Genomic DNA, 72,089 nt, shown 5'->3' on the forward strand with positions numbered 1-72,089 from the left:
CTTATCACTGGTCACCCCAGAGGAGCGAGCTATAGAAGTAGATTTCTCACCTCTGGGCTGAATCTTGTAGGCTTTAACGCTGGACTGTGGAGCCAACGGGGAGAGAGCAGAGAGGCAGGAGGCCTCTCTCCACCAGGCAGCTATATCTTGGCTGCACACTAACTAGACTTCAGGAAAAGAAGACCCTAACTAGGCCTAGAGCTAAGCTATATATACTCTGTAACACTGCCCCATCTAGTGGAGAAACTAGTGTAGTGTGCACTAACCTGGCCTGTATAAAGGATCTTACATATAAAATCACACAGTGACATGGGAGAATATGACATAAGATGAAGTACAGCATACAGGCATAATATATGACAATAAAACTAGTTTGCGGTTCCCACGATCACGAGTGGAACACTGCAACCTTACTATATAAGAACCTCTCCAACAGCCATTTTCTGTAGTTTTATGGAGTTCTGAGAGAGACAGCAGTGTCCATTGCTGTGCTCTGTGCTTTCCACTCATTACATTAGATAGATAGTTAGATAGTGTTTATACAGTTGCAAGAAAAAGTATGTGACCCCTTTGGAATGATATGGATTTCTGCACAAATTGGTCATAAAATGTGATCTGATCTTCATCTAAGTCACAACAATAGATGATCACAGTCTGCTTAAACTAATAACACACAAATAATTAAATGTTAACATGTTTTTATTGAACACACCATGTAAACATTCATAGTGCAGGTGGAAAAAGTATGTGAACTCTTGGATTTAATAACTGGTTGAACCTCCTTTGACAGCAATAACTTCAACCAAACGTTTCCTGTAGTTGCAGATCAGACGTGCACAACTGTCAGGAGTAATTCTTGACCATTCCTCTTTACAGAACTGTTTCAGTTCAGCAATATTCTTGGGATGTCTGGTGTGAATCGCTTTCTTGAGGTCATGCCACAGCATCTCAATCGGGTTGAGGTCAGGACTCTGACTGGGCCACTCCAGAAGGCGTATTTTCTTCTGTTTAAGCCATTCTGTTGTTCATTTACTTCTATGCTTTGGGTTGTTGTACTGTTGCAACACCCATCGTCTGTGGAGCTTCAGCTGGTGGCCTTAAGTTCTCCTGCAAAATGTCTTGATAAACTTGGGAATTCATTTTTCCTTCGATGATAGCAATCCGTCCAGGCCCTGACGCAGCAAAGCAGCCACAAACCATGATGCCCCCACCACCATACTTCACAGTTGGGATGAGGTTTTGATGTTGGTATGCTGTGCCTCTTTTTCTTCACATATAGTGTTGTGTGTTTCTTCCAAACAACTCAACTTTGGTTTCATCTGTCCACAGAATATTTTGCCAGTACTGCTGTGGAACATCCAGGTTCTCTTGTGCAAACTGTAAACGTGCAGCGATGCTTTTTTGGGCAGCAGTGGCTTCCTCTGTGGTATCCTCCCATGAAATCCATTCTTGTTTAGTGTTTTACGTATCGTAGATTCGCTAACAGGGATGTTAGCATATGCCAGAGATTTTTGTAAGTCTTTAGCTGACACTCTAGAATTCTTCTTCACCTCATTGAGCAGTCTGCGCTGTGCTTTTGCAGTCATCTTTACAGGATGGCCACACCTAGGAAGAGTAGCAGCAGTGCTGAACTTTCTCCATTTATAGACAATTTGTTTTACCATGGACTGATGAACAGCAAGGCTTTTGAAGATACTTTTATAACCCTTTCCAGCTTTATGCAAGTCAAAAATTCTTAATCGTAGGTCTTCTGAGAGCTCTTTTGTGCGAGGCATCATTCATATCAGAACTGAATACCAAACCCGATAATTTTCCCTTAGAGGTTCTTGCTGGTGAAACTGAGGAGCCGGAGGAAAGTGGAGATATGCTGGATTTAGAGGTATCCCGAGATAATTTTGGCCCAAATTAGAGATCCAACGCTATTAAAGGCCAGGAAAAATGTTAGGGTCATAAATGGTGTGCCTCAATTTCCAGGGGCTGATAAAATGCTCCGCCACAGAATTGTTGTACCAGGTTGATAAAATACATGGGCAAGTTGTTGAGCAGCTTGTGGTGCCACAGCCATATTGTAGAATGGTATTAGACCTCGCTCATAAGCATGTGCTTGGGGGGAAACCTAGCCTGTGAAAAAAACAGAGAGCATATTTTCCAGATATTTTTATGGCCTGGTGTGTATACTAAGGTTCAAAGGAACTGTGAGTCCTGCCCTGAGTGCCAGCTGACCGCGCCTATGCCAAATTTCAGGAGTCCACTGGTTCCTCTACCTATTACAGAGGTTCCTTTTGACAGGATCGCCATGGATTGGGTTGGCCCTTTAGTAAAGTCCGCTAGGGGGCATCAGTATATCCTGGTGGTGTTGGATTACGCCACCTACTATCCTGAGGCATTCCCGCTAAGAAACACCTCGTCCAAGACCATAGCACAAGAATTGTTTAACATGTTTACCTGTACTGGTATACCAAAAGAGATACTTACCGACCAGGGTACCCCCCTTTATTTCCAGAGTCATGAAGGAGTTGTGTAAACTGTTAAAAATTAAACCCATACGTACATCTGTGTATCACCCGCAAACTGACGGTCTTGTAGAAAGATTTAATAAGACACTAAAGAGTATGTTACGGAAGGTGGTCAGTAAGGATGGGAAGGATTGGGACCGTCTTTTACCATATCATATGTTTTCCATCCGTTAAGTTCCTCAATCATCCACAGGTTTTTCTCCCTTTGAACTTGTGTATGGCAGACATCCACGTGGTCGCCTTGATATAGCAAAGGAAACTTGGGAACAAGAGCCCACCCCATACAGGAGTGAAATAGAACATCTCCCTGGTGCAAGACAGAATCACCTCTGTTATTCCAATGGTTAAGGAGCATTTAGAACAGGCTCAAGAGGCCAAAAGCAGGAAATATAACAGGTCAGCTAGAATAAGAACATTTGACCCAGGGGACCGAGTGTTGGTTTTAGTGCCCACGGTAGACAGTAAATTTCTCGCTAGATGGCAGGGGCCTTATGAGATAATTGAGCGAGTGGGTGAGGTAAACTATAGGGTGTACAAGCCTGGTAAGAGAAAGTCAGAACAATTGTACCATGTGAACCTCATTAAGCCCTGGAAAGACAGAGAGACTCTGTCAGCCGTGTTTGTCTCGTGCAGTGGAACTCCTGAAGTGTGTGTGTCCGACTCCTTGTTAAAGTTGCATAGACAGGAGGCCAAGGAGTTCGTGCAGAGGAAAACTGACATCTTTTCAGAGTTGCAGGGCGGACAAACATCATTAGACGTGACATTGTCACCGATCCCCATACAGTACAGACCAAAAGTTTGGACACACCTTCTTATTCAAAGAGTTTTCTTTATTTTCATGACTATGAAAATTGTAGATTCACACTGAAGGCATCAAAACTATGAATTAACACATGTGGAATTATATACATAACAAACAAGTGTGAAACAACTGAAAATATGTCATATTCTAGGTTCTTCAAAGTAGCCACCTTTTGCTTTGATTACTGCTTTGCTCACTCTTGGCATTCTCTTGAGCTTCAAGAGGTAGTCCCCTGAAATGGTTTTCACTTCACAGGTGTGCCCTGTCAGGTTTAATAAGTGGGATTTCTTGCCTTATAAATGGGGTTGGGACCATCAGTTGCGTTGAGGAGAAGTCAGGTGGATACACAGCTGATAGTCCTACTGACTAGACTGTTAGAATTTGTATTATGGCAAGAAAAAAGCAGCTAAGTAAAGAAAAACGAGTGGCCATCATTACTTTAAGAAATGAAGGTCAGTCAGTCAGCCGAAAAATTGGGAAAACTTTGACAGTAAGGGCTATTTGACCATGAAGGACATGAAGGAGAGTGATGGGGTGCTGCGCCAGATGACCTGGCCTCCACAGTCACCGGACCTGAACCCAATCGAGATGGTTTGGGGTGAGCTGGACCGCAGAGTGTAGGGAAAAGGGCCAACAAGTGCTAAGCATCTCTGGGAACTCCTTCAAGGCTGTTAGAAAACCATTTTAGGGGACTACCTCTTGAAGCTCATCAAGAGAATGCCAAGATTGTGCAACGCAGTAATCAAAGCAAAAGGTGGCTACTTTGAACAACCTAGAATATGACATATTTTCAGTTGTTTCACACTTGTTTGTTATGTATATAATTCAACATTTGTTAATTCATAGTTTTGATGCCTTCATAGTCATGAAAATAAAGAAAACTCTTTGAATGAGAAGGTGTGTCCAAACTTTTGGTCTGTACTGTATATGGATCCATTTAAAACCTTACAGGGTCCCTGAAGCCTGCCGACAGGCCATATCTGAAGAGGTCATGAAAATGTTAGCCCTGGGTGTGATTGAAGAATCAAAAAGTGAGTGGTCCAGTCCCATAGTGTTGATTCCTAAACCCGATGTCACATTACGCTTTTGTAATGACTTCCGTAAGTTGAATGAGGTTTTAAAGTTTGACACATATCCTATGCCATGAGTTGATAAACTAATTGAGAGACTCGGTCAGGCTAGATATTTCTGCACTCTTGACCTAACCAAAGGCTACTGGCCAGTTCCTCTCACTGATAGTGCTAAAGAGAAAACTGTGTTTGTTACCCCAGATGGGCTGTACCATTATGTCTGCTTACCCTTTGGGTTACATTGGGGCTCCAGCGACCTTTCAAAGATTAATGGACATAGTCATTAAACCCCATCGTCGTTAAGCTTCAGCCTTTTTGGACGACATAATTATCTTTAGTGATAATTGGGAGAGCTACTTACCGACAGTACAAACGGTAGTAGATTCTCTCAGAGCGGCAGGGTTAACAGCCAACCCTAAAAAGTGTACTTTGGGCCTGGAGGAAGCATGTTACCTGGGGTACATACAGGTGAAACTCGAAAAATTTGAATATTGTGTAAAAGTCCATTTATTTCAGTAATGAAAATTAAAAGGAATTGCATTAATGCAGCTTAAAATTAGAATTTTGTAAAAAGGTTCACTATTCTAGGCTCAAAGTGTCATACTATAGTCATCTAATTAATTCATACACCCGAGCAAAGGGGACCTCAAAATTGAGACTTTGGGGTTTCATAAACTGTAAGCCATAATCATCCAAATTATAACAAATAAAGGCTTGAAATATCTCGCTTTGCATGTAATGAGTCTATCTCATATATTAGTTTCACCTTTTAAGTTGCATCACTGAAATTAATGAACTTTGCACAATATTCTAATTTTGGCAGGGGCCATGTCCTTCAACCAAAAAGCAGGTGAAAGCTTTTTTAAGAATTATGGGATACTACCGCAGGTTTATTCCTCACTTTGCCAGTACAGCAGCCCTGTTAACAGACCTTACTAAGGGAAGTAAGTGTGCCATTGTGAAGTGGAGTGCCGAGGCTGAAAGGGCGTTCCAAGAATTAAAAGTGGCTCTATGTAAACAGCAGGTCCTAGTCACACCTGACTTCAGAAAGCAGTTTGTTGTCCAGACTGATGCGTCTGATGTAGGGCTAGGTGCAGTGTTGTCACAGGAGTTTAGCGATGAGGAACATCCTGTGACATGTCTGAGCAGGAAGTTTACTCCCGCTGAGAATAATTATAGCATTGTTAGTAATCAAGTGGGCCTTGGAATCTCTTAAGTATTACCATTGGGGCACCACATTGCTACTTACGTGGATGTGCCAGCAAAAAGAGAAATGTATGAGTGACTAGGTGGTTTCTCACTTTACAAAATTTTAACTTTTCTGTTGAGCACAGAACAGGAAAGTTACGAGGAAATGCAGACGCTCTGTCCAGAGCACATTGTCTGATAGCTAAAAGTGTCCGACCCCACAGTTTTGAACAGAGGGGGAGGGTATGTGAGACAGGGACAGGTAGAGCGATTGATGACAGGTACTTTTCCCCCAGAATCCTGTCATATGCAGCTTAAGCTCCAGGGAATGCCCAGTATGTAGTGAAAAGCCAAGCTTTCCTGAAGTGGCTTTGTAAAAAAGCCGGTATAGCACCTGGAGTTTTGGATTGAGGAAGAGTTGGGCGGGTTCACCAATCCGCAGTCCACTTCTGGGAAGAGTTCTAGCCTGCTGTCTCTGATTAACTGCACCTGCACCAGTTGCATTAAGAGAACCCAGGCAGAGAGTCTGAGCCTAAGATCTGGGTCTGAAATGCTGGTGTCTGTTAGGAGCTCGCTGTGATGAACTGCATGTTTAGGACAGTGAGTAAAATACTGTTTAGTTAGTGCTCAGACGAGCAGGTTTTTATTTAGTGTTTTGCCTAAAATGTAAAGGCCTTTTGTTTCTGTCACTGTCTCAGACTGTTTGCAAGCCAGCCAATCCTGCCTCTACTAGAGCTGATTGCATATAAAGCAATTTTTAATGTTCTGCTGTGCAAACCATTATCTCCACTCTCAGGAAACTTCTAGCAGCTTGGAAAATGTAGCCAAAGTGACCCATGCCTCTATTGCTCATGCATTACGCAAATATTACATTGCCGATTTTCACAATCAAGAAAATAATCGCGGATTCTCGAATTATGTGAATATATGATGAATATTCTACAAAATATTTGTGAAATATCGCGAATTCGAATATTGCCCCTGCCACTCATCATTAGTCAAGGAGAACGTTATGCATCAGTTGTCACTGTTGTTCACTCTCCTCTAATATATATATATATATATATATATACATATATATACAGTTGCAAGAAAAAGTATGTGAACCATTTGGAATGATATGGATTTCTGCACAAATTTGTCATAAAATGTGATCTGATCTAAGTCACAACAATAGACAATCACAGTCTGCGTAAACTATTATCACACAAATAATTAAATGTTTCCATGTTTTTATTGAACACACCATGTAAACGTTCACAGTACAGGTGTAAAAAGTATGTGAACCTCTAGACTAATGACATCTCCAAGAGCTAATTGGAGTGAGGTGTCAGCCAACTGGAGTCCAATCAATGAGATGAGATTGGAGGTGTTGGTTACAGCTGCCCTATAAAAAAAAACACACATCAGTTCTGGGTTTGCTTTTCACCAGAAGCATTGCCTAATGTGAATGATGCCTCGCACAAAAAAGCTCTCAGAAGACCTATGATTAAGAATTGTTGACTTGCATAAAGCTGGAAAGGGTTATAAAAGTATCTCCAAAAGCCTTGCTGTTCATCAGTCCACAGTAATAAAAATTGTCTATAAATGGAGAAAGTTCAGCACTGCTGCTACTCTCCCTAGGAGTGGCTGTCCTGTAAAGATGACTGCAAGAGCACAGCGCAGACTGCTCAATGAGGTGAAGAAGAATCCTAGAGTGTCAGCTAAAGACTTACAAAAGTCTCTGGCATATGCTAACATCCCTGTTAGCGAATCTATGATACGTAAAACACTAAACAAGAATGGATTTCATGGGAGGATACCACAGAGGAAGCCACTGCTGTTTAAAAAAAACATTGCTGCACGTTTACAGTTTGCACAAGAGCAAGAGCACCTGGATGTTCCACAGCAGTACTGGCAAAATATTCTGTGGACAGATGAAACCAAAGTTGAGTTGTTTGGAAGAAACACACAACACTATGTGCAGAGAAAAAGAGGCACAGCACACCAACATCAAAACCTCATCCCAACTGTAAGGTATGGTGGTGGGGGCATCATGGTTTGGGGCTGCTTTGCTGCGTCAGGGCCTGGACGGATTGCTATCATCGAAGGAAAAATTAATTCCCAAGTTTATCAAGACATTTTGCAGGAGAAGTTAAGGCCATCTGTCCACCAGCTGAAGCTCAACAAAAGATGGATGTTGCAACAGGACAATGACCTAAAGCATAGAAGTAAATTAACAACAGAATGGCTTAAATACGCCTTCTGGAGTGGCCCAGTCAGAGTCCTGACCTCAACCCGATTGAGATGCTGTGACATGACCTCACGAAAACGACTCACACCAGACATCCCAAGAATATTGCTGAACTGAAACAGTTCTGTAATGAGGAATGGTCAAGAATTACTCCTGACCGTTGAGCACGTCTGATCTGCAACTACAGGAAATGTTTGGTTGAAGTTATTGCTGCGAAAGGAGGTTCAACCAGTTATTAAATCCAAGGGTTCACCTACTTTTTCCACCTGTACTGTGAATATTTACATGGTGTGTTCAATAAAAACATGGTAACATGTAATTCTTTGTGTGTTATTAGTTCAAGCAGACTGTGATTGTCTATTGTTGCGACTTAGATGAAGATCAGATCACATTTTATGACCAATTTGTGCAGAAATCCATATCATTCCAAAGGGTTCACTTTTTCTTTTTCTTCCAACTGTAGTAACATTACTACTATATACAGCATTAGACAATACTTCTATCTCATATAGGACTAGAGAGCTCTGGTTATATGTGTATAGTAACATTACTACTACAGACAGCATTAGACAATCCATGTATTCTTTGTTTTCTTCTTTTTTATTTGTCCCAATATTTTGGAGGCTTCCTACCCCAATAAAAAATATAAAAAAACATTGTTGGCTACCTCCTCCTCCTCCATTGCTGCCTCCACCTACAACACTACATTCACCGCCTCCTCAACCTCCGAATCCATATCCACCTCCTTCTCTGAGTTGCAGGCTAATAATTTGTAATTTTTTGTTATTTTATTTCATTTTAAATTATTTCCCTATCCACATTTGTTTGCAGAGCAGTTGCCATGCTCTTAAGCACATTTTACTGCCTTTTACATCCCTCTAGCCTTTTCAATGACTATTTTAGAGCCATTTTAATTTAAAAAAGTGCCAATTTTAGTGCCCTAAATTGAAAAAAAATATATTTTCAATTGTCGGATGACATTTTACCATTTTTGGCGTATACAAACCCCTGCTGTGCCTGGGTGACAGGGGCCTAAATCTCTCAAAATCCTCTGTTCTATTGCTGGGTGACATGAACCCCCTTTTGCCGTGAATGAACCCCTGCTCTGCATTGCTGACAGGGAACTAAATTTAGTGAAAACATCTGTTACTGATCGGAAGATGCGTGACTACAAGCGCACGCTGCTGATGGCATTCCCACCTGACAGCGGGGGCACAGTGGAAGCACAAGGCGAAGGCAGAGGAGGAGGAAGAGGTCGCCAACGCAGCTGGGGCACCACCAGCACCTGAGAAGGCAGGGTTAGCATGGTCCAAATGTGGAAACGCTTTGTCAGCCTTGGAGGTGCTGACCTGCCCTGCAGCCAGTGTATAGTGTGAACGTGTGTTTAGCACTGCAGAGAGCATTATCACAGGCCGCAGCTAATGTGGACAAGCTTACGTTTATTAAAATGAACCAGGCATGGATCCCACAGGACTTGTCCGTACTTTGTGCAGAATAGACATTTATACCAGCCTCAACCATCCATTCTTGTACTCAAGTGCACTTATTCTTTGTTTTATTTTGTTATATTTCCAATATTTTGGGGAATACCTCAATTTAAAAATAAAAAATAACACAAATCAGTGTTGGCTACCTATTCCACCTACACCGCCATGTCAACCTACACCACTATATCCACCCATCCACCGCCTCCTCAACCTCCTACTCCTAGATCCAGATTGTTATTTTAATTTTTTCTGCATTTTATGTTATTTTAAGTAATTTCCCTATCCACATTTGTTTGCAGAACAGTTGTCATGCTCTTAAGCACATTTTGATGCCTTTTGCAGCCCTCTAGCCCTTTCCAGGACTATTTTAGTGCCATTTTAGTGCCCAAAAGTTCAGGTCCCCATTGACTTCAATGGGGTTCGAGTTCGGGTTCGGGGTCAAGTTCTGGTCCAGAACCCAAACTTTTTTTTCACGTTCGGCCGAACCTGCCGAACCCGAACATCCAGGTGTCCGCTCAACTCTACTCCCTGGCTGATCAGTGCTCACTGTTGTCTCTACAACCTGGGAGTATGCTGGTTCAGATTCACTAAGTTTGTTTCATGCATGAACTCTGTGTGTCTCCATCTAGTGAATGCCTCTGAAAACCTTGTCTCTGCTCTACAGTTGCACCGTGTGTGGCCTCGGATCGGACCTGGGATACTTCACACCATCTCATCCTTAGGTATTTGGTTTCACGGACTCTTCTGTATGAACTTTAGCCTGGTCTGGCTTTTCTCTGACGTTTCCCCACAGAGGTTATTATTTGGACTACGTTATTTCTGTATGATTTCTGGCTTGGACTTTACTGCTGTGTTTTCAATAAATCCACGTTTGTTCAGATCTTTGCCTGGCTGCTTGGGGTTCTGCAGCATTATACAGAGGATGTTACTCTATAACTGGAGATGAAAGTTCAAAGACATCATAAAAATGCAGAAGGATAATATATCATTGGTATGTATTGTAAGTATTGTTTGCTTTCCTTTGATCTGCTAAAAACTCAGATCAATGATATCTAATGCTATGTTATCTAATCAGTTCTATCTCATATTTATCTATCTATCTAGCTATCATGCTACTGCTGCATGTAAATAAATTCCATTCTGATGTACAGTACAGACCAAAAGTTTGGACACACCTTCTCATTCAAAGAGTTTTCTTTATTTTCATGACTATGAAAATTGTAGATTCACACTGAAGGCATCAAAACTATAAATTAACTCATGTGGAATTATATACATAACAAACAAGTGTGAAACAACTGAAAATATGTCATATTCTAGGTTCTTCAAAGTAGCCACCTTTTGCTTTGATTACTGCTTTGCACACTCTTGGCATTCTCTTGATGAGCTTCAAGAGGTAGTCACCTGAAATGGTTTTTACTTTACAGGTGTGTCCTGTCAGGTTTAATAAGTGGGATTTCATGCCTTATAAATGGGGTTGGGACCATCAGTTGCATTGTGGAGAAGTCAGGTGGATACACAGCTGATAGTCCTACTGAATAGACTGTTAGAATTTGTATTATGGCAAGAAAAAAGCAGCTAAGTAAAGAAAAACGAGTGGCCATCATTACTTTAAGAAGTGAAGGTCAGTCAGTCAGCCGAAAAATTGGGAAAACTTTGAAAGTAAGGGCTATTTGACCATGAAGGAGAGTGATGGGGTGCTGTGCCAGATGACCTGGCCTCCTCAGTCACCGGACCTGAACCCAATCGAGATAGTTTAGGGTGAGCTGGACTGCAGAGTGAAGGCAAAAGGGCCAACAAGTGCTAAGCATCTCTGGGAACTCCTTCAAGACTGTTGGAAGACCATTTCAGGTGACTACCTCTTGAAGCTCATCAAGAGAATGCCAAGAGTGTGCAAAGCAGTAATCAAAGCAAAAGGTGGCTACTTTGAAGAACCTAGAATATGACATATTTTCAGTTGTTTCACACTTGTTTGTTATGTATATAATTCCACATGTGTTAATTCATAGTTTTGATGCCTTCATAGTCATGAAAATAAAGAAAACTCTTTGAATGAGAAGGTGTGTCCAAACTTTTGGTCTGTACTGTATGTAAAAACCCAAGACAAATCTGCCACGTAGAAAATACTGAAAATAGATAGGAGATGTAAAAATTTGAGTTTTCTCAGTGATTGATACCTTTTAATGAATATCTGATGACAAAATTGCAAGCTTTCGAGGCTACCTGGGCTTCTTTGTCAGGCGTCTCTATCTTTCACAAACAGGAAGCATCATAACCTGCAATGAAAAAAGGAAATGAAAATATTATATATGTGAATACACTGTCACGGTGTGGTTCACTGTGACAGTTTTGGCCGTGTGAGCTTGCAGCAGGCTAAAACCGAGGCTAGGGGTCTCTTCTACAGATGTTATAAGAGTTTTTAGAGTTTCAGAATCAGGAGGGTAACAAGTGATGTAACTTTGCCTGTTATAACTGTGGGAAGCCTGGTCACATGGCTAGGAGCTGTTTGTCCCCTTCCAAGGAGCAGCGTAGTGCTGCCCCCTCTGCCCCTCCTCCGCAGTCCTCCTCAAACCAAGATTAGGAAGCCAGCAATCCAGTCGACTGTGCCCTTAACCATTTTAGCAGATTCAGGTCCGGCCCCAAAGATATCCCTTACTCTGGGTGATAAAGAAGTAGTCCAGTTTTTGATTGATACTGATTGTCATGCCTACAGCAAGTTTATTGTTAATTTATGCATAACTTTCATACATAGTTAATATCTTTTCTGTATAATTCTCTGTATATTGTGTAACAGCACCATCTAGTGGCTGTTTTACATACAATTGCAGCTATTCATACTACAAGTTTGGTCTACTTCAGATTCCTTATCTTAGTGACATCATCATCCCTGCACATAGCAGCCATTTTCTTCATTCACAGTCATCACTGCCTGAGGATAGCACATGGTTTAGAAGCCTCTTAAGCTCACAGTAGCATCGCTGGTATGTCCCATAGCCACATTACAGCCTGTTTGTATCTGTTTTCTTATCTATTTGCATATCTTTCTCCTTTCCTTTATAGTTGCTTATAGTTAGCAGCTAGGGACCATGCTTGTTATGCAGATAGGAAATATGCTCTGGTTAGATATGCATCTGTGTTTGTACATGCATTACTATATGTCAGACCCCATTAGTAAGCGCATTGTTTTTTCTGTTCCCCAGTTTTACCGCACACTGATTTATACCCTTGCAATAAAGATAAAGTTGGCTGTTCGCAGTGTCATTATGTCGTCAAGAGAATCTGAACTGTACAAGACGAGGTCTTGCATCTCAGCTAGCTCAAGAAATTCAAGAGATCAATGAGCAGCTACACGGTCGCCATTGCCCGCACAAAACCTGAAGCCACCAAAATCCGCACGACATTTGCCGAGCAAGAAAGACAGTTAAAGGTGGAGAAAGCGCGCATGGAAGCAAACATGAAAGCAGCTCTGGCTGAACAACAAGCAGCTCTGGAAAACCTAGCTGTAGAAAAGGAAGCTGAAGCTGCTATAGCAGAGGCAGAAGCGTTAGAAGAAGCAGCAAACTCCGCAAGTGATAGACCCAGCAGCATAATTGGGCCTGAACCTGATCATAATGATAACTTGCAACGCACTTCAGATTACGTCATGCAGCATGCGGAGTCAGATGACAGCCTAAATTCAAGTCAAAAAGCAATGTCGACCCCTGCTTGAAGAACCCCGCTTTGAACAAGACAACAGTTTCATAGGACATCAACTCCCAATGCAACCTGCATTCCGACCTACAAATGATCTCAGTATAGTCAAATCCTTTAAGAAAGAACAAGTATATGGTGACTACTACAGCAACAATCCACCAAAGAACCAGGTATGTCAGAGTTCCTAAAATTCCTTGCCCGACGTGAGTTAATAACCAAGGGGCTCTCCAATTTTGATGACAGACCTGAAAGCTATAGGTCATGACGATCATCATTCAGAAATATAATAAGAGTCCTAGATCTATCTGCATGTGAGGAAATTGATCTTCTTGTCAAGTGGCTAGGAAATTAATCGGCAGAGCTTGCAAAACTGATTAGAGCCATTAATATTAACTACCCAAGCACTGGGTTAAACATGATGTGGGAGAGACTTGAGGACTGTTACAGCTCACCAGAATGGATAGAGAACGCACTCTTCAAAAGAATTGAGTATTTCCCCAAAATCTAGAACAAAGGGTTCCAGAAACTAAGAGAGCTGAGTGATCTGCTGACAGAGCTCCAAGTTGCCAAAGCTGAAGGAGATTTACAAGGTCTGGCTTTCTTAGATACTGCACATGGTGTAAACCCCATAGTACAAAAACGACCTTATAACCTGTAAAAGAAGTGGATTGTTCAAGGTTCCAGGTACAAGCAACAGCACAACTTCCCATTTCCTCCATTCTCTTTCTTTGTGACTTTGTGCACCAGCAAGCAAAGACTAGGAATGATCCCAGCTTTGACCTCTCAATGTTTGACGCCACTTACCCCAAACCAGGTAGGCCTGTCTTACTCCGTAACATGAAAGGTACACCTGTTGCAGTACACAAGACCAGTGTATCTTTCAAAGAATGCAACAGTGAAGAGCACAATATAGTCTTACATCCTGGCCCAGCTCCATGGATTTTCACACCCTCAGAACAGGCTGTAGAGCACGGCGGGGAGGAGAGAGACACAGTACCTCCTGAAGTGACACCCCAGTGCACCGAAGTCTGCTGAAAAGGTCTTAGTAACAAATCTTGCTCCAAGATCTGTCTTGTCACAGTTTATCCTATTGGACATAAAGAGAAAGCGGTAAGGTTGTATGTCATCATTGATGATCAGAGTAATAGATCTCTTTCTAACTCGACTTTCTTTGATATCTTCAATATTAAAGGACACAGCTTTCCATATTCACTTAAAACTTGCACAGGTGTGAAAGAAGAAAAAGGCAGAAGAGCTACTGGTTTCCAAATCGAATCCATAAATGGTGAAGCATCCATACTAGGGTTGAGCGAGCCCGAACTGTAAAGTTCGGGTTCGTACCGAACTGTAAAATTCGGGTTCATACCGAACTTTAGGATTTTTGGACCCCGGACCCGAACCCAAACATTTCTGTAAAAGTTTGGGTTCGGTGTTCTGCAATTTCTTAGCGCTTTTTGAAAGGCAGAGCAGCCAATCAACAAGCGTTTAACTGTGTGCCCTTAGAAGCCATCACAGCCATGCCTACTAATGGCATGGCTGTGATTGGCCAGTGCAGCATGTGACCCAGCCTCTATTTAAGATGGAGTCACATAGAGCTGCACGTCACTCTGATGTACTTAGTGTAGGGATAGAATGCTGCTGCTGTGAGGGAGAGAAAAGGACAGAATCTTTAATGAAAACTCCAATTGAACTCAGCGATCTACATAGATTTTGTTGTGTGGGTGCAGTGCACAATCTTTTTACCCTGCCCTGAGCCCAGTGACAGAGAAAAATAACTTTTATCCGTCTGTTAATTAGGTGGGCGGTGGCGGCTATTTTATGCAAGCTCAGTGCACTGGCACTGCATATGTGCTTTTGTGAAATTCAAATCCAAGGTTGAAATACTGCAATAATAATCTGGTTATTAAAAAACACCCATTTTGGCAATACCCTCTATCTGGGGCCTCTGCTGCATTAGTCAGTGTGCATTTTAAGCTAGAAATACAGCTATAATTTCCTATGTTTTGAAAAACACCCTTTTTGGGCAAAATACACAATTTTACAGCCCTTGCTTCATCTGCACGTGTGAAATTCAAGCGTTATATATAGCTGTCATATTCTGTTAGTAAATAAACACCCTTTTTGGACAAAATACTTAATATTGCAGCCTTTGCTGCATCTGTGATTGTTAAAAACAAGCTTAAAATACTTCAATAATTTTATGCCTTTGAAAAAACATTTTGGCAATAACCTTCATCTTGGGCCTCTGCCGCATTAGTCAGTGTGCAATTTAAGCTAGAAATACAGCTCTAATTTTCTGGGTTTTAAAAAACACCCTTTTCGGGACAAAATATGCAATTTTACAGCCCTTGCTGCATCTGCACATGTGAAATTCAAGCGTTATATACAGCTTATTTGGGCAAAATACTTAACATTGCAGCCTTTGCTGCATATATCAGTGTGAGATACACACTTTAGATACTGTGGTTCTATTCTGCTATTAAAAAAAACACCCATTTAGGGCAAGATCCTAAATTTGAGAAATATGAGGAGAGCATCAAATAAGGGACATGGCCCCAGTCGTGGTGCTTCTGGTAGAGCTCCTGTTGCAGGGAGAGGATGTGGTCGATCTGTGCCTGCTACACGCACAAGTGAAACACCTTCCTCAGGTGCGAGTAGGCGACAGAACCTGCAGAGGTATTTGGTCGGGCCTAATGCGGCTCTACGAATGGTGAGGCCAAAACAAGTGCAGACGATAGTAGATTGGGTTGCTGACAGTGCCTCCAGTTCCTTCACATTGTCTTCCACCCAGTCTCCTGCTGAAAGATCAGAGTTGGCACCTGCAGCCGATGTCCATCAGTCTTTTACCTCACCCCCTTGCAAATCAGCCAAGCAGTCTGAGCCCCAAGTCATGCAGCTCTTCTGCTTTTTGATGAATCTGTTAGCAGGGTTTCCCAGGGCCATCCACATAGCCCTGCCCCAGAAGTGGAAGAGATTTAGTGCACCAATGCCCAACCACTTATGTTTCAAGATGAGTACATGGGAGGACCATCGCAGCAAGTCTCAGATAATGACGAAACACCGGTGCCAAATGCTGGGGCTTTTGAAAGTGTGCAGACCGACAAGGAGGGCAGGGGTGAAGACTGGGTGGAAGATGATGTGGAGTATGATGAGGTCCTTGGCTCCACATGGAAGCAAGGTCATGCGAGGAAGAGGCGGTGGTTGCACAGAGCCACCAGCACAGCAGAAGAGGGAGCAGGGTGCAAAAGCAGAGCGTCCGCCCTCTAGACAGTACGCCTGCTACTGCCCACCGCAGCAAGTGACTGAGCACACCAAAGCCAGCTCCAAGGAGTTCCCTGGCGTGGCAGTTCTTCAGACAATGTGCTGACAACAAGACACAAGTGGTTTGCACGCTGTGCAATCAGAGCCTGAAGCGAGGCATAAACGTTCTCAACCTGAGCACAACCTGCATGACCAGGCATCTAAGTGCAAAGCACGAGCTGCAGTAAAGTAGACACCTCAAAAACCAAGAAAGGTCTCTGGCTCCTCCTGCTTCCTCTTCTGCTGCAGTCTCAGCCTCTTCATCCACCTCTAGAGTGACAGTGCCACCTGCCACCCTGCAAACAGAGGATCTGCCAGCAACAGCACCATCTAGGTTGCCAAGCATCTCCACAATGTCCCACGGAAGCGTTCAGCTCTCCATCTCCCAAACACTGGAGCCCTAGTCCTCCCAAACACTGGATCCCTGGCCCTAAAAGCCTTATGGCGGTGGCTGTCCCACAGTATGTCGTGCCCAGCCGCCACTATTTTTCCAGGTGTGCCATCCCTTCCTTGCACAACCAAGTGGGGGACAAAAACAGGTGTGCACTGCACAACATCATCTGTGGCAAGGTGCACCTCACTACGGATACGTGGACCAGTAAGCAATGTCCGAGACGTTAGATCTCCATAACAACACACTGGGTAAATGCAGTGGCAGCTGGGCCTGAGGCGGATATCAGTTTGCCGCATGTCCTTCCACCACCGAGGATTGCAGGGCGCTTCAGTTTGTCTCCTGTTGCTTCCTCCTCATACTCCGCTTCCTCATCCTCTACCGGATCCTCATACGGTCAGCGTAACACCTTCACCATCAACTAGCACAGCTAGTGGTAAATGACAGCATGCAGTTTTAAAACTAATCTGTTTGGGGGACAAACCCCACACCACGCAGGAGCTGTGGATGGGCCTTGAACAACAGACCGATGAGTGGTTGGTGCCAGTGAGCCTCAAGCCCGGCCTGGTGGTGTGCGATAATGGGCAAAATCTCATAACAACTCTGGGACTAGCCGGTTTGACGCACATCCCTTGCCTGGCACATGTCCTGAATTTGGTGGTGCAGAGATTCCTTAAAAATTACCTCGATATGTCAGAGCTACTGCATAAAGTGTGGGCCGTCTGTGCACGCTTTAGGCGTTCTCACCCTGCTGCTCGCCTGTCAGCGCTGCAGTGTAACTTCGGACTTCCTGCTCACCGCCTCATATGCGACGTGCCCACAAGGTGGAACTCCACCTTGCACATGCCGGCCAGACTGTGCGAGCAGCAGCAGGCGATAGTGGAGTTTCAGCTGCAGCACGCACGGGTGAGTCGCTCTGTGGAAAAGCACCACTTCACCACCAATGAGTGGGGCTCCATGCGAGACCTGTGTTCCTTGTTGCGCTGTTTCGAGTACTACACCAACATGGCCAGTGCCGATAACGCCATTCTCAACGTTACCATAACCCTTCTATGCCTCCTTAAAAAAACGCTGCTGGCAATAATGGAAGAGGATGTGGCACAGGAGGAGGAGGAGAAAGAGGGATCATTTCATAGGGTTTCCAGCCAGTCATTTACAAGTGGCTTCGAGGGTGGGTTCCTGCACCGACAAACGCCAGGTACAGAATTGTCCAGCCAGGGCACAGTTCTGGAGGATGACGAGGTGGAGGATGAGGAGATGAAGGAGGAGGAACCATGTTCGCAGGGTGGCACCCAGACCAGCTCATGGCCATCACTGGTGCGTGGCTGGGGGGGACACAGACAATACACCTCCCACAGAGGACAGCTTTAAGTTGCCTCTGGGCAGCCTGGCACACATGAACGATTACATATTGCAGTGTCTATGCAACGACAGTGCTGATTACTGGGTGGCCACGCTGCTGGATCCCCGTTACAAGGACAACGTACCGTCCTTAATTCCCTCACTGGAGCGTGTTCGTAAGATGTGCAAGTACAAGCGCACGCTGGTAGACGTGCTGCTGCTGGCATTCCCACCTGACAGCGGGGGCACAGTGGAAGCACAAGGCGAAGGCAGAGGAGGAGGAAGAGGTCGCCAATGCAGCTGGTGCACCACCAGCACCTCAGAAGGCAGGGTTAGCATGGCCGAAATGTGGAAAAGCTCTGTCAGCACGCCACAACATCCAGCCCCACCAGCTGATATGTAACGTCTTAGCAGGAGGCAGCATTTCACCAACATGGTGGAGCAGTATGTGTGCACACGCCTACATGTACTGAATGACGGGTCTGCGCCTTTCAACTTCTGGGTCTCCAAATTGGGCGCATCTGGTGGCACTATAGGGGCATTATTTGGGGGCACTATGGGGAAGTGGGGGCTTTAAAGGGGCCTTTATTCTTATTGGCACATTATTGGGGGCACTATGGCATTTGGTGGCACTAAGGGGGCATTTTTTACTGACACATTATGGGAGGCACTATAGGGGAGAGCGGCACTATGGGGCATTATTTGGGGGCACTATGGGGGAGAGGAGCACTATTGGGGCATATGGTGCCACTTAGAAGGGGCATTTTTACTGGCATATTATGGGAGACACTATGGGGAAGGGGGAGAGGAGCACTATGAGGGCATTTACTGGGGCACTATATAGGGGTATTTTATACTGGCATACATTATGGGGACATTAGCTCAACAGCGGGCACTAAGCGGGGGTATTTCATGTACTGTCATATTGTAGGGAGAAATATTAGTACTAGGGGGTATTATGCGGAGCTTTGCTACTACTGGGGGGCTATGAGAAATATGATTACTAGTATGGGCACTATAGCGGCATTATTACTACTAAGTGTGCTCTGGCAGAGAATTATTTCTATTTTGGGGAGCCCTGTTACTTTGCGGGGCACCCTGCCACATTATCAGCTTAGGACAATAATTTTGGGGGGGACATTATCTTTATACTATTAGTGTCTGGGCGCAGTTATTTTTTTAGAGCATTGTGTGCCAATAATTGTTGAAGGGGGCACTATCTGTGTAGTAGCAGTATTTCCAGGGGGACTGTTTCTGCAGTATAGTATTGGGGGTGGCAGGAAAGGGTGTTCAGAAGATGTGAAGATGATGGAAATGTGGGAAACTAATATCTGTTTGTCAATCTCTGCAGAGACGGGGGATGGCTGAAAAATCATCATGGCGGTCTGGTCTGAATAGAGAAGATAAAGAAAGAGAACATCTACAACAAAGGTGACATCACTGGATGTAAGAGGTATGGGACGCTATGTAGGAGAGGAGATGCTCTGGCTCCCCCTCCTGCCATTTTCAGAAGGAGGATTCAGAGCTGGGTGAGGACAGCCAAGGGGGGCAGCAGACCATGGGCGGGTGGCAGATAGTAGGGGGGAACCACAGGCCTTGAGCAGGATCTGGGGAGGGAGGAGAGCGGAGGAGCTTCCTGGCTGTAGCCTGCTGTTTATTGTATAATATGAAGCAGGCAGTGCAGCCAGGACAGACCCTCCCCTCTCCGTATGATGTGTAGAGACAGGCCTCAACTATAGAATGTCAGCTGTACAGTGTTTATTGGGAGTGGCCTATTATAGGTAGGAGGGGCTTTTAATAATGGGCGGGCCCAAAAATGGCTGCATTGTTCTGTTCCTACAGAGCTTTTAGAATCGCCAAGTAAAAGAATCAGCGCAACACACTACACCCCTTCCCCGCATTTTTAAATATAAAGGGGGCTTTGAAAAATTTAATTAGCACAGCGCACTACACATGCCACATTTTTTTGCCTTTCGGACCCCCCCTAGACAAAATTCCTGGATGCTCCCCTGTGTGCACAGGAGATGCCCTCGCAATCTGACAGATTTGGAGTGTTTTTGCTAAGAAGAGTGGGCAATTCTTCCCTCTACTTAAAAGATTTCAGTTTGTTTTTCAATTGAGTGGTACAGTTTATAGGTCACATTAAAGTTGTAAAAAGTTCTGAAATTATTTATCTTTGTCCCATTTTTTTACATCACAGAAACCTGACATTTTAATAGGGGTGTGTAAACTTTTTATATCCACTGTATGTCCTATTGATTATCTTATACTAAAACGTAATGTTCATTATACATATACATCACAGATTTTTTGCTTCATCAATAGACATTAAACCATAGGGATAATTAGTTCCAGATGCGTTTAGAGAATATCCTTATCTCAGTCATAAATCTATAAGGAGACAAGAATGGCTCTTCTCAGAATAGTACATCGAGAAGAAATTATATGAACTGTGTCCTTTTCATGAATTCATTTTGGCCAACTTTAAAATACATACGAAATGGTGAATATATCACAATATATATCTAATATATCAAATGCACTATAATTATGATATTTCCTGAAAGATTATCAACATTAGGGTTATTCACTTTAGAAAAAAGACGACTGAGGGGAGATCTAATTACTATGTATAAATATATCAGGGGTCAGTACAGAGATCTCTTCCATCATCTATTTATCCCCAGGACTGTGACTGTGACAAGGGGACATCCTCTATGTCTGGTAAGAGCAGTGAGACTATGGAACTCTCTGCCTGAGGAGGTGGCGATGGTGAGAACAATAAAAGAATTCAAGAGGTGCTTGGATGAATTTCTAGAGTGTAATGATATTACAGGCTATAGCTACTAGAGAGGGGTTGTTGATCCAGGGAGTTATTCTGATTGCTTTATTGGAGTTGGGAAGAATTTTTTCCCCCCCTAAGGTGGGGAAAATTGGCTTGTACCTCACAGTTTTTTTTTTTGCCTTCCTCTGGATCAACTTGCAGGATAGCAGGCTGAACTGGATCGACAAATATCTTTTTTCGGCCTTATATACTATGTTACTATGTAGGTATAAATGCTATAGACCTTTTCTGTTCTCTCGGCTCGAGAAGTATTGTATGCCGTCGGCTCGGCTCCACTTTTCAGCAAGGATGAGATTCTAGATGGCAGTCAGCAGCTACTGCCCATCCAAGATCTAGAGGAGAGAACCGATGCTTCCTCCGGTAGACAGGCAAGTAGTGATGATGAGGGTTGCGTGGGAGCTGGTGTTGCAAGTGGTCAGGCATGTGGCCCTGAGACTGGTGAGGGTGACATCAGTGATGTGCAGACAGTAGTGGACGACGATGTGAACGATCGCATGTGGGAGCCAGGTGAAAAGGGGACTTCATCATCATCAGTAGAAGAGGTGCATACAAGGCAGCAGGGTAGTAGGGTGGCTGTGAGTTAGCAGGGTGGCAGCAGCAGGATGCCGGCAGCCAAACGTGCCCAGGGTTGACCATCTGCTATGCAAGAGCCTACCTGTCCGGAAAGAAGTAGCGATGCAATGGTTCACGGAGGCAGCGGTAGCAGGCAGTCAGCACGGAGTGGTGGGGGGAAAATCCCATTCTCGGCGGTGTGGCAATTTTTCATCAAGCCGCCGGAGGACGTCAGCATAGTCATTTTCAGAATCTGTGGGCAGAAGGTGAAGTGTGGCCAGGTTGCCAATGTTGGCACCATGACCCTGCATCTACATATGCAGTGTCACCATAAAGTGGCCTGCGAAAAACATGGCGCTAATGTAGTGGTACAGCCTGATGCAGCAACCGCTTCATCACCCAGTGGCCTGCACCTCTTTTCTTGCAGTCAAGGCTCCACCACCTCAGTAGAAGGGAGCTGTGTTTCCTTCCCATCATCTACTGGGCCTGATGCTCCTGCTCCTCTTACTCCACGTCACTCATTTCGTCGGCAATCGATCACAGAGGCGATTGCAAAAAGACAACAGTATGCGTGCACTCATACTGTATGTGTTCCTGGCCAAGTTGCTGGTACTACGGTTCCTCCCTTTCCATGTGCTGGACTCTGCACCTTTCAGAGAACTAATGGTTTGTGCCGAGCCAAGGTGGAGACTCCCAAGCCGTCATTATGTCTCCAAAAATGCAGTACCAGCCCTGCACACATACATATGTTGAACAGAAAGTTGGCTAGTCCTTGAGCCAGTCGGTGTCTGTTAAAGTTCACAGCAGTGCCAACGTGTGGAGCTGTAACTACAGTCAACTATGTCCTTTACAGCCCACTGGGTAAATGCGGTTCCTGCCCAGTCACACCAGCAACTTTGTCCAGGGACCGCACTCCTGCCTCCTCGTTCTCAAGCTGTGGGTCCTGCGCCAATGTCCTCCAGGGCCTCCTCATCCTCCACTTTGTCCTCAGCCTCCACTGCAGGCACAATTCCAAAAGCTCCTCCAGTATACCACATGTGCATAGCATTGTAACGCTATTCTGCACCTAGTTACACAGGGGAGGAAATGCTCTGCATCCTCCATCAATTAATGGAATACTGACTTTTTCCTCGCCAACTCAAAATCAGACTGGGCTACTATATGACAAGGCCACTATTGTCCCTGTTTGACCTTGTTAATATCATCATTTATTTGACCCTTCTTCTGATCTGTCAGAAGGGTGGAAAATGAGAAACACAATGGGTCCTGTCTTTGGAGCAGCCATAAGGCCTGTATCACACAGTCCCTATTTTGCAAGGATTGGCTCATGATTTGGAAGCCAGAAGGAGTGGGTACAAAACACAGAAGACATGCAAATTTTCCAATCATTTGTCATCTCTGTTTTAGGTCCACTCTTGTGACTAGGGATGAGAAAACCCTGACCGCCACGTTCAGGACCGTACCGGACATTTGGGTGTCCTTGTACGGATCCCGGATTTTGGCGCCAAAGTCTGTGTTCGGGTTCATTGTTTGTACTTTAAATAAAGCTTGTTGAAAGGCTGCAGCGCAGCCAATCAACAAGCGGTTAGGCTGTTGGCACTTGGAAGCAATTACAGTCATGCCTAGTATTGGCATGGCTGTAATAGGCCGGCGCACCATGTGACCATGCATGCAAAAATTCTGGATCACATGGGGCGCCGCCATTCTGCTCTGAGTAGTGTAGGGACAGGACGCTGCTGCAGGCAGGGAGAGTGTTAGGCTTTTATTAGTTTTAGTGGTGACTAGAGTTGAGCGGACACCTGGATGTTCAGGTTCGGCCGAATCCTTCTGACAGACCCGAACTTGATCCCGAACCCAAACACCATTGAAGTCAATGGGGACACAAACTTTTGTACACTAAAATGGCTCTAAAATAGTCCTGGAAAGAGCTAGAGGGCTGCAAAAGGCATCAAAATGTGCTTAAGAGCATGACAACTGTTCTGCAAACACATGTGGATAGGGAAATGACTTAAAATAACATAAAATACAGAAAAATTAAAAATAACAATCTGGATCTAGGAGTAGGAGGTTGACGTGGCGGTGTAAGTGGAAGCGGTGGTGAAGGAGGAATAGGTAGCCAACACTGATTTGTGTTATTTTTTATTTTTAAATTGGGGTATCCCCCAAAATATTGGGACATATAACAAAATATGACAAAGAATAAGTGCACTTGAGTACAAGAATGGATGGTTGAGGCTGGTATAAATGTCTATTCTGCACAAGGTACGGACAAGTCCTGTGGGATCCATGCCTGGTTCATTTTAATAAACGTAATCTTGTCCACATTGGCTGTGGCCTATGATAATGCTCTCTGCTGTGCTAAACACACTTTCACACTATACACTGGCTGCAGGGCAGGTCAGCACCTCCAAGGCTGACAAAGCTTTTCCACATTTGGGCCCTGCTAACCCTGTCTTCTCAGGTGCTGGTAGTGCCCCAGCTGCGTTGGCGACCTCTTCCTCCTCCTCTGCCTTCGCCTTGTGCTTCCACTGTGCCCCCGCTGTCAGGTGGGAATGCCATCAGCAGCGTGCGCTTGTAGTCGTGCATCTTCCGGCAAAAGGGGGTTCTTGTCACCCAGCAATAGAACAGAGGATTTTGAGAGATTTGGGCCCCTGTCACCCAGGCACAGCAGGGGTTCATTCATGGCAAAAGGGGGTTCATGTCACCCAGCAATAGAACAGAGGATTTTGAGAGATTTAGGCCCCTGTCACCCAGGCACAGCAGGGGTTCATTCATGGCAAAAGGGGTTCATGTCACCCAGCAATAGAACAGAGGATTTTGATACATTTAGGCCCCTGTCACCCAGGCACAGCAGGGGTTTGTATACGCCAAAAATGGTAAAATATAACCCGACAATTGAAAATAAGATTTTTTTCAATTTAGGGCACTAAAATTGGCACTTTATTTTATTAAAATGGCTCTAAAATAGTCCTTGAAAAGGCTAGAGGGATGTAAAAGGCAGTAAAATGTGCTTAAGAGCATGGCAAATGCTCTGCAAAAAAATGTGGATAGGGAAATAACTTAAAATGAAATAAAATAACTATAAATTACAAAATCTGCAACTCAGAGAAAGGAGGTGGATATGGAGTCGGAGGTTGAGGAGGCGGTGAATGTGGTGTTGTAGGTGGAGGCAGCAATGGAGGAGGAGGAGGTAGCCAACAATGTTTTATTTTATTTTTTATTGGGGTAGGTAGCCCCCAAAATATTGGGACAAATAAATAAAAAGAAAACAAAGAATCATTGCACTTGACTTGAGTACAAGAATGTATGTTTGATGGTGGTATACATGTCTATTCTGCACAAGGTACAGACAAGTCTTGTGGGATCCAAGCCTGGTTCATTTTAATGAACGTGAGCTTGTCCACGTTGGCTGTGGACAGGCGGGACAGGCGGCTGCATCTGTCTGTAATGAGGCCTCCTTCTGTGCTAAATACACATTCCCTTACGTCCTAACTGCCCCCCGTGGACTGGTAGGACCGGCGGAATTTTTAATGAGCCCAAAGATTAAACCAATAAAAGAACTCCAGCTCCCTTAAAGGGAGGGGTTCATCCCCCAGCCCACCGTGTTTTTTTCTGTCCTTTGGACAGGTGGACTGGCGAAGTCTTCTCCCTGGTTTATTTTTTATATACAGGGGTTTTGGGACGTTATCGTGCTGACCATGAGTCTCCTTTAGTCCCTCTTTTACTTATCTGACATGCGCTTATATTTGCGCTCTTGTAGCATGGTTTTTCCATGCTCGCAGGTCCTCCCTCCGTCATCTCCCCTGCGATAGCCGGCAGCGCTCCCTGTTTGCCTGGGCGCCGCCATGACCGGAAGTGACGCGCGGCGTCACTTCCGGTTTCCTCTGCGTCAGCCGGCCGGTTTTTCTTTCCGGCCGTTTTGTTCTTGCGCAGGGGGGAATAGGTGGTTATGTGGGGACATTTCCTTATAGGCTTAGGCCTTTTCTTTCCCCTTTTTTCCAAGGGGAAGTTTGTTGTATAGCTGTGCTTAGGGGGAGGTTTTAGCCTGGACTTTGCCACTCCCCTGGGCGGAGCTACTCTATTTAAGCTCCCTGATTCCCTCAGTCGGTCTCTGGTTGCGCTGCTTTAACAAGCTAGCTCCAGAGTCTCCTGTTATTTGTGAGACATTGCCTTTAGACCGGTCTTTTTTTGCTTCAGCTATCTTTGTTCTCTCCTCTGGTTCGTGCTTAAATTCTGGAGGGTTTTTTCTTATTTCCATTTATGATGCTTTAAATTCCTCTCCTTTTGTTCCCTTTTAGCTATGGCCTCTCCCAGAGAGTCCGATCAGCCTCGGAAATCAGCCACCAAGAGGAGACACCTGGCTTGCTATGACTGCAATACGCCTCTTGAGGACAGCTGCCCATTTTCTAGGTGCAACAGCTGTCGTTCTGCCACTGCTACCGAGCCTTCCATGCCCTCCGCGAGATGCGTGCTATCCGGCTAGCCCTCCTTCACTTCGCCCCTCAGATTCGGGGCAAAGCAGTGAAAGTCCAGTCAGACAACATGACTGCCGTGCTTTATATAAACAAGCAGGGAGGCACAAGATCCGTACCCCTTCTTTTAGAGATTGGGGTAATTCTTCGGTGGGCAGAGCTGAACCTATCCCATCTATCCGCCACTCACATCAGAGGCTCCCTCAATGTCATCGCGGACCGCCTAAGTCGCGGCCTACCGACCATGGAATGGTCATTACATCCGGAGATCTTCAAACAATTAGTCCTCAGGTGGGGGATGCCAGAGGTGGATCTCATGGCAACCAAGTTCAACGCCAAGGTACAGAGGTTCTGTTCCCTTTACAGGGAGGACAACCCCCTGGCGATAGATGCTCTGACAATACCGTGGAGGTTCAGGCTGGCGTACATCATCCCTCCTTTTTCCATGATCCCGAGGGTATTGATGAAAATCCGTCAGGATCAGGCCTCGGTAATAGCCATCATACCGTTTTGGCCCAGGAGATCCTGGTTTACCCAGCTCATTCAGATGAGTCGGGGACAATATTGGAGACTCCCCCCGGAGCAGACCCTGGTGTCGTGGGACACGCATCTCTGCCCAGATCTGCACAGATTCAACCTGACAGCCTGGAGGTTGACCAGTCCCTTCCCAGAGTGGAAGGGCTCTCTGAGTCGGTCCTGAGAACATTATCGCATTCCAGAGCAGAGTCTACCAGAAAGGCCTACTCTGGGATTTTGAGGATCTTCACCTCTTGGTGTAGCTCCAAACAGGTGGCGTTTGCAGATCCGCCCCTCGCAGCGATCCTACAGTTCCTTCAGGATGGGATAGACAGAGGTCTCTCCCCTTCTACCCTGAAGGTCCAAGTTTTTGCCATCTCGGCCTGTCTTAACAGACCATATTCTCGGGACCCGCTCATCAAGCGCTTCCTTAAAGGAGCGGAAAGATTGAAGCCTACAATACTGAGACCCGTTCCTCAATGGGATTTGTCAGTTGTTCTTAAGGGGCTAGCATCTCCCCCCTTTGAACCCTTGGAGGAGGCAAGTTTTAAACTTTTAACTCTTAAGATGGTTTTTCTTCTGGCCATAACTTCGGCCAAAAGAGTTTCGGAGCTTCAAGCTTTCTCCGCATCATACCCTTATACCATGTTTCTACAAGATAGGGTCCTTCTGAAATTTCTACCTTACTTTAGATCTAAGGTTTCTACCTTTCAAAATATTAATCAGGTAGTCTCTCTACCTGTATTGCTTTCTGCCTCCTCCTCTGATGCTCCAGTCCGACATCCACTGGACATAGCTAGATGCCTTCAGATCTATCTGGATAGATCTAAAGAGTTCAGGATGGATGAAAATCTCTTTATCCTGTTCGCCGGTAAGTCAAAAGGCCGTAAAGCGTCTAAAACGACTATTAGTCGCTGGGTTAAGGAAGCCATTAGGGAAGCTTTCATTTCCCAAGCCTTAGATCCTCCGGAGTTTGTGAGGGCCCATTCTACAAGGGCCGTAGCTACCTCTGTTGCGGAGAGAAATCTTCTCCCCCTAGAGTTGATCTGTAAGGCAGCTTCCTGGAGCTCTGAGTCTACCTTCATCTCCCATTATAGGATCGATGCTAGGATATCGGAGTTCTCGGCCTTTGGGCAGACAGTCCTTACTTCTGCCGAGCATGAGGACCCTCCCTAGGGGATTCTTCTTGCTATCTCCCCATCTGTGCTGCTGGTAGGACGTAAGGGAATCGTTAATTTCTAATGATAATTTGTTTTCCCTTAGTCCTAACAGCAGCACACAAATTTCCCGCCCTAAAGTACTTTTTTTCTTGCAACATACACGGTGGGCTGGGGGATGAACCCCTCCCTTTAAGGGAGCTGGAGTTCTTTTATTGGTTTAATCTTTGGGCTCATTAAAAATTCCGCCGGTCCTACCAGTCCACGGGGGGCAGTTAACCCCCCCCATCTGTGCTGCTGTTAGGACTAAGGGAAAAATTATCGTTATAAATTAACGATTTAGAGAGTACACTGGCTGCAGGGCAGGCCAGCACCTCCAAGGCATATAGGGCAAGCTCTGGCCATATGGACAATTTGGAGACCCAGAAGTTAAATAGGGCAGAACTATTAGTCACTACATGCAGTCGTGTGCACAGGTACTGTTCCACCATGTTGTTTAAATGCTGCCTCCTGCTAACATGCTCCATATCAGCAGTTGGGGCCGGTTGTTGCGGCGAGGTGACAAAGCTTTTCCACATGTCGGCCATGCTAACCGTGCCTTCTGAGGTGCTGGCGCTGACACAGCTGCGTTGGCGACCTCTTCCTCCTCCCCTGCCTTCGCCTTGTGCTTCCACTTGTCCCCCGGCGTCAGTCGGGAATGATCTCAGGGGCTCGTCTACCAGCGTTCGCCTGTAGTCGCGCATCTTCCAATCACGCTCCAGTGAGGGAATTAAGGACGGCACATTGTCTTTGTAATGGGGATCCAGCAGGGTGGCCACCCAGTAGTCAGCACACGTTAAAATGTGGGCAACTCTGCAGTCGTTGCGTAGACACTGTAGCTGTCATGGAACCATGAACCAGACGTACAACAAGAGATAAGTGGAAATAAGAAGGCTTTATTGAAAATCAAGCTGTCAGGCAAAAGTCCAAACGGATGGCTAAACCGAAGCAGGGTCTTGCGAAGCCAGAGGTCAGGAACCAGAAGGGTAGTCAGACGAAGCCTGGATCAGGAACCAGCAGGGTAGTCAGACAAAGCCAGGATCAGGAACCAGAAGCAGCAGCAGTCTTAGAAGCATGTGAACACAGGAGGACCAAGCAAGGAACTGAAGCCACAGACCTCCTATATATATGAGCTAGGCATCCAGCTCCTCCCAGTGGGAAGGAGAAGCCGCAGGGTGGGAGGCTACAAGAAACCCAGAAACCAAGATGGCCGCCAGCACATGTCAAACGAAGGAGAACAGCAAGAAGGTAAGACCATGACAGTACCTCCCCCTCAAGGGCCCCTCCTCCGCGGAGTAAAGAACGGTTTCTGAGGGAAGCGTGCGTGGAAGGCTCGGAGCAAGGCAGGAGCATGGACATCTGCGGAGGGAACCCAGAAACGCTCCTCTGGACCATAACCACGCCAATGGACCAAAAACTGCACCCGACCGCGGACCAGGCGTGAGTCCAGGATATTGCTCACCTCATACTCCTCACGATTGCCCACATGGACCGGACGAGGCCGAGGAACCGAGGAAGTGAAACGATTACAAACCAGTGGCTTCAACAGGGAGACATGAAACACGTTGGAGATCCGCATGCCAGGAGGAAGCGCAAGGGCATAGGCTACCGGGTTTACCCTGCGAAGCACTCGGAAGGGACCAACAAAGCGAGGCGCCAGCTTGGGAGTGGGCACTCAAAGGTTGAGGTTGCGGGTGGACAACCATACGCGGTCTCCGACCTGGTAGGAAGGAGCGGGCGCTCGTCTGCGATCAGCCTGGAGTCTCTGGCGCCGCGCAGAGACCTCAAGGGACCTCTGGATCTGTACCCAAGAAGCACGTAGGACGGAAAGGTGATCCTCCACAGCCGGAATATCCTGGGGAGAGAATACCTCCGGTAACACGGCAGGTTGGAACCCATAATTGGCCATGAAGGGAGACGTCCCAGAGGAAGAGTTCACCGCCATGTTCCTGGCAAACTCAGCCCAAGGCAGGAGGTCAACCCAATTGTCTTGGTGATCGGAGACATAGCAACGAAGGAATTGCTCCAAGGCCTGATTGGATCGTTCTGCGGCCCCATTGGACTGAGGGTGGTAGGCCGAGGAGAAAGAGAGATGAATCCCCAACTGGGAGCAAAAGGCGCGCCAGAACCTGGACACAAACTGACTCCCCCGATCCAACACAATCTCCTTGGGCAAACCGTGCAACCGGAAGACCTCCCTGGCGAAAATCGTGGCCAACTCTTGTGCAGAGGGTAACTTCTTGAGAGGAACACAGTGGCACATTTTGGAAAACCGATCCACAATCATGAGAATGACCGTATGGCCTCGGGATGCAGGGAGGTCCACAATGAAATCCATCCCCAGGTGTGACCATGGACGCTCCCCGGTGGCTATGGGTTGCAAAAGACCCAACGGAAGGTGCCGAGGGGACTTACTCTGGGCACAAACGGAGCATGCCGCTACATATGCGGCGATGTCGGAACGTAGAGAAGGCCACCAGAACAGACGTGAAACAGCCCAGGACAGCTGATTCTTTCCAGGATGCCCCGCGGCCTTGGAGTTATGGTAGGTTCGCAACAACCGAGTGCGCAACTCCTCAGGCACAAAACATCTGCCGTTGGGTCTCCCAGAGGGAGCACCAGATTGAGCCGCCAAAATCTGCTCACCCAGGGGAGAGGTCAGGCTGGTGCGAATGGCGGCCAGGATCTGATTCGGAGGTATGACCGAAGTCGGAATCGACTCCTCCCCGGACAGCTCGGAGTACTGCCGTGATAAGGCATCCGCTCTGATGTTCTTGGAACCGGGTAGGTAGGAGACCACGTAATTAAAACGTGACAAGAACAGAGCCCATCTGGCCTGACGTGGTGTCAATCTCTTGGCCTCAGAGAGGTAGGTCAGATTCTTGTGGTCCGTCAGGATGAGAACCGGAACCACCGAGCCCTCGAGCAAGTGCCTCCATTCTTTAAGGGCCTGCACGATGGCCAATAACTCCCTGTCACCAATCTGATAGTTGCACTCCGCGGAAGACAGTTTCCGGGAGTAAAACCCACAAGGAAGCAGAGGACCCTCTGGTGTTCTACGCTGAGACAGAAGGGCGCCTACTCCCGTCTCAGACGCGTCCACCTCGAGGACAAAAGGCAACCCAGGGTTGGGATGCGACAGAATCGGAGCCGACACAAAGGCGGACTTTAGAGCCTCAAAAGCTCGGATGGCCTCGAGCGGCCAGACCTGGGGATTACTGCCCTTCCTGGTCAGATCCGTGAGAGGCTTGGCTAGCATGGAAAAGTCCCTGGTGAACTTCCGATAATAATTGGCGAAGCCCAAAAAGCGCTGCAGGGCACGAAGACCACTGGGCTGGGGCCACTGTAAGACAGCCGAAACCTTCTCAGGATCCATGGAGAACCCCTCAGCGGAAATGATGTAACCTAAGAAGGTTACCTGGGATCGGTGAAATTCGCATTTCTCAAGCTTACCGAACAGCTTGTTCTCTCGTAACCGTTGCAACACTCGTCTGACATCCAGAATGTGGGCCTCCATGGATTCAGAATATACCAAGATGTCATCCAAATAGACCACCACACACTGCTGCAACAGGTCACGGAAAACATCGTTGATGAATTCCTGGAAGACTGCGGGCGCATTGCACAACCCAAAGGGCATAACCAAGGATTCATAATGACCGGTCCTGGTGTTAAACGCGGTCTTCCACTCATCGCCCGCCTTGATCCTTACCAGGTTATATGCCGCCCTCAGGTCGAGTTTGGTAAAGACCGTGGCCCCTTTGAGGCGATCGAACAGCTCGGAAATCAAGGGTATCGGGTAAGCGTTCTTGATCGTGATGCGATTGAGACCCCTGTAATCGATGCAAGGCCTCAACTCACCGCCCTTCTTTTTCACAAAGAAAAATCCAGCCCCTGCCGGGGACGAGGATTTGCGAATGTGTCCGCGTGAAAGCGCCTCCCTCACGTACTCCTCCATGGCCTCATTCTCCGCTACCGACAGTGGATAGACCTTGCCACGAGGAGGAACGGCACCAGATTGTAACTCTATGGCACAATTGTATGGGCGGTGCGGAGGTAGGGCAGCCGCACGCACCTTATCGAATACATCCCGGTACTCCTCGTATTCAGGAGGCAACAGAGAGTCCGAGGAAGTACACAGCAACTTGACAGACCCATGGATGCAACTAGCCCCACACTGCGGTGACCACGAGAGGATCTCGGCCGATCTCCAATCGAAAGTCGGATTATGCTTCTGGAGCCAGGGGTACCCCAAGACCACCGAGTAGTGTGGAGACGAAATAACCTGGAGACAGACCGACTCTCTGTGAACGGCACCAATGGCCATCCCCACTGGAAGGGTCTCATGAGTCACGTGTGGCGGCAGAAGGGGTCTGCCGTCTATCGCCTCAAGAGCCAGTGGGGAACCTCGAGGCTGCAGAGGAATGGAATTGGCGGCAGCGAACACACTATCAATGAACAAACCACCAGCACCAGAGTCCACCAACGCCTGGGTCGTCACCGAGCCCCCGACCCAGGAGAGGACAACAGTAATCAGTGGTTTGTCAACACGGGAAACCGGGGACGAGGAGACTCCACCCAAGATCTGCCCCCGACAGGATCTCAGGTGCGAGCGTTTCCCGGACGGTTCGGGCATGCCAACCGAAAATGCCCACCGAGACCACAGTACATGCATCGGCCCTCGCATCTCCGGAGTACCCTCTCCCCCTCGGACAGGCGAGCAAACCCCAGCTGCATGGGTTCACCCCCAGACAAGTCATCCCCAGGAGGCGTGGGAGGAGAGGGAGGCACGGGTGGGACAGCAAACGTAGGCGCCAATCTGTTAGAAGACCTCCGCAGGCTCTCCTTAAAGGAAGGTCTCTCCCTGAGTCTGGTGTCAATCAAAATCAGGAAAGAAATAAGAGACTCGAGCTCCACTGGTAGGTCCTTAGCTGCAACCTCATCCTTCAAGGCATCCGAGAGACCATGAGAGAAAGCAGCGACCAGAGCCTCATTATTCCAGCCCACCTCTGCTGCCAGGGTACGAAACTCAATGGCGTATTCAGCTACGGATCGTGAACCCTGTCTGATGGACATAAGGAGCTTCGCAGCAGAGGCAGCACGAGCCGGCACATCGAATACCTTCCGAAGAGAAGCAACAAAACCGGAAAACTCGGCAACCACCGGATTGTTGTTCTCCCATAAAGGGCTGGCCCAGGCCAAGGCCTTGTCCGAGAGCAGCGAGATCAAGAAGCCCACCTTTGATCTCTCAGTAGGAAAGGCATGTGGCAGCAACTCGAAATAAATGCCCACCTGGTTAAGGAAACCTCGGCACTGAGTTGGCTCTCCCCCAAAGCGCTGTGGAAGGGGGGCAGAACCGGTCATACCCCGAAACACCGCAGGTGCAGCAACAGGTGTCAGGGTAGACTCTGGCGCAACAACCGGAGCGGCAGTAGGAGCGGGCCCAGGAGCGACAACCGACCCATCGGCAACGGAAGCTAAATGAGCCGTGCGTTCAAGCAGGGTTTGCAACGCCACAGCGAACCGACCCAACAGGTGATCCTGCTGATCAAGTCTGGCAACCAGCGTAGGTAGCGAGGATGGCCCTGTACCGTCAGAATTCATGGCTTGGTCCTAATGTCATGGAACCATGAACCAGACGTACAACAAGAGATAAGTGGAAATAAGAAGGCTTTATTGAAAATCAAGCTGTCAGGCAAATGTCCAAACAGATGGCTAAACCGAAGCAGGGTCTTGCGAAGCCAGAGGTCAGGAACCAGAAGGGTAGTCAGACGAAGCCTGGATCAGGAACCAGCAGGGTAGTCAGACGAAGCCAAAATCAGGAACCAGAAGCAGCAGCAGTCTTAGAAGCATGTGAACACAGGAGGACCAAGCAAGGAACTGAAGCCACAGACCTCCTATATATATGAGCTAGGCATCCAGCTCCTCCCAGTGGGAAGGAGAAGCCGCAGGGTGGGAGGCTACAAGAAACCCAGAAACCAAGATGGCCGCCAGCACATGTCAAACGAAGGAGAACAGCAAGAAGGTAAGACCATGACAGTAGCATGTAGTCGCTCATGTGTTCCAGGCTGCCCAGAGGTAAGGACAAGCTGTCCTCTGTGGTAGGCGTATAGTCTGCATCCTCCGTATCCCCCCAGCCACGCACCAGTGATGGGCCCAAGCTGCGTTGGATGCCACCCCGCTGGGAACATGCTTCATCCCCATCCTCGTCCTCGAGTAGTGGGCCCTGGCTGGCCAAATTTGTACCTGGCCTCTGTTGTTGCAAAAATCCTCTTTCTGAGCCACTTCTAAAAGACTGGCCTGAAAGTGCTAAAAATGACCCCTCTTCCTCCTCCTCCTCCTCCTCCTCCTGGGCCACCTCCTCTTCCACGATCGCCCTAAGTGTTTTCTCAAGGAGACATAGAAGTGGTATTGTAACGCTGATAATGGCGTCATCGCCACTGGCCATGTTAGTGGAGTACTCGACACAGCACAACAGGGCACACAGGTCTCACATGGAGGCCCAGTCATTGGTGGTGAAGTGGTGCTGTTCCGCAGTTCGACTCACCCGTGCGTGCTGCAGCTGAAACTCCACTATGGCCTGCTGCTGCTCGTACAGTCTCTCCAGCATGTGCAAGGTGGAGTTCTACCTGGTGGGCACGTCACATATGAGGCAGTGAGCGGTAAGGCCGAAGTTACGATGTAGAGCAGACAGCCGAGCGGTGGCAGGATGAGAACGCCGGAAGCGCGCACAGACGGCCGCACTTTATGCAGCAGCTCTGACATGTCGGGGTAGTTGTGAATGAATTTCTGCACCACCAAATTCAGCACATGCGCCAGGCAAGGGATGTGCGTCAAACCGGCTAGTCCCAGAGCTGCAACGAGATTTCGTCCATTATCGCACACCACCAGGCCGGGCTTGAGGCCCTCTGGCAGCAACCACTCATCGGTCTGTTATTCTATACCCCGCCACAACTCCTGCGCGGTGTGGGGCCTGTCCCCCAAACACAGCAGTTTCAGAACGGCCTGCTGACGTTTACCCCTGGCTGTGCTGAAGTTGGTGGTGAAGGTCTATCGCTGACTGGATGAGGAGGTGGTAGAAGAGGAGGAGGAAGCCAAGTAGGAAGAGGAGGCAACAGGATGCAAAAAATGATGCCCTGCGATCCTTGGCGGCGGAAGGACGTGCACCAAACAGCTCTCCGCCTGGGGCCCAGCCGCCACTACATTTACCCAGTGTGCAGTTAGGGAGATATAGCATCCCTGGCCATACTTACTGGTCCACGTATCTGTGGTCAGGTGGACCTTGCCACAGATGGTGTTGCGCAGTGCACACTTGATTTTATCCGATACTTGGTTGTGCAGGGAGGGCACGGCTCTCCTGGACAAGTAGTGGCGGCTGGGAACGACGTTCTGTGGGACAGCAAGCGACATGAGCTGTTTGAAGCTGTCCGTCTCCACCAGCCTGAATGACAGCATTTCAAAGGCCAGCAGTTTAGAAATGCTGGCATTCAGGACCAGGGATCGAGGGTGGCTAGGTGGGAATTTACACTTTCTCTCAAAGGTTTGTGAGATGGAAAGCTGAATGCTTCCGTGTGACATGGTGGAGATGCTTGGTGACGGAGGTGGTGTTGTTGGTGGCACATCCTCTGTTTGCTGGGTGGCAGGTGCCAACGTTCCTCCAGAGGTGGAGGAAGAGGCCGAGGCAGCAGCAGAAGAGGGAGCAGGAGGGGCCTGAGCCCTTTCTTGGTTTTGAAGGTGCTTACTCCACTGCAGCCCGTGTCTCGCATGTAGATGCCTGGTCATGCAGGTTGTGCTAAGGTTCAGAACGTTAATACCTCTCTTCAGGCTCTGATGGCACATCGTGCAAACCACTCGGGTCTTGTCGTCAGCACATTGTGTGAAGAAGTGTCATGCCAGGGAACTCCTTGAAGCTGTCTTTGGTGTGCTCGGTCCCTGGTGACGGTGGCCAGTAGGAGGCAAACTGTTTTGGCGACGGCTGCTCTGCTTTTGCACCCTGCTCCCGCTTTTGCTACGCTGTTGTACGCGAACTCTGAAAGTCAGTGGCACGACCTTCATTCCATGTGGCGTCTCGGACCTCATCGTCCCCTGCATCGTCTTCCACTCAGTCTTCCTCCCTGACCTCCTTTTCGGTCTGCACACTGCAGAAAGAAGCAGCAGTTGGCACCTGTGTTTCGTCATAATCAGAGACGTGCTGAGGTGCTATTCCCATGTCCTCATCAGGAAACATAAGTGGTGCGTCAGTGCATTCTATGTCTTCCACCCCTGGGGAAGCGCTAGGTGGATGCCCTTGGGAAAGCCTAACAGCAGAGTATTCAAACAGCATAAGAGACTGCTGCATGACTTGAGGCTCAGACAGGTCCCCCGATATGTGACAGACGGATGGGCATAGGTTTCAGGCGCCACCTGTGCACTTTCTGCAGAAGACTGGGTGGTAGATAATGTGAACGTGCTGGATCCACCCAATTTACTAGGACCTGTACTTGCTCAGGCCTTACCAGCCTTAGAACGGCATTAGGCCCGACCAAATATCGCTGTAGATTCTGGCGGCTACTGGGACCTGAGGTAGTAGGTTCAGTAGGACGTGTAGCTGTGGCAGAATGGCCACGTCCTCTCCCTGCACCAGAGGCTCCACTAACACCACCACCACAACCATGACCGCGCCCCTTTTAGATGTTTGCCTCATAGTTAGCATTTACAAAGCAAAGTAAAAAGTGGTTAAGTCTGTTAAAAATAATTAACCGGCAATAAAAACCCTGATGTAGGGTATTGCATTAAAAAAAAAAAATTAACTCTATATGACAGCGGTATGTGTGGCCTAAATGTGACAGTCACTTATGCATGTCTTATCCCAGATGTGCAGTATATTAGAGGGTTTTTTCACCCCAGTAACCAAAAAGCCGCATTTATGGCCTAAATGTGACAGTCCCTTATGCATGTGTAATCCCAGATGTGCAGTATATTAAAGGGTTTTTCACTCCAGTAACCAAAAAGCCGTATTTCTGGCCTAAATGTGACAGTCACTTATGCATGTGTAATCCCAGATGTGCAGTATATTAGAGGGTTTTTTCACCCCAGTAACCAAAAAGCCGTATTTCTGGCCTAAATGTGACATTCACTTATGCACGTGTAATCCCAGATGTGCAGTATATCAGAGGCTTTTTTCACCCCAGTATGCCAAAGCTATATTTATGGCCTAAATGTGACAGTCACTTATGCACATGTAATCCCAGATGTGCAATATATAAGAGGCTTTTTTCACCCCAGTAACCAAAGAGCTGTATTTCTGTCCTAAATGTGACAGTCACTTATGCACGTTTAATCCCAGATGTGCACTATATTTAACAGATGTATTTTTTTACCCCAGTAAGCAAAAAGCTGTATTTCTGAACTTGCAGACATGCAGATAGCCTGTGCTGGTGCACTATCGTTGCATAAAATGGCTGCTGATCATGTATTGATATTGACTAACTGAAGAACGTTTTCAGCAGTAGTTGGCTCAGGGCAGGCTTCAAAAAATTGTGCACTGCACCCACAAAACACTTTTTCTGTAGATCGCTGAGTACAAAAAACAGTTCTTGATAAGATTTCTCCCTGATCTCTCCCTCACAGCAGCTGCAGTCTCTCCCTACACTAATCCGAGCAGAGTGACGGGTGGCGCTACGTGACTCCAGCTTAAATAGAGGCTAGGTCACATGCTGCAGTTGGCTAATCACAGCCATGCCAATAGTAGGCATGGCTGTGATGGCCTTTTGGGGCAAGTAGTAAGACGCTTGTTGATTGGCTGCTGTGCAGTCTTTCAAAAGCGCCAGAAAAGCGCCAAACACCAAACCCAAAATAATACGTAAATGTTCGGGTTCGGGTCCGGGTGTCGAAAAACCTAAAGTTCGGTACGAACTTTACAGTTCGGGTTCGCTCAACTCTACTGGTGACCAGTAGGCATTATTGATAGATGCAATACAGCTCTTTTGCACCAGTGAGACAGAAATAACATACTTAATCGTGGTGTTCAATCTGAGGGTGACCTGTTGGCATTTTGTTTCGGTGCAGTACGACCCCTTCGCACCAGTGACAGGGAAATATAACAGTTAATCAGTCTGTTAATTGTGTGGGTGAGACATACCTATTTTATTTATTTTTTGCTGAAAAAACTTTACTTGCTACTGTCACAGGGATATATAATAGTTATTCAGATGGTAAATTGTGTCGGTGTGACCTACCTATTTTTTTAGTTAAAGAAAACACTGTACTTTAAATTGTCACAGGGATAGATAATACTTATTTAGCCGGTTAATTGGGTCGGAGAGCCTTAACTATTTTTTGTGTTAAAACACTGCACTTGCCACCTCCACAGGGATATATAATGTGACCCACCTATTTTTTGGGTTAAAAAAAAACTGCTTTCCACCGTCACATGATATATGATAGTTATTCAGACTTTTAATTGGGTCGGTGTGATCTACCCATTATTTGGGTTAAAAAAAAACTATTAGTTATTCAGACGGTTAATTGGGTTGGTGTTACCTACCCATTCTTTTTTTTTTTTATCACTGTACTTGCCACCGTTACAGGGATATATAGTAGTTATTAAGTCGGTTAATTGGGTCATTGTGATCTACCTATTTTTTGGGTTGAAAAAACACTGTACTTGCCACTGTGATAGGGATATATAATAGTTATTCAGCTGGTCAATCGGGTTGGTGTGTCCTACCTTTATTTGGGGGGTTGGCCCTAATACCGCTCTAAAAATGGTGAGGCCAGAAAAAGTAGAGGTGGTAGTAGATTGGATGGCTGACATGTCTCCAGTTCTTTCACCTTGTCTTTCAGCCGGTCCACTGCTGAAAGCACAGAGTTGGCACCAACAGCCCATGGGCAACCCCTTTGCACATCAGTCAAGCAGTCTGAGCCCCAAGTCATGCAACAGTCACTTATGCTTTTTCATGACTCTGGTGGCGGTGTTTTTGCGGACCATCCACCTAGCCCTGCCCTAAAAGTGACAGAGATTAAGTGCACTGATGCTCAACCACATATGTTTGAGGATGAGGACATAAGACAACCACTGCAGCATGTCTCTGATGACGATGACAAAACACAGGTGTCAGCTGCTGGAGCTTTCAACAGTGTGCAGACCAGCCAGGAGGGCAGGGTTGAGGAGTGGGTGTAAGATGATGGGGAGGATGATGAGGTCCTAGACATGGCATCCAGGTCATGCAAGTGACGTGTTTGGAGGAAAAGGAGGGGGGACACACAGCGCCAGCTGAACAGCAAAAGAGGGAGCAAGGTGCAAAAGCAGAGCAGCCGTCTCCCAGCTGGTACACCTGCTACTGCCCAACTCGCCTAGAGACATAGCACATCAAAGCCGGCATAAAGGAGTTCCCTGGCATAGCAGTTCTTCAGGCAGTGTGTTGATGACAGGACAACGGTGGTTTGCACGCTGTGCAGTCAGAGCCTGAAGTGAGGCACAAATGTTCTCAACCTGAGCACCACCCGCATGATCCGGCATCTAAGTGCAAAGCACAAGCTGCAGTGGAGTAGACACCTCAAGAACCACGAAATATCAAAAGCTGCTCCTGTTCCCTCTTCTACTGTGGTCTCAGCCTCTTGCTCCCTCTCTGGAGTGACAGGGGCACCTGCCACCCCGCAAACAGAGGATGTGGCAGCTATACCATCACAACCGTCACCCAGCATTCAGACGTCCATCCCCCAAACACATGGAGAGAAAGAGGAAGTACCCCCTACCCACCCATAAGCCCTGGCCCTGCATGCTAGCATTTCAAAATTGTGTTTTAAAAAAGTAATGATGGCACCTGTCCCACAGTACTTGGTTCCCAGCTGCCACTACTTTACAAGGTGGGCTATCCCTGCCCTGCACAAACAAGTGGCAGAAAAAGTCAGGTGTGCACTCCGCAACGCCATCAGTGGCAAGGTCCACATAACCACCAACACGTGGACCAGTAGGTATGGGCAAGGACATTATAATATCTCCCTAACTGTCCACTGGGTAAATGTAATGGGGACAGCAGTTTGGCGCATGTCCTACCGCCACCAAGGATTGCTTGACCTTTCTCTGTGCCTCCTGTTGCCTCCTCCTCCTACTCTGCTTCCTCCTCTGGTTTCCCTTCTACCGCTTCCTCATCATGTCAGAGCAACTCCTGCACCACCAACTTCAGCATAGCCAGGGGGAAACAACAGTAGGCTGTTCTGAAACTCATATGTTTGGGGGAAAGACTCCACACCGTGCAGGAGCAGTGGGCGGGCATGGAACAACAGACCGATGAGTGGTTGGTGCCGCTGAGCCTCAAGCCCGGCCTGGTGGTGTGTGACAACAGGCAAAATCTCGTAGCAGCTCCGTGGCTAGCCAGTTTGACGCACATACCTTGCCTGGCGCATGTGCTGAACTTGGTGGTGCAGAGGTTCCTGAAGAATTACCCTGATATGTCAAAGATGCTGCAGAAAGTGAGAGCTGTCTGTGCGTGCTTTTGGCTGTCTGCGCTGCAGCATAACTTTGGCCTTCCCGCTCACCACCTTATATGTGATGTACCCAGTTGGAACTCCATCTTGCACATGCTGGAGAGACTGTGAGCAGCAGCAGGTGATAGTGGAGTTTCAGCTGCTGCACGCAGTAGTGAGACGTTCTGCGGAACAGCAACATTTCCCCACTGACGAGCGGGTCTCCATGTGGGACTTGTATGCCATGTTGTGCTGCTTCAAGTACTCCACCAACATGGCCAGCGGTGATGACTTCATCATCAGCCTTACTATACCACTTCTATGTCTCCTTGAAAAAATGCTTCAAGCGCTGATGGATGAGGATGTGGTGCAGGAGGAAGAGGAGGAGGAACAGGAATCATTCCCACGGTTATCAGGCCAGTCTTCCACAAGTGGCTAAGAGCATGGGCTCCTGCACCAACAGCAGCTAGGTACCCAACTGTTCATCCAGGGCACAGTTTCGAAAGATGAGGATTAGGATCCCCATTCACAGAAGGGTGGCACCCAAACCAGCTCACTAGCATACCTAGAGATAAGCTGGGGAGATACAGAGGACACAGATGATCCACCTCCCTCCGAGGACAGCTTGTCATTGCCTCTGGGCAGCCTGGCACACATGAACGTCTACATGCTGCAGATTTTCCCACATTCTAACCGATGATGATTACTGGGTGGCCACCCTGCTGGATCCCCGCTACAAGGACAACATGCCGCCCTTACATCCATCACTGGAGCGTGAACAGAAGATGCTCAAGTACTAGCGAATGCTGGTAGAGGCTCTACTGCACGAGGTGGAGACAGAGGAGGAAGTAGCCAACGCAGCTGGGGCACAGACAGCAACTCAGAAGGGAGGGTTAGCATGGCCGAAATGTGAAAAAGCTTTGTCTGCACGCCACAATATACAGCACCACTATCTGATACGGACCGTCTAAGCAGGAGGCAGCGTTTCAGCAACATGGTGGAACAGTACGTGTCCACATGTCTGCACGTACTGACTGATGGGTCTTCCCCATTTAACTTCTGGGTCTCCAAATTGGGCACATGGCCTGAGCTTGCCCTTTATGCCTTGGAGGTGCTGGCCTGCCCTGCGGCAAGTGTATTGTCCAAACGTGTGTTTAGCACGGCAGGGGGATGATCACAGACAGGCACATCGTTCATTAAAATGAACCAGGCATGGATCCCACAGGACTGTTCCATATGTTGGCCAAAGTAGAGAGGTATACCAGCTGCACCCAGCCATTGTTATACTCTAGCACAGTTAATGTGCTCTCTTTGCTATGTTTTGGGGCCTCCACAAACAAAAAAAAAAAAGGGTGGGTCCCCCACCTCCTCAGCCTCTTCCACCTGCACCGCCACTTCCGCCTCCAGACTCAAGATTATTATGTCTTATGTTGGCAGAGTAGAGAAGTATACCGGGCGCACCTAGCCATTGTACTTCAGTGCATTTTGTGCATTCTCGTTGCTATTTCCCAATGTTTTGGGGCCTCTACAAATAAAAAAATAAAAAAGGTTGGTGACCTCCTCCGCCTCTTACGACTGCACCGCCACGTCCGTCTCCTCCTCCACTGGGACCTCCGCCTCCAGGCTCAAGATTATTATATCTTATATTGGCAGAGTAGAGACGTATATCGGGCGCACCTAGCCATTGTTATGCTGCAGCGCACATTGTGCGTTCTTTTTGCCATCTCCCAATGTTTGGTGGTTGTCAGTTACCAAACCCACCCCCTTCCCCCAAAAGAATTAAGAATTGTAATAAGACGACACATTTTGCATCCATTCAACTAATGTGGGAGAAGGAATTCTTCTGTGGAGTGTGTGTGACACTCAAATTCTTTTTTAAATTAAGAACACCCCTTCATCCGTCTAAGGCCTCTTTCACACAAGCATGATGGATTATCTCCAGATGCGTTCATTGAAACTAGCACCATTTTGCAAGCAAGTTCAGTCAGTTTTGATGCGTTTTTTTTTCACGCGCGTGATAAAAAACTGAAGGTTTACAAACAACATCTTATAGCAACCATCAGTGAAAAACACATCGCACCCGCACTTGCTTGCGGATGCAATCCGTTTCTCACTGAGGCCCCATGTATTTCTATGGGAACATATTTTATGTTATTTTGTCCACAGCCTCAACTTCCTATTCCATTTTGACCTCCGTCTCTTGGTTCAAGATTATTTTTTATCTTTATATATTTTAGGTTATTTTAGTCATTTCCCTATCCACATTTGTTTGCAGGGCAATTGTACTGATTTTACGTCCCATTTGTAGCCCTTTTCAACCCTCTAGCCCTTTGTATGACTTTTTTAGAACAATTTTAGTGCTCCAAAGTTTTGGTCCCCATTGACTTCAATGCGGTTTGTTGTTTGGGTCAAATTCAGAACCCAAATCGAACTTTGAAACGAAGTTCGGCCGAACCCTACCTGATGCTCATCCATAACAGTGACGTTGACACAAACTTACTGCTGACACCTCTCCACTCTGTCAGAGGGACACTACTTGTCTCAGCGTGTAACAGAACAGATTCTGTAGAAATCTATGTTAAATCAGCTGACGAAAAGTGCGCTCTTTCACGCTCTTTATACCTGACGCTAACATTGACCTGTAAGGCTGAGTTAACACTTGAGTTGTTTGACTAGTTTTGGCCCATAACTGACCAAATAAGTGAAGTGTGCAGTGATTCTAAGAGCGACCCCTGTCATCTGCATGTCATACGGACTCACAGTATTATTTCACTACCACAGCAGACTCCCTATGCGTGTTACTGCAAGGCACAGTGTTCTACACCACTATACAGGCTCTCTGCAGCCAGGAAATAGCTTTCTTTTTAAATGTGATTCATCACAAATAAAATCTTTTTTGGGGAAATTCAGCAATAGTTCTGAATCAAATTTTTTAGAAATTCGCTTATCTCTAACAAGATACCTACTAATGTATTGAGATTGTCCATATTGCTTCCTTTGCTAGCTAGATTCATTTTTCCATCACATTATACGCTGATCGTTTCCAGAAGTTACGGCCACTGCTGCAGAGAGGCCGGCACTTTTACCTATATTGTGCAAGCACTACCACCAAAGGACGTAACCATGGAAACAAGCAGTGTATAATGCGATGGAAAAATGAATCCAGCCAGCAAAGGAGGCAATATGGACAATCACAATACATTAGTAAGTGCCTTGTATTAACTTTATCTACATGATAAATGCTATTTGCTGAAGTAAGACAACCCCTCTAAGACCAGACATAGTTTTAGCCACATTTTAGCATCTTTATTATGTCCACGGTATATGAACCTTTAGTGGTTCTACTGAACCAAACTGCTCGACTTAAAGGGGTTTTCTCATCTCAGACAATGGGGGCATATCGCTATGTGTGGGTCCCACCGAGAACGGAGCCCCGAAAGTGAAAGAGAGCGCACTGCGTATGCGCAGCCGCCCACCATTCATTTCTATGGGGCCGCCGAAAATAGCCGAGTGCTGGCTCTGTTATTGCTGTCTTCCCTATAGAAATGAATGGGAGCATGGGCACGCTCCCATTCACTCCTATAGGAGAGGCGGGGATTAGCGCTTGGTGGTGGCCCGGGAAATCTGGGGTCCTCCAACCACAGCGCTCCCCACTCCGTTCTCGATATAGGTGCGGGGACCCGCACCTATCAGACAATGGGGGCATATCCTAACGATATGCCCCCATTGTCTAAGATGGGAATACCCCTTTAACTGTATACTGAGCTAACTGCTGGAGATCCAGGTACACAATGCATAGAAATGCAAATTGAAAACTAAAAATACTGACCACTTAGCAAATTAAGAAATAACAGTTTATTAAATAAATCAAGTGGTCATTAATCTTCAAATAAAGATGCATTTCCCCCCCTCAAAGTGGGGGAGGTATGAGCTGCTAGGGGACCCCCTAGGCTGTAGGAAGGAGAGAGAGTCTGAACAAGCAGATCTGTGTCACAGCAGACCCTCCCCATTACAGTGCATCACAGCAGATCCCCCCTATAATATTATGTCAGCAGCAGGATCCCCCCATAATATTGTGTCAGCAGCAGATCCCCCCCCCCTATAATGTTGTGTCAACAGCAGATCCCGCGCATAACAGTGTGTCGCAGCAGATCCCCCTATAACAGGGTATTATTTTATAAAATATTTTAACACACCTTTAGTTAAAAAAAAAAAAATCTTATTTTCCTCCTCTAAAACTTAAGTGTGTCTTATGAGCAGGTGCATCTTATAGGGCGAACAATACAGTATATTAATTTTACAACTTTTGTAAGATGAAGCTAGTGCTCCACACACTTCTGTACCGAAGAAGCCTTTCAAAGTTTTAATAAACAAATCTAATTGGATTTCTTGTTTTCTTTTAGAAATGCACCGGGGATTTTATGTTATTGTTTTTCTCAGATGTTGATACCCACAAGGATTTGACTAACACTTTATAAACCAGGATATAAAACCAATAGAGAGTAAGTGTCTCGAGTTACATGGAAGAGGAATGTAAAGGATACATCATCCAGGGACATTGCTGCGCCTGTATTTTGCCCTTATGTATATATACAATATTTTACTCTTTGCAAGTAGTTTATCATGCATGAAGAACTATTTCATCATTCATTCTAGATCATCAGTGGAAATTCAGCTTTCTTTTGGTAAGCAGATGAGGTCACCAGCCCTGGATAGCATTATATAGTCTAATTAATATACCTTAAAAATATTTAAACACACTTGAACTTGATTATTGCATACTTCTAAGGCCTCATGCACAGGACCGTGGTGTGTTTTGCGGTCCGCAAATTGCAGATCCGCAAAACACGGATGGCGTCCGTGCACGTTTCGCAATTTGTGTAACGGCACGGACAGCCTTTACTATAAATGCCTATTCTTGTCTACAAAGCACGGACAAGAATAGGACATGTTATATTTTTCTAGCGGGGCCACGGAACGGAGCAACAGAAGTGGACAGCACACGGAGTGCTGGCCGCATCTTTTGCGGCCCCATTGAAGTGAATGGGTCCGTATCCGAGCCGCCAAAACGGCGTCTCGGATGCGGACCAAAACAACGGCCGTGTGCATGAGGCCTAAAGCAATTGTCTGGGTCATAGTAGAAAACAAAATGAGACCCCCCCCCCCCCCCCCCCCCCCACCTCAGCAAACTAAGGCCTCATTTAGAAAGCTCTAATGTGGGTGCATTTTAGCATTTATATTACGGCCACAAATCCTAACCAAACCACAGGTCTAATGATCTTAGCTTACAGCCTCATAGATCCTTATGATGCTGTTCATTACTTTACACATGTGGTCAGGACAGAATATTGACCCGAATGGATGCCTACATTACCAGCGTTGAATAAAGTAAAGTCACTTATTCCGCTTATTTTGCACTGCATGATCTAGGTGTAGTATTTTTAAGCCATTTACACTTATGGACCATCCAACTGCCTATGTGACCTGTTTTGTAGTACATGGAGTACACTTTATATGTGTGAATATGATGTTATGATAATGAATAATGATGATATATGTAAGTAATTACAATATTAGAGCGAAAGGATTAGTTTATTAGGAAAAATTGTACAATTGAAAGGAGATTCTGGTATCCTGTTGGGGACAGTTGGGCATGGAGGCATACATTGAGGCATGCAGGTTCTATATGGTTTCCTGCAGCATATTTACCCACAGATGTTGCAGCTTGGCCTGTAAACCCTGCGCACTTGGCATAGGTTACCGAAGCTGGCGTCCCAGCTGGTCCCATAAATGCTCAATTAGTGATCTAGAAATCTAGGTGACCGGGCAGACCAAGGAAGTGTTGCAGTCTGAGAGAGACATTCCTAGAAAATCCTTTCTGTGTGTGGGGAAGCATTATCCTGCTGAAAAATGCCTTTTGGAAGCCCTGCCATGAGAGGTAACACACGTGGCCGCAGAATGTCCTGTACATGTCACTAAGTGTTTAGTGTCCCTCATATCACTACTAGGGGTGATCGACTGTTGTATGTGATGGCTCCCAAGATCATCACACCAGCAGTTGGGACAGTGTGTTGCTCCACAGCAAAGGAAGGATTGAAGTGCTCACCACGAGGCCTCCATACTGGACCTCCACCGTCGGCAGATCTCAAACAGAACCTGTTTTGTTGCTAAAGACGATAAGGTGCCAGTTCATAGCAGTCCAGGTTTTTATTCATGACACCACTGCAGACAAAGATGATAGTGGTTGCCCATCAATAGCAGAACATGCAATGTACTGACACCAAATTTTCTTTTGCCAAGTGCCTGGAAATGGTCCAGGCAGAAAGAGGTGTGTGAAACAAATGTGCCACCTGTGTCTGGATGGTGGACAAAAAACTTTGGGAGCTACCCGTGCTTGTTGGTGGATCAAACGACCCTCTCTATTGGTGGTCCTCCCAACAGCTCCACACAGCTAGATCAGAACAACTGAGATGGCGGGCAGTTCATTGTAATGACTATCTTGCTTCTCTCAGTACAATGATGTGTCCTCTCTCAAAGTCTGTCCACTGGGCAAAATGTATTTGAGTAAATTGTAGAGACATATTTAACGAAAGTAGCCTTTGAGAGTCTTTTTATAGGGAAGTGGGAGAAGCGTGTTTTCACTGTCTTCTGGCAAGACCCTGTGTCTAATTAGACTACACCTATATCTGTCTGGCATATCATTGCATTTGAGTTTTGCTGCAATCTGACTCCTTTATTTGGGAGCAATTTTTATTTATTTTTTTGTTAATGGGTGTATTTTTTGTGCATAATCTACAGGAACTGAAGTTTGTTTTTTAAAGTTGCCTGTCACATGATGCCACCCTAATAATGATGTCCCACTGCAAAAAAAGTGGCTTTTTAAAAATACATTTCTGTGGAGTGGGGGTGAATACAAAATATACTGGAGAACATAACTTATAGTATATCTGGAGAATTCTAAGGGTACAACCAAACGTTCAGGTTTCCTGATGCAGTTTTGTTAGTTACAATCAGAACTGAATTCAGAAAAGAAAAATAGTACCTGACCTTAATACTTTCTCTACTTTTACGATCCATTTGTGATTTTGGCTTCTAAAACTGCATCAGGAAATCTGACCATGTGGTCATACTGTAACACATTAGACACACTCATTTTAATGCAGGAATACACGCAAGGTCACATCTATAAAATAAAATGCAAGAAAAAAGTGATATAATTTACCTTAGACAAATAATGCAAAAAATGTGCCATTTTTAATTTTATTTTGCAACTATAAGTATGACAGATTTGAAACATAAAGATGCATAAAATGAGTGTGTCTACACAGCAAATGTATTATTGACTGCACTGTAGCGCTCAGTTGACTTTTGCTAACCCTGTAGCAGATCTGCAGGCCTTTGACTTTTCTGTTCCATCTCTTGCCGATCTCTTTACCTTATATTCTTCTATTTTTATTTATGAACTTCTTTCAGTGGCTTACTTTATATCATGTATTATGTATCGCTCTTATGTTTATTCATGTTGTATTTGTTGTGAACTTGCATTATACTTTTTCACTTCCAGGTTCACCACCTTAATATCGGCCATGTGTCAGGGGCGTAGCTAGTAGCTACAGGGGAAGAGGGGGAAGTGGCTGCTTTGGGGCCAAAACTCAGAAGGGGCCCCCCTAGGAGGAGGAGGACTAAAAGATTTTATTGTCAGGGCACCCTCAACCGTATTATACAATGACATTATATATAGTGACGCTGTAGGAAACGGCAGGAACGGCTGCTGGATCTCGTCTGAGAGCGCGATCTTGACTAGTCACAGGAGTGGGGCATGCACAGGAGTTGGAAATTGTGAAGAAGTTGCTGGCGGAGAGGGGCCCTTTCAAACATTTGCTGTGGGGCCCAGTCATTTCTATTCACACCTTTGGCCTGCATTCATTCAATTGTTATTCATGTATTTTAAGCAACGAAACCTTACTTTATTTTAATTTGTAAGAGCTCCTCAAAACCCATTTATTTTATTTTATTTATCTTATGCACTATGTTTAAACGGTTGACTATTAAGGAGCGTTGCATGGACTACAAGACTTCTTACGCTGACTAGGTGCTCTCCAAGAGTTACATTTTAAAGGTCTGGCATACCGTACATGTCTGAGTTACCAAGAGTGGCAATTGTGTGTGTAGTATGTAATAAATTGTGCTAAACTGAAAGTCTTATTTTTTCCTTGTAAAGTGCTTTCCTTGCGAGCCTATTGATAAACACGCTTTACTTGCTGAGCCCCTTCCTCTGCACCCACTACAGCTAAAGCCCTAAATGCATTTCCTCATCCAAATACTTTGTCGTTCATGTATTATTATACTGTCATGATCTGCATATTTCAGTTCTGACAGCCCTTTCTACTTTATCACTCCAGGTCCAAAGGAATTATTATATCCTAGTATCATGTGTGAAGACAATTACACCGCTGTAAATCATGTTACTCTCCATGGATTCAAAAACCTTTATGACTACAAATATAATATTTTCTTGTTCCTTGTCTTCCTTGCCATTTTCATTGTTATATTGGTTGGAAATCTTCTTGTTATTGTTTTGGTTTCAGTCTGTCAGCATCTTAAACATCCCATGTACTTCTTCCTTAAGAATCTAGCAATCTCTGACATATTATTCACATCAAATATTCTACCAGCACTGTTACATATCATACTGTGGGGGAATGATCACTTATCTATAACTGGATGCATTCTTCAATACTATTTACATAGCTTTCTTGCATTTACACAGTCATTCCTACTAACCATTATGTCCTATGATCGATACATGGCTATCTGTCACCCATTACGCTATGCCTCTGTTATGAATACTAGAAATTGTCTTTACCTTGTGTGTTTTTCTTGGATATTTTCTTACATTCTTATTTCGAGTGAAATTATTTTTATATTCCAGCTTCAGTTTTGTAATTCGAGTGACATTGACAATTTCTTTTGCGACATAGCACAAATTCTTGAAATTTCATCTTCAGACAATTCGATAATAATTTGGGAAGACTTGGTAATCTGCTTTCTTACTATCTTTTTTCCATTTCTATTTGTTGTTGTATCTTATATCTGCATCTTTGTTACCATCCTCAACATTTCCTCTGTTACTGGAAGGAAAAAGGCATTCTCCACCTGTAGCTCTCACCTAGTGATTGTCTGCATCTACTATGGCACTCTGATCACTATATATATGGTGCCAGCCAGAGATAATTCTCGGAATCAAATAAAGTTTAAGTCTTTAATCTATACAGTGTTAACGCCATTTATTAATCCTATTGTATACAGTTTGAGAAACCAAGAGATATTGGAGAGTTTAAAAAAGCTTGTCATTAAGCATGTTCGAGCAGAGAAATTATGAAGCCTGTACAGACTCTCCACATATTTCCAGGTTATTAGCTCAGTTCTTCCTAAACAGTCAAACTCACAGAAGCAATGCAGCAAAGGTGGCAATTGTGTTTCTCACTTGTGGTGCAGCAATTGTAATCTTTCCAAGAAAAAGGGGTATATGTGTCTGTCAGTAGCAATCTCTCTAGCCAGACATGTCTCTCTTGTAGTCCTTGGTAGACTTACAACATTTTCCATTTACAGTCTCCACATGGCCAATATTCCACGTAGAAATTTGATAGCATCTGGCTTCTCATACCCCTAGCGTCAGTCTCCAGCACCCTTGCACATTCCCTCTCCTCTGTGGTCTTTATAGACAACTTGGTTTATCACACTCAGGGGCATAGTCACACTGCTTGAGCATATACCCTTCTTTCAGTCATTATGTCTACGTAAGAAAGTTGCTATCCATATATCTATGCATGCTCACACTTCAGGACCAAGTAACTTGTATGTATCCACCAATCTTGGGTCATATCTCCTCTCAGCAACATATTGGAAAAGGCATGGTATAATAAACAGTACTGTTTATTATACTGTTTACTGTAAATATAAATTATCAACGCCATTCAAAGGCAAAGTATTACTAAACACCTTTGCATAACTGTATTTATGCCATATTTTTCACGTTATAAGACACATCTGACCATAAGACGCACCTAGGTTTTATAGTAGGAAAATTAAGAATTTTTTTTTTCATCAGAGCCACCAATCTTCATCAGACCCCCAATCTTCATCTGACGGTCCTCAGATCAGACACCCAATAGTCATCAGACCTCACAACAGACAAAAAATAACAGGTCATAATGCATGTTTACACTGTAATCTCTGCCAAATGTGCTTCAACTAAGTGCTGAGTAAAGGCTCTGAATACGTATATCAATGCAATATTCTCATTTTTCTGTTAATAAATTCTGTTTTCAGTTTGTTATTATTGGGTATTCAGTATTTTAGCACAAGGCCACAACATAACGAAATGTTTAAACCTTTCCAAATGCATTGTATATAGTTATGGGTAAATGGATGGGAGCCATTGGTAATAAACAGCATGCTTGAAAATACACTGCTTGGACTCGTTATGCTTTTTAAAATAAATAAATAATTATACAAAAATTAACCCTTTTTGGTGGTAGATGCTTGACTGTTTATACACACAATGGTATTGGAAAAATCAATGGTTTGTGTTTAACAAACTGTTCAAAAATTATAGGTTTGGTGTGTTTGTAAGAGAACATATTTTTTGTCATGAAAAGTACAAAGGCTGTCAAAAATTATAAAATTTTTTGAAAGACTTCAGATTTGTTATACTCTGCCGGGTAGGGTTCACAGCAAGAGTAAGTATAGACAAGGTAGTAGATGTGTGTGTTGTAGGGGTCATACTAGTGACAACAGCAGCACAGTATGGAACATGATGGAAAGGTTTGGTATGGAACATTGGCCCAGTGATAAATAGCCAGTCCCAGCTATAGCAATGGCATCAGCCTGATGTGTGTGAAAATCCTCACAGCTTCATACTTGCTTCATTTTCACAAATGTAATGTTTTCCACATTTGTGGAGGACAATTTAGTCAGTTTTTGTGTAATGACGGTACCCGCCACACTGAATATACTGACAACGCACTGGCGGGTGGACAAGACAGTACATTGATGGCAAACTGGGCCAGTTCCTGCCACTGGTCCAATCGCCTGACCTAGAAGTCCATGGGGTGATGGATTAGGGTTTTTGTCTGAGAAAGGCCACAGTCAAGGTACAAATAAACATGGTGGTTCAGGCGAAGCACCTTTTCTGATGTGTGTCAGGTTGGCGCAAAGGTTGAGAAAACTGTTCCATTATGTTGAGCAAATTGTTCAGGTAACTCCTTTTGCTATTTGTAATAAAATGGTTGCAGAAGTGGTTAAACAGTGACTCAGAGGGGTGCATAGAGGGAACTCCTGGTCAGACATGCAGCCGAAAGGCATCTGCTTGGCAAAATCTGTTTCAAGCTGACTACATACAATATTCTGGTAATAGGACAATTTGTTTCCCTTTTGGAACCAGGTAAAAATTCCCCAATTTTCTTTTTGCAGCAAGGGTCTAAACGCAAGGCTATCAAATAGTCATCTCTTTGCTTGATGCTAACAATAAACTTGTCAGTACATAAGCAACCGAGCATGCCGCTTACCAGCTTTGTCAAAGGATTCAGTGATTTCAGTCTCCACCCCAAACTATGATGTATGTTCAGAATGAACATTGTCATCATTATTGTGTGGGCCACAATGAGTGTCAGCTGCATTCCTAAACTGTGCCTGTGAAAATTCCATGTCCCCCATCCACCACCTCCTCCTCCTACACTTCTTCCTGCATGTGCAGGTCCCCAACAGCCACATGCCGATGAGCAAGATGTGGAAGTTGTTAGTCTTCCATTATCACTTATTGTATTAGAGTGAGTGTTTGCTCCAACTAAAATATCAAGGGGATTACAACTCAACAATCTGTTGGCCTCTTTGAAGGGCCTGATGTCCTGCTCCTTCCTGAGCTCTAGAATTCACTGAACATCTTTTGCCAGATATTTTTATTTTTACATTATACTTAGCAAAAGAAAACAGAAGTCACACAGTCTATCATCTAAAAGTGCACAGTATTGTTGGACAGAGTACATTACAATATGCAGTAACTGTGACGCAGAGCAATATGTCAGGTGGGTTGGTACACTAGTCTAATATACACCCACCTAAAGAATTATTAGGAACATCTGTTCTATTTCTCATTAATGCGATTATCTAGTCAACCAGCAGTTGCTTCAATGCATGTAGGGTTGTGGTCCTGGTCAAGACAATCTCCTGAACTCCAAACTGAATGTCAGAATGGGAAAGAAAGGTGAGTTAAGCAATTTTGAGCGTGGCATGGTTGTTGGTGCCAGACGGGCCGGTCTGAGTATTTCACAATCTGCTCAGTTACTGGGATTTTCACGCACAACCATTTCTAGGGTTTACAAAGAATGGTGTGAAAAGGGAAAAACATCCAGTATGTGGCAGTCCTGTGGGCGAAAATGCCTTGTAGATGCTAGAGGTCAGAGGAGAATGGGCCGACTAATTCAAGCTGATAGAAGAGCAACGTTGACTGAAATAACCACTCGTTACAACTGAGGTATGCAGCAAAGCATTTGTGAAGCCACAACACTCACAACCTTGAGGCGGATGGGCTACAACAGCAGAAGACCCCACCGGGTACCACTCATCTCCACTACAAGTAGGAAAAAGAGGCTACAATTTGCACAAGCTCACCAAAATTGGACTGTTGAAGACTGGAAAAATGTTGCCTGGTCTGATGAGTCTCGATTTCTATTAAGACATTCAAATGGTAGAGTCCGAATTTGGCGTAAACAGAATGAGAACATTTATCCATCATGCCTTGTTACCACTGTGCAGGCTGGTGGCGGTGTAATGGTGTGGGGGATGTTTTCTGGGCACACTTTAGGCCCCTTAGTGCCAATTGGCCATCGTTTAAATGCCACCGGCTACCTGAGCATTGTTTCTTACCATGTCCATCCCTTCATGACCACCATGTACCCATCCTCTGATGGCTACTTCCAGCAGGATAATGCACCATGTCACAAAGCTCAAATCATTTCAAATTGGTTTCTTGAACATGACAATGACAATGAGTTCACTGTACTAAAATGGCCCCCACAGTCACCAGATCTCAACCCAATAGAGCATCTTTGGGATGTGGTGGAATGGAGCTTCATGCCCTGGATGTGCATCCCTGAAATCTCCATCAACTGCAAGATGCTATCCTATCAATATGGGCCAACATTTCTAAAGAATGCTATCAGCACCTTGTTGAATCAATACCACATAGAATTAAGGCAGTTCTGAAGGCAAAAGGGGGTCCAACACCGTATTAGTATGGTGTTCCTAATAATTCTTTAGGTGAGTGTATAAAGCTGAGTGTATATGTGTGTGTATGTCCGCTAAAAGGAATCTGCACCATTGCATTTATAATCATGAAATCCTGTTAGGCCACGTCCCCTCCCACTCTGACAGGGATTTAAAAAATGAAGGTAAAAATCAACTTCTGTCAACTGTAGGGGTGGGAGGGATGGTGATTTTCTCCCAGTAGCTCACACTCAGACAGCACAGTGCTACTGTCTGAGAGTGAGCTGTTCAAAAGGCCACTCCCCCTCCCACTCTTCAGTCGACAGATTGAAAAAATTAAGTTAAAAATCAACTTCTAAGTCCTGCTAAGCCACGCCTAGATCAGATTAGGCCCCCCCCCCCCTTTCTCCCTGCAGCTTACACTCACTTAGGCTCCACTACACTTAGGCTCCATTCAGACGTCCATAGTGCATTGCAGATCCGCAATACACCCAGCCGGCACCCCCATAGAAATGCCTATTTTTGACCGCAATTGCATAGAGAATGAATGGGTTCACACCTGTTCCGCATAATTGCGGAATGGATGCGGACCCATTCTACGGAAGTGTGAATGGACCCTTAGAGTGAGCTGTTCAAAAGGACACCCCCCCTCCCCCCCCCCCCCCGATCTGGTTATGCCAATCCCCCTCCCACTCCTCAGCCGACTGAGATTGAAAAAATGAAGTTAAAAATCAACTGCTAGGTCCCACTAAGTCACACCCATATCTGATTAGGCCACGCCCCCTCCACTCCTTAGCCAACAGGGATTAAAAAAAATTAGCAAAAATCAACTTCTGTCAGCTGCAGAGGTGGGAGGGAGGGTGACTTTCTCCCTGCAGATCACACTCAGGCAGTACAGTGCTGCTGTCTTAGACTGAACTGTTCAAAAGGACACGCCCCCGATCCAGTAAAGGCCACTGTTAAGGGGTGGGCCCCTGTAAAGGTCACTCTCAAGGGGGTGGCATGCTCTGAAAGTCACTGTTAAAGGGGAAGTCTGCTGTAAAGGTCGAAGTTAAGGGGGTGGGCTGCTGTGGAGGTCTAATTTTAAGGGACAGGGTACTGTAGGGCGTCAGTTTTAAGGGGCGGGGTGCTGTAGATGTCACTGCTATAGTGGATAGTGTTGATATCTTTTAACGACACACACAAACATTAAATTAAATAGATTAAATATACCCGAGCGAATCCGGGTCCTTCTGCTAGTTTGTGATAATAAAAAAATAAAAAAGTTAAATTAACAGTTTTTACAAACAAAAGGTCTATTGTTCACTACAATATACAGTTGGTGACTGTGATGCACACCAATATGTCAGTTCAGATAAACTAATCTGTATTGTTTATTTATTATTAAATTAGATTTTTTAATAATAGCAGTTAGAGCACACTTCAATATACACTTAGTAATTGATGCACTGAGACTCCCTGAGACAGATTGACTATTTGTGATTAATGAGGAAAAAGGGAGCATGGCCAGCACAATTATCTTTGCTCACAACAGTCTTCTGGCATTAATGAAGATAGAAATCTATGGCAGCTAGGAGATTTTAGTCTGTTGGATGGCCGGCAGGAGGATGCATCAAATCTATGCCAAGCATAAAAATACATTTACCGAGCCTAATGCTTACCTGAGTTTTGAAAAAAAAAGTTTGCATAATGGCCAGGGCGGACTGGGAACTTAAAGTGACCATGTAAAAAAAAACTAAAACTGACCCCAAGTTGTCGGCGACAGAAGGTGGGGCAACACAAGTAGGTGTTAACTTTACTCCATCCGTAGGTCCAACACAAGCCAAAAATAGAAAAAATAGGGTAGTAGGCGGGGCCAGCAATACTGTAGTGCAGCACAAAATACCACCCCAGCAAAACCAAATACCAAAGTGCAGCATAAAATACTACCCTATCACCATACTGAGGATGCTGGTCAGGTGTATAAGTACCTGATGCTTCTAGCATTAATTAATGCTGAAGCTAGAGATAAGCACATTTTTCAAAAATGTGATTCTCTGGTTTGCCAAATTTTTGGGGAAAAATTTGGTTTGATGCGACTATATTCACAGTGAATTACGTTAAAAACCGTCTATTTCATGGCTGCTGAAAGCCTTCACAGTGGTGTAGAACACTGTGCCTTGTAGTAACACGCATAGGGAGTCTGCTTTGGTAGTGAAATTATACTGTGAGTCTGTTGGACATGCAGATGACAAGCGTCGCTGCACATTTCACTTATTAGGCAAGTCACGGGGCAAAAACTGACCAAATGACTCAAGTAGGAACTCAACCTTACAGGTCGATCTTACTGCCAAGAAGAAGTGCTCTCCTTTTACACCGTCGCAAGCTGATTCCAGCGGAGAGGGTGTCAGCATTACGTTTCTGCTGATGTTACTGATTAATTTGCCCTTCCTCTGATCCGTCAGAACAATAACCCACAAAAAACTGATCATGTCTGTGGAGTATACATCTTCACTCGGTCAGCATTTGCTCAATAATCCATCAGTATTGCAAATGCCAAAAAATACAGGAGTGGATCTAAAACAGAGATGACACGTGGATGGAATATTTGCATGTCTTCTGTGTTTTGTACCCACTCCTGATTTTGGCTACCAAATCACAAGCCAATTCTGATGGGACTATACAGGCCTTACAGCTGCTACACAGACAGGATCTATTGTGCGTCTCATTTTACCTTCTTTCTGGCAGATCAGAAGAAGGGTCAAACAAATGATGATGTCAGCCAGGCCGAAAGGCAAATTAGTGGCCCAGCCATGGAGTGGGGAGGGTGGGAACAGCATGAGGGGGCCACAGAGTGGCACAATGACAAAGTTTGGAGGTGGTAGTAGCATGAGGAGACCGCAGAGTGACACAATGACAGTGTGGAGGTGGCAGCAGCATCAGGAGGCCACAGAGTGGCACAATGGCAGAGTCTGGAGGTGGTGTCATCAGCAGTAGCAGCATTAGTAGAAGGCCACCGAGTGGCACAATGACAGAGTCTGGAGATGGCAGCAGTATGAGGAGGCCACCAAATGGCACAATAACAGAGTCTGGAGGTGGCGGCAGCAGCAGCAGCATCAGTAGGAGGCGACAGAGTGGCACAATTTCAGAGTGTGGAGGTGGCGACGGCAGCAGCATCAGGAGAAGGCCACAGGGTGGCACAAAGACATAGTGTGCTGGTGGCAGCAGCATCAGGAGACCACAGAGTGGCACAATGACAGATTCTGGAAGTGGCGGCAGCATCAGTAGCAGCATCATGAGAAGGCCACCGAGTGGCACAATGATAAGTCTGGAGGTGGCAGCAGTATGAGGAGCTCACCAAGTGGCGCAATGACAGAGTATGGTGGTGGCGGCAGCATCAGTAGGAGGCCACAGAATGGCACAATGACAGAGAGTTGAGGTGGCGGCAGCAGCATCAGGAGGAGGCCACAGGGAAGCACAATGACAAAGCGTGGAGGTTGCGACAGCATCTGGAGACCAGAGAGTGGCAAGGTGACATAGTGTGGAGGTGGCGGCAGCATCAGGAGGCCACAGAGTAGCAAGGTGACATAGTGTGGAGGTGGCAGCAGCATCAGGAGGCCACAGAGTGGCAAGGTGACATAGTGTAGAGTTGGCAGCAGCATCAGGAAGCCACAGAGTGGCATGACGACAAGAGATTGCAGAGGTGGCAGCAGCATGAGGAGGCCACAGAGTGTCCACTTCGTCTTTTCATTTATAGAGAATCTGGGACAGAACAGAAGGTTAAAATTTCTCAACTTTATAAAGTGTTGCTTAAAACACGATTTAATAATACATGTTCTTCGGCACAAAAGGCTTAGCAAATTGATTGTCCGTGAACTTCCCTCGAAGATTGGGATAATATATTGGTGAATTTAAGTCTACTTTCTTATAATTTTAATAAAGTTTTGGTTCAATGTAATATTCAATATTTAATAAATTTAATAATAAAAATTAAGTGTTGCCTAAGACAGGAGAGAATCTGACAATCTTCAGTTTATTCGACGATGTGGTTACAATGGAGAAAGCATTCCAAAAAACAATTTCGCTCCACCTGGAGACGAATCCTGTCAAGATTGATGCAAGTGCAGCATCGGCTGCTCATCGACCCAGATACTTCTTAGGCATGGGTGTCAAACATACGGCCCGCGGGCCGCATGCAGCCCGCAATGAATATCTTTGCGGCCCGGCAGTCTAGTATCTCTGAACATGAGCGCGCTGCTATCGGCGCGCTCATGTTCTCTCAGCAGCACAGGGAGAAGGAAGCTGTCCTCCCTCCCCCTGTGCTGCTGCCGCTGCCACCAATAAGAAGAGAGGGGGGGGAGGAGGGGCGGGCGCACTGCGCCACCAATGAGGAGAGAGGGGCGGAGGAGGGGCGGGCGCACTGAGCCACCAATGATTGGACTATTCCCACACAGAGCGGCGCCCAGCGATGTCTCAGCACTCACCATTAGTCCTGGGCACCGCTCCGTTCGCCCGCAGTGCCCCATTACTGTCTCCTCTCCTGCTCCACATGCTGCTGATTACTATCGGAGCGATGGGAAGAGACATCAGCTTCACTAGTGGGCGTTCCTTCTCCCTGCGCTGCGATTGGACAGCGCTACAGCCAGGAAGAAGGAACGCCCACTAGTGAAGCTGATGTCTCCTCCCATCGCTCCGATAGTAATCAGCAGCATGTGGAGCAGGAGAGGAGACAGTAATGGAGCACTGCAGGAGAACGGAGCGGCGCCCAGGACTAATGGTGAGTGCTGAGACATCGCTGGGCGCCGCTTTGTGTGGCCTGATAGTGAAAGTCAGTCTTCAACACAATACAGGAGGCGGGTGCCGGCAGCAGAATCGCATTGCCGGCACCCTGCCGCTGACAGGGAGCTGCAATCAGAGGCAGTTAACCCCTTAGGTGCCGCACCTGAGGGGTTAACTGCTGATCTGCCAGTACCAGCCTCCTGTATAAAGGGGTAATTTATCATTGGTGGTGCAGTGTGCCCCCCCTCAACCCCAAATCCCATTAAAATCATTGGTGGCACAGTGCGCCAGCCCCTCTCAACCCCCCCAGTATTAAAATCATTGGTGGCAGTGGCCACAGGGACCTCTCCCCTCATTGGTGGTGCAGTGGCAGCTTCTGATCGGAGCCCCAGCTGTGTAAGCCTGGGGCTCCAATCAGTTACCATGGCAGCCAGGACGCTACAGAAGCCCTGGTTGCCATGGTAACATCCCTGATGCTGTGTGCACAAGGCACAGAGCAGCAGGGACAGTGTGAAGTCCTATTCACCCTGATAGAGCTGAATAGGACAAGGGATGAAAGATCCCAGGTTCTCGCCCCTAAGGCTACTTTCACACTTGCGTTCAGAGCGGATCCGTCTGAGACGGATCCGCTCATATAATGCAGACGGTGGATCCGTCTGCATTATATTGTAAAAAAAAAATATTATTTTTTTGATGCGGCCCACATAAACTTTAATTTAGTTTTTTTGGCCCATGTTAGCCTTTGAGTTTGACATGCTTGTTCTAAGGGAACCTGCCTGGCATGAACAGGCCTATAGTAGCTACAGACAATGAGAAGACAAAGCGTCAAGATAGCTTTAAGCCCGTAAGAGTCGCGGAGTTCATCAAGATGCGTCACTAAAGATTTTACCGCATATAACCGCAGCGCTGACCACTGAATAAATTAATTTTTTCGACCGAAATGCTTCAATAAAGATTTTACCACATATAACCACAGCTCTGACCGTTGAATACCGTAAATTTAGTTTTTCGACCACAATACTTCAATAAAGATTTGACCACATATAACCACAGCGCTGACCACTGAATTAATTTAGTTTTTCAACCGAAATACGCCAATGAAGAATTTACCACATATAACTGCAGTGCTGAACGCTGAATCAAATTTTATTTTTCGACCGAAATACATCAATAAAGATTTTACCACTAATATTACTGCAGTGCTGAACGCTGAATATATTTAGTTTTTCGACCGAAATACGTCACTAAAGGTTTTGCCACATATAACTGCAACAGTGAACGCTGAATATATTTTGTTTTTCTACCGAAATACATCACTAAAAGTTTTATCACATTTAACTGCAAAAGTGAACGCTGAATATATTTAGTTTTTGTACTGAAATACTGACAGAAGTGAACTGAGAATACATTTTAATTTTTGTACTGAAATAGGCCAGTAAACACTTTTAGCAGAAATAAATTTACCAGTGAAGTGAGAATATATTTTTCTTTCTGTAATGAAATAGGCCAGTAAACGCTTTTAGCAGAAATAAATGCACCAGAGTAGTGGCATCCTATATTATGTATCCGAGCGGTACGGTAAATTTTTCAAAGATGCATTTCTCGAGTTTGGCATAAAGTCGATTCTCTCTTAACAGCTGTAAAACTAACTGTACATGCTTCCAGTGAGTGGTCAAATCTAGAGAATAGATCAGTATATCCTCCAGGTACACTATCACGCAGACATAGAGCAGGTCCCGGAAGATAACGTTTACCAACTCCTGGAATACCGCGGGAGCATTGCACAGACCAAAGGGCATGACGAGATACTAGTAGTGACCATCGCAAGTGTTGAAAGCAATCTTCCACTCATCTCCCTTTCGAATGCAGATAAGGTAGTATGCGCTGCGCAGGTTGAATTTTGTGAAGACCTTAGCTTCCCGATCCGATTCTTGACTGTGATCTTATTCAGACCTCGATAGTCGATACAGGGCCCTAAGGATCTATCTTTTTTCTGCACAAAGAAGAACCCGGCACAGGCTGGTGAAGTACATTTCCAGATAAACCCCCTCTCGAGATTCTCCTTGATTCAATCAGACATCGTTTGGGTCTCGGGAAGTGAGAGTGGGTAGACTCGACCACGAGGAGGAGTGGCACCAGGCAGAAGGTCAATCGGACAATCATATGGATGATGAGGAGGCAGGGTTTCGGCTTCTTTCTTACTGAAGACATCTGCAAAACTGGCATACTGCTGTGGAAGTCCAGGCAGGTCTACAGATACAGTAGGCGAGGAAGCAGGTCTCCTTATACTGCTGCCAACTCCAGACTCAGCCATTGTGCCACACGGTGGCCTCTTCATACTGCCGCCACCTCCAGATTCTGTTATTGTGCCACTCGGTGGCCCTCTCCTGATTCTGCCAATTCCAGACTCTGTCATTGTGCCACTCGGTGGCCTTCTCCTGATGCTGCTGCTGCCACCACCTCCAGACTCTGTCATTGTGCCCCTTGGTGGCCTCCTCATACTGCCGCCACCTCCGGACTCTGTCATTGTGCCACTCTGTGGCCTTCTCCTGATGCTGCCAACTCCAGACTCTGTTATTGTGCCACTCGGTGGTGTTCTCCTGATGCTGCTAACTCCAGATTTTGTAATTGTGCCACTTGGTGACCTACTCATACTGCTGCCACCTCGATACTTTGTCATTGTGCCACTCGGTGGCCCTCTCCTGATTCTGCCAACTCCAGACTCTGTCATTTTGCCACTCGGTGGCCTTCTACTGATGCTGCTGCTGCCACCACCTCCAGACTATGTCATTGTGCCCCTCGGTGGCCTCCTCATACTGCCGCCACCTCCGGACTCTGTCATTATGCCACTCTGTGGCCTCCTCCTGATGCTGCCAACTCCAGACTCTGTTATTGTGCCACTCGGTGGCGTTCTCCTGATGCTGCCAACTCCAGATTTTGTAATTGTGCTACTTGGTGACCTCCTCATACTGCTGCCACCTCCAGACTCTGTCATTGTGCCACTCGGTGGCCTCTTCATACTGCCGCCACCTCCAGACTCTGTCATTGTTACATTTGGTGGCCTCCTCATACTGCTGCCACCTCCAGACTCTGTCATTGTGCCACTCACTGGCCTTCTCCTGATTCTGTCAACTCCAGACTCTGTCATGTTATTGCGCCACTCGTGACCTTCTCCTGATGCTGCCAACTCCAGACTGTGTCATTGTGCCACTCTGTGCACTTCTCATACTGCTGCCACCTCCAGACTCTGTCATTGTGCCACTCAGTTGCCTCTTCATACTGCTGCCACCTCAAAAGTCTGTCATTGTGCCAGTCGGTGGCCTCCTCATACTGCTGCCACATCAAAAGGCTGTCATTGGACCACTCGGTGGCCTCCTCATACTGCTGCAACCTCCATACTCTGTCATTGTGCCACTCGGTGGCCTTCTCCTGATGCTGCCAACTCTAGACTGTGTCATTGTGCCACTTGGTGGCCTCCTCATACTGCTGCCAACTTCAGACCCTGTCATTGTGCCACTCTGTAGCCTTCTCCTGATGCTGCCAACTCCAGACTGTTTCATTGTGCCACTCTGTGGCCTCCTCATACTGCTTCCACCTCCATACCCTGTCATTGGGTCTTTCTGTGGTCTCCTCATACTGCTTCCACCTCACCACTATGTCTAAGGTCCTCTCTGTGGACTTTTCATGCTGTTCCCACCCTCCCCACTTCATGACTGATCCACTATTTTGGCTTTTGGCCTGGCTGATATCATCATTTATTTGACCCTTCTTCTGATCTGTCAGAAGGAAGGAAAGATGAGACACACAACGGATCCTGTCTGTCTAGCAGCTCTAAGGCCTGTATGGTCCCATCAGAATTGGCTTATAATTTGGTAGCCAAAAGCAGGAGTGTCATCTTTGTTTTAGATCCACTCCTAGTCTTTTTGGCATTTGCAATACTGATGGATTATTGAGCAAATGCTGACCGAGTGAAGGCGTATGCTCCACAGACAGGATCAGTTTTTTGTGGGTTATTGTTCTGACGGATCAGAGGGAGGGCAAATTAATCAGTGACGTCAACACAAACTTACTGCTGACACCCTCTTCACTCTGTCAGGAGGGCTCTACTTGTATAAGCGTTTAATAGAACAGGTTCTGTAGACATCTATGTTGAATCAGCTGATGAGGGTGTAAAAGGAGTGCGCTTCTTCTTGACGCCAACATCGACCTGTAAGGATGAGTTGATACTTCAGTTATTTGGTCAGTTTTGGCTCCGTGACTGCCCAAATAAGTGAAGTATGCAGTGATTCTAAGAGTGACCCCTGTCATCTGCATGTCATACTGACTCACAGTATTGTTTCACTACCACAGCAGACTCCCTATGCGTGCTACTGCAAGGCACAATGTTCTACACCCCTATAAAGTCTCTCTTCAGCCCGGAAATAGCAATTTTTTAACGTAATTTGCCACAAATAAATTCGGATCAAAGCGAATCTTTTCGAAAAATTCGGCGAACTGGCCGAATCTAATTTTTGAGAAATTCGCTCATCTCTAAACCTGACCCTAGTGGGCCCTATTCTATATTTTCCCTACATGCACGTTTCGCTTTTAGATGAGAAAAAAAGATCAGGGGAAACATATAGGTGTCGGGCTGAAACAAAAAGTACATAGATAAGTACAGGTACAGGTGAGCAATGCGTGTGGATATTAGTGTATGAGCCACACACCAATATGCTCAATAAAGGAGCGGAAGTTAGCTTTAGATGTAGTCTAGGTTCACACAAGAAGGGTAGTAGATGGAAGGGCAGCTCTAGATAACAACCCTCATTCCTCCGTTAACATGGGTAAATTGTCAACAGCAGGCAATGTTTGGCCATGAGAGGGCCTCAAAACATGCCTGTATTTAAACTGGAGCTGTCACAGAGCAAGGCCTGGCTCCGTGCGTGACACGAGTGGTGTAAGGATGACGTCACCACTTTGCGGCCACTTAGAGACATGCGCTGTCTGCTTTCTAACTTGGTTGTCCTCGGCACCAGGCGGATGCACAGTCCTAAATATGGGGCCTCGCTATTTAAATGAAGACATTGCTGGCAATATCGCTTATAGTAGTGACATGGCATTGCTGTGCAAAAATTACAGAAGAAATGTAGGTAGTATATCCCTACCTTTCATGGTCATGTGACTTTAGGGGGAAAGTCTTTTCGGGGAGACCGTAAACGAAATATAAAAAGACCAGGAAAAATAAAAACACCAGTGAAAATGAAAAATAAGTATAAATATAAATAAGTATAGATGGAAGGAGGGGGAGAGACCTTCTGAGATTATACATCCTGATAGTGTCTAGGCAGGGAGTGGGGGAAACTCCCCACCATACAATGAGGGTGGGCGGGATATGCTGGATGGGGTGGACACTAGAGGAAGAACCGGCTTCTGGAAGGATGGAGCCAAACGAGGTGGTCTTCTGGTGCATGCAGCCTCCTTAGAACGTTCCCTGAAACGCATATCTATCCTTGTGGCCAAGGTGATCAGGTCATTCAGAGTAGACGGACGGTCGCAACCAGCTAATTCATCCTTATTCCGGTCAGAAAGGCCCTCCCAGAACAGCGCCAGTTGAGCCTCATTGTTCCATGCAAGTTCGGCAGCCAGGGTATGAAACTGGATAGCTTACTGACCCACAGACGAGGAACCCTGTCATAGACGCAGCAGAGCTGATGCAGCGTAGGACGTGCATCCAGGCTCTTCAAAGACCAGCCGGAATGTAGCCAGGAAAGGCTGCAGATTAGTGGTCTCTGGACCTCCATGTTCCCGAATAGGATTTGACCAAGCAAGGGCCTCATCAGACAGCAGGGACAAGATGAAGGCAATGTTGAACTGCTCAGTGGGAAACTACTCAGTGGGAAACTGCTGCCCATGCAATTCAAAGTGGATCAGGCACTAGTTCAGGAATCCACAACAAGTTTTTGAATCTCCACCATAGCTGGACACAAATCTGAATTCACCGGTGTGGGTAATGCAGGGGTAACAGCAACTGGTGACCCTGCAGTAGCTGGAGAAGAGCTGGCATCCAGACGAGCAGCAACGTTTTGTGTGAACTGCATAATGACATCCTGACGTTTGCTCTGACGCTTCATTTCATGTAACAATTCCTGAACGACAGGATTAGTGTACTGTCACAAACCAGCGGGTGTGAACCCTCTGTGCTACGTGTCCTACCTCCTCTAAGGGCACTGTCTAAGTGAACCCCTCGATCTTCACAGTACCCCTGATGGTGGGGATAGACTTTTCCAAGGGGAACACCAGATCGCTACCTCTTGAGGAGGATTGGCACACAAGGCAGTTGGTTCAGGCGGACCAGGAGGTACCTGAGCAAGGTACCAGAGGTACAGGTGTTGTCAGCAGGCTGAGTCGTAACCAGGAGCAACAGTGCAGGACCAAAGGACAAGGCAGAGGCGAAGTCAAATAGGCAACAGGCCAGGGCAGGTGGCACAGGTACAGGTCAGGCAATCCAGATGGGCAACAGGAGAGTCAAGGCAAGCAGGCAGGGATCAAACAGGTAGCAGAGTCCAGGAATACAAGTACGAGTCAGGAACACAGGAACATAAGCAGATATCAGGAATCTTAACAGGACACAAGGACCTTGACACTGAGGCATTTGGGAAGGGGGCTGAGCCACTTATATATGTGCAGGAGGGCTAGGATTGGTCAGCGAGATCACATGATCCAACCCATGAAGCACAGGAATTGACACGCGCCGGCCCTTAAGGAAATGCTGCAGGAAAAAAGCAGCAAGCATACTGTGGCCAGGGCTGAAAGGAAACACTGGCAGCAGATCACCGCTGAACACAGCGCCCTGGACCACGGCGGTCAGCAGGGGAACAGCGGTGCACAGCAGCCGCTGTTACAGTATCTGGGAGTGATAAAGAATTTAGGCCCATATCCGTCTCCCTATTTCACATTTGTAATAATTTTTGGAGAGGTGTTGTTGATTAAATTCAAACTAGCAGCTCAGCGTATATATGTTTACTACATACACCGGGTAGTGCACGACATTATCTGAGAAGCCCAAAAATGTATGGGATATGGAAGGGTCCCAAATAAAAGACCCAGAGCAAGAATGTAGGTAGTAGCAGCACCTTCTATCCAGCCAGATGTAATGGTACTGGTAGTGGTAGTGGTGGTAGTAGTAGTAAGCTGCAGTTGTCCCTGCTGGCTTCAGAAAGGCACATTATAGTTGAGGAGATTGAGTTGAGATGAGATTGTGGATTGGATGGTTCACTCCTCCCCTCAGTTGCAGCAGGATGACGTGGAGGTGACTTCAGAGTCTGCCTGTGCTATGAAGCCAGGTGTCACAGCATTCCTTCTGCGCCTCTTCCTTACAGCCCCAAATAAGCCTCCCAGTGGGGGGCATGGTGACACCCAAACTGACCAAATTGTCCTCCACCAGTGTCCAAAACATCACTTTTGTCAAAATGAGCCGAGCCTGGATTCAAGAGGATTTTGACACTCCTGCTGATTCCTCACCCACCTTGCTTTGCTGGGGGTGCCCCATCTTGCCACTGTTGTTGTCTGTCTGCCTATTATCACGTTCTGTACAGCTGCTACTGCTACGGCCTGCATCATGCTAATGTACTAATGCATTTCAATCATTGGTTTACGTTTATTCCGGCTCCAAAATTCGAAAATTCTGTATGTCATTGCTTACAGATAAACAAAATAAATACATTTTTGGGGTGGAGGGTTGTTGTTAAATTTCATCATAAATGCTGACATTTACTCACAGTTCAGACAATGCTGGGGCCTGCATCATGCCACTAATGCCTGAACGTCAGTTTCCATTTACTTACTTTCCACAAGGTTTAAACTTAAAAAAATATATATGTGCTGAGGCGTTAACACTGTTGCAATGTAAAAAAATTTTTGGGGGGGGGGGTTAATCTCACTTTTTAATCTCATAACTGAGTTTAAACATCATCTGCCCCCCGATAAAGGACAATTTTTGGAAGCTTTGGAATAGGAAAAAGTGTAATACATGGCCGGCGCAGTGTCTTTTTAAACACTCTGTATGATAACACCATCAAATGTGCATTTACCCATTGCTATATACGTCAGTGTCACTCAGACATCATTTACTATTGTTGTTTGCGTTCCAGAGCTTGGGGAGGGAGGATGTTGAAGGGAAAAAAATAAAAATAAACAAACACAGATATGTTTTCCTAAAAATTATGAGTCCTAGGAGATTAGAGGGCAGGGGTAAACTGAAAACTAAAAGGGGCCCTGAAAAAAAAAAACTAAAAGTGGCCTCATGTTGGGTGGGTGTACATTTACAGAAGGCAGGGAAACACAAGTAGGCAGAGACAACATAAGTAGTCGGGGCCAGCAGGACCGCAATGTAGAACAAAATGCTGCCCCAGCAGAACTAAACACCACAGCATGGCATAAAATACTGGGCGGCAAAGAGTGTCTACACAAACCATCAGATGTCCAACTACAGGTCTTACATGGACCTCATGCCACCACACAATGGAGGTTGAAATGGAGGTCTATCCTCTTCTGATGTGAGTACTGCTTTTGTTTCAGATGCATTAATAGCCATAGATTGATCTGGAGACCTTAACAAGGGTAATGTCACTCCTGTGATTATGGTGTACAGTAACCAGACCCCTCTAGTCTTCTTTGCAGGTACTCTAACATCTTGGCATTACACTGTATAGCAATTTCTCTCAAGGCTGAGTTCACACAGGCGAGATTTACACCCGGGTGCAATGCAGGAGGTGAACGCATTGCACCCGCACTGAATCCGCCACCATTCATTTCAATGGGGCTATGCACATGAGCGTTTTTTTTTTCACACGTGAAAATCGCAATGCTTGAAAATCGCAGCATGCTCTATATTCTGCGTTTTTGACGCAGGACAGGCCCCATAGAAGTGAATGGGGCTGAGTGAAAATCATTTCACCATGTGATTGGAGCATGTGATCTGACGTCACCACAGGTCCTAGCCGGTAGTTCATCATTAAAGAAGTAAAGAAGAGACCGGGAACTTTTTTTAACCCTCAATTGATCACCTACTAAGCATTCTGTATTCAGAATGCTATTATTTTCCCTTATAACCATGTTATAAGGGAAAATAATAACATCTACACAACACCGATCCCAGACCTGAACTTCTGTGAAGAAGTTCAGGTCTGGGTACCACAGTCGGTTTTTTATCACGCGCGTGCAAAACACATTGCACCCGTGCGATAAAAACTGAACATCGGAACGCAATCGCAGTCAAAACTGACTGCAATTGCGTACCTAATCGCGCGGGTTTGCCGCAATATACTGGGACGCATCCGGACCTAATCCGGACACGCCCGTGTGAACCCAGCCTAAGCGGGAGCTGATTTGCAATGGAACAATACCAGGCTGCATGTTTTTGTGCTACTGTCACCACCAGACATCTGAGAAACTCTGACAGATGCCTTTCAGAACCTCCTCCTTGAGCTTCCTTTTGTTTTGCTTTCATTTTCTCATCTCGTTAGCCTCTCTCAGCTGTCATGTAGTTGCACTGATTGCATCCCTTTAAATCCCTTCCCAGACTGCTTCACTTTGCGGTTTATATTCCTTCCTGGAGTGTGTGCATGCTGATCCTATTTCTGAGTCTTCTACAGATAAGTTTTGTTCATTCATTTGTGTTTTTCTGTTTGCTGGATCCCAGGTGACCCTGACTCCCTCTGTATCAAGTGTAGGGAGCCGGTGGCCGTGTCCCCTCACTATTATAGGGTGGGAGGTTGATGCTTCTGAGGTGGGTGTGGGTGCGGTCTTGTCTCAGGGTCCCTCTCCTGCCAAATGGCGACCGTGTGCCTTTTCCTCGAAGAAACTCTCCTCCGCAGAGAGGAATTACGATGTGGGAGATAGGGAGTTGTTGGCCATCAAGTTGGCTTTTGAGGAATGGCGCCATTGGCTAGAGGGAGCCAGACACCCTATTACCGTGTTTACTGACCATAAGAATCTGACCTACTTGGAGTCAGCCAAGCATCTGAACCCAAGACAGGCCCGATGGTCTTTGTTCTTTTCCAGGTTTAATTTTGTTGTCACGTTCCGCCCTGGGGTTAAGAATGTGAAGGCGGATGCCCTGTCACATTGTTTTCCGGGAGGTGGAAATTTTGAAGACCCGGGTCCCATTTTGGCTGAAGGTGTGGTGGTCTCTGCTCTTTATCCTGAATTGGAGGCAGAGGCTCAGGTAGCCCAGTCAGAGGCTCCTGATCTTTGTCCTCCTGGGAGGTTGTTTGTGCCTCTCGCTTTAAGACACAAGATTTTTAAGGAACACCACGATACTGTCCTTGCTGGGCACCCGGGGGGCAAGAGCCACAGTGGATCTCATCGCTCAGAGATTCTGGTGGCCGGCGCTTCGTAAGTCGGTTGAGGGTTTTGTGGCAGCCTGCGAGACCTGCGCTCGTGCCAAAGTTCCTCATTCATGGCCATCAGGTCCTCTCCTTCCCTTACCCATTCCTTCCCATCCTTGGACACATCTGTCCATGGACTTCATTACGGACCTGCCTCGTTCCTCGGGGAAGACTGTGATTCTGGTGGTGGTGGACCGTTTTAGCAAAATGGTGCATTTCATCCCTTTTTCTGGCTTGCCTAATGCTAAGACGCTGGCGCAGTCATTTATTGATCACATTGTCAAATTGCATCCACCTTACTTCCCAAAAAAGGTAATAAAAGTGATCAAAAAAGTTGTATTAACGCCAAAATTGTAACAATCAAACCATCATCTCATCCCGCAAAAATCATACCCTACCCAAGATAATCGCCCCAAAACTTTAAAAAACTATGGCTCTTAGACTATGGAAACACTAAAACATGATTTTTTTTGTTTCAAAATGAAATCATTGTGTAAAACTTACATAAATAAAAAAAAGTATACATATTAGGTATCGCCGCGTCCGTATCGACTGGCTCTATAAAAATATCACATGACCTAACCCCTCAGGTGACCACCATAAAAAAAAAAAAACGGTGTAAAAAAAGCTATTTTTTGTCATCTTACGTCACAAAAAGTGTAATAGCAAGCGATCAAAAAGTCATATGCACCCCACAATAGTGCCGATAAAACCGTAATCTTATCCCGCAAAAAATGAGACCCTACTTAAGATAATCGCCCAAAAACTGAAAAAACTATGGCTCTTAGACTATGAAGACACTAAAACTTTTTTTTGTTTTAAAAATTAATTCATTGTGTAAAACTTACATAAATAAAAAAAATTGTATACATATTAGGTATCGCCGCATCCGTGACAACCTGCTCTATAAAATTTCCACATGATCTAACCTGTCAGATGAATGTTCTAAATAACAAAAAAAAAACAGTGCCAAAAAAGCTATTTCTTGTTACCTTGCCGCACAAAAAGTGTAATATAGAGCAACCAAAAATCATATGTACCCTAAATTAGTACCAACAAAACCGCCACTCTATCCCGTAGTTTCTAAAATGGGGTCACTTTTTGGGAGTTTCTACTCTAGGGGCGCATCAGGGGGGCTTCAAATGGGACATGGTGTAAAAAAAACAGTCCAGCAAAATCTGCCTTCCAAAAACCGTATGGCATTCCTTTCCTTCTGCGCCCTGTCGTGTGCCCGTACAGCAGTTTACGACCATATATGGGGTGTTTCTGTAAACTACAGAATCAGGGCCATAAATAATGAGTTTTGTTTGGCTGTTAACCCTTGCTTTGTAACTGGAAAAAAATATTAAAATGGAAAATCTGCCAAAAAAAGTGAAATTTTGAAATTGTATCTCTATTTTCCATTAAATCTTGTGCAACACCTAAAGGGTTAACAAAGTTTGTAAAATCAGTTTTTAATTACATTGAGGGGTGTAGTTTCTTAGATGGGGTCACTTTTATGGCGTTTCTACTCTAGGGTGCATCAGGGGGGCTTCAAATGGGACATGGTGTCAAAAAACCAGTCCAGCAAAACCTGCCTTCCAAAAACCATATGGCGCACCTTTCACTCTACGCCCCACTGTGTTGCCGTACAGTAGTTTACGGCCACATATGGGGTGTTTCTGTAAACGGCAGAGTCAGGGCAATAAAGATACAGTCTTGTTTGGCTGTTAACCCTTGCTTTGTTAGTGGAAAAAATTGGTTAAAATGGAAAATTAGGCAAAAAAATGAAATTCTCAAATTTCATCCCCATTTGCCAATAACTCTTGTGCAACACCTAAAGGGTTAACGAAGTTTGTAAAATCAGTTTTGAATACCTTGAGGGGTGTAGTTTATAGAATAGGGTCATTTTTGGGTGGTTTCTATTATGTAAGCCTCGCAAAGTGACTTCAGAGCTGTAGTGGTCCCTAAAAATTGGGTTTTTGTAAATTTCTGAAAAATTTCAAGATTTGCTTCTAAACTTCTGAGCCTTGTAACATCCCCAAAAAATAAAATATCATTCCCAAAATAATTCAAACATGAAGTAGACATATGGGGAATGTAAAGTCATCCCAATTTTTAGGGGTATTACTATGTATTACAGAAGTAGAGAAACTGAAACTTTGAAATTTGCAAATTCTTTTGGTAAATTAGGTATTTTTTGGTGCAAAAAAAATAATTTTTTTTACTTCATTTTACCAGTGTCATGAAGTACAATATATGACGAAAAAACAATCTCAGAACGGCCTGGATAAGTCAAAGTGTTTTAAAGTTATCAGCACTTAAAGTGACACTGGTCAGATTTGCAAAAAGTGGCCTGGTCCTAAGGTGTAATAAGGCTGTGTCCTTAAGGGGTTAAGTCTCATCAGGGCTTTCCATAGGTCCCATCCTGAGAAGGTGGGCTCTGAGTGTCCGGAGTCCACTCGTAGAAGGAGGGGTACTGTCACCACCAGACATCTGAGAAGCTCTGACAGATGCCTTTCAGAACCTCCTCCTTGAGCTTCCTTTTGTTTTGCTTTCATTTTCTCATCTCGTTAGCCTCTCTTAGCTGTCATGTAGTTGCACTGATTGCATCCCTTTAAATCCCTTCCCAGACTGCTTCACTTTGCGGTTTATATTCCTTCCTGGAGTGTGTGCATGCTGATCCTACTTCCGAGTCTTCTACAGATAAGTTTTGTTCATTAATTTGTGTTTTTCTGTTTGCTGGATCCCAGGTGACCCTGACTCCCTCTGTATCAAGTGTAGGGAGCCGGTGGCCTTGTCCCCTAACTATTATAGGGTGTTCAGGTGTTATACAGTCGAGGTACGAGGATATGCGATCATCTACCATTGGGATTTTCGCATAGGCTGAGCAGTCAGGGAGAGAGCCAGGTCTGATGCAGGGCTCTCCCTTTTGTTCCTTAGTTTTGGATCCAGTGAGTCGGATATTCATTTTGTGTCTTCTAGTTTCCTGTACACCTTCCGTGACAGCTACTGTGAGCAACCTGCATGACCTAAATGTGCTACCATGGCCTGCAGCATTTCCAGACTCGTTTCCCATCAAGCACATCTGTGATTTCATTGGTCGGCAATTACAAAGGAAGCAGCAGCAGATCTTGATGAGTTGAGTGCCCAAGTGCGTTCAGTATGGCACAACATTCCTCAGACAACCATTTGTGGTCTTACTGTTTATTTATGCTATCTTCATGTTAACCTCATTGATAGCATGCCATAGTGTGTAAGTGCATTTATTTCTGTGTGTGGTGCACATACTCATTACTGAATAAATGTAGATGTTTTGAATAGTTACTTTCCATTTTTAACCCTTTTCATATCATTAACATGTCGATTGATGTTGTGATTTTCATAATTTAACTCCTTAAGCCACCATGACATACCTAAATGTCATGGACTGCACTGTATTAAGCCTCCATGACGTACGAGTTCGTCATGGCAGCAATCTGTCACCATGTTTACAGACATGGTGACAGTGTTAAGAAACCATCTGTTATGCAAGCGGGTGTGGACCCACTGACTGGGTATACTCCGGAGGGGCGTAACTAAGCAGCTACCTGGTATTCACTAGAGCCTGTGATGGTGGGGATAGGCTTAGGCCGTAGGGTAGCTGCCAGGTGCCACTCCAGAGTAGTCG

The 72,089-nt window shown here is 45.8% G+C and overlaps 1 protein-coding gene across 1 annotated transcript; it reads left to right on the top strand.

Annotated features, from left to right (window-relative positions):
* The first annotated feature begins 13,054 nt into the window (after positions 1-13,054).
* On the top strand, positions 13,055-49,431 carry LOC122920128 (olfactory receptor 10A7-like). Its single transcript, XM_044269336.1, has 3 exons — positions 13,055-13,159; positions 13,737-13,803; positions 48,452-49,431. Exons 1-3 carry the CDS (start codon positions 13,055-13,057, stop codon positions 49,429-49,431), a joined length of 1,152 nt encoding a protein of 383 aa, XP_044125271.1.
* Positions 49,432-72,089: the final 22,658 nt, after the last annotated feature.

The sequence above is a fragment of the Bufo gargarizans genome, chromosome 10, assembly GCF_014858855.1.
Source record: "Bufo gargarizans isolate SCDJY-AF-19 chromosome 10, ASM1485885v1, whole genome shotgun sequence".
In the NCBI taxonomy this organism is placed as follows: domain Eukaryota; kingdom Metazoa; phylum Chordata; class Amphibia; order Anura; family Bufonidae; genus Bufo; species Bufo gargarizans.

Excerpts from the sequence above, each read along its gene's own strand:
- LOC122920128 (XM_044269336.1), top strand. The coding sequence starts at position 13,055 with ATGCAACCTGCATTCCGACCTACAAATGATCTCAGTATAGTCAAATCC. Across the intron at positions 13,160-13,736 it reads ACAATCCACCAAAGAACCAG|CAAGCAAAGACTAGGAATGA; the intron begins GTATGTCAGAGT and ends TTTGTGCACCAG. Across the intron at positions 13,804-48,451 it reads CGCCACTTACCCCAAACCAG|GTCCAAAGGAATTATTATAT; the intron begins GTAGGCCTGTCT and ends TTATCACTCCAG.